The 72,089-nt window shown below is 39.4% G+C and overlaps 1 protein-coding gene and 4 pseudogenes across 5 annotated transcripts in view; all 5 read left to right on the top strand.

The window, feature by feature from the left end:
• Positions 1–6,277, top strand: part of LOC148845586 (tryptamine hydroxycinnamoyltransferase 2-like) — a 7,031-nt pseudogene extending 754 nt beyond the window's left edge.
• An 11,762-nt stretch (positions 6,278–18,039) lies between these two features.
• Positions 18,040–19,662, top strand: LOC148845585 (tryptamine hydroxycinnamoyltransferase 2 pseudogene; annotated as a pseudogene). Its single transcript, XR_016102467.1, has one exon. The product of XR_016102467.1 is annotated as a tryptamine hydroxycinnamoyltransferase 2 pseudogene (transcript).
• A 3,723-nt stretch (positions 19,663–23,385) lies between these two features.
• On the top strand, positions 23,386–24,952 carry LOC148845584 (tryptamine hydroxycinnamoyltransferase 2 pseudogene; annotated as a pseudogene). The gene has a single exon (XR_016102345.1). The product of XR_016102345.1 is annotated as a tryptamine hydroxycinnamoyltransferase 2 pseudogene (transcript).
• A 7,654-nt stretch (positions 24,953–32,606) lies between these two features.
• On the top strand, positions 32,607–41,907 carry LOC148845583 (tryptamine hydroxycinnamoyltransferase 2-like; annotated as a pseudogene).
• Positions 41,908–58,375: 16,468 nt separating this feature from the next.
• Positions 58,376–72,089, top strand: part of LOC148845582 (Ubiquitin carboxyl-terminal hydrolase family protein) — a 16,029-nt gene continuing 2,315 nt past the window's right edge. Inside the window, exons 1-3 of one of the 3 annotated variants that reach the window (XM_088955718.1) lie at positions 58,773–59,011; positions 59,696–59,845; positions 70,961–72,089. The exon at positions 70,961–72,089 is cut by the window's right edge and continues 752 nt beyond it. In XM_088955718.1, coding sequence (XP_088811844.1) covers positions 71,359–72,089 — 731 coding nt within the window. In that variant the 5' untranslated portion in view covers positions 58,773–59,011; positions 59,696–59,845; positions 70,961–71,358. Of the gene's footprint in view, positions 59,012–59,695; positions 59,846–70,960 lie in introns of all 3 variants that reach the window. The other 2 variants (XM_088955719.1, XM_088955715.1) reach the window with 2 other exon arrangements.

Genomic DNA, 72,089 nt, shown 5'->3' with positions numbered 1-72,089 from the left:
AGTCGTGATCGCTGCGAAAACTCGGTCGCCAGGAGGCGACCGTTGCTATCTCCGTTGCAGGTCATGATCGCTACGAAAACTTGGTCGCCGGGAGGTGACCACTGCTACCACCGCCACAGGTCGTGATCGCTGCGAAAACTCGGTCGCCAGGAGGCGACCGCTGCTATCTCCGCTGCAGGTCACGATCGCTGCAAAAACTTGGTCGCCGGGAGGTTGTTCTTCCATATCGTTTTCTCCACCTAGCGATCGAGACGATCAAGGAAAAATTTTTCTCACCGGGAGGAAAGCGAAGAAGCTTCCTGGTTTCGGAGATTGTTCCAGAGCATTCGTCGAAAAAAAAAAAAAACATTGAGGATTCCTCTGCTCTCTGCTTCTTCTTCTTGAGGTTCAATCAAAGTTCTCAATCCGTCGGCCGAGATCTCTTGTTATTGTTTTTTGTGGATACCAGGAGGGGACCACCGCTATCACCGCTGCAAATCCTGGTCGCCGTGAAATCTTAGTCACCGGGAGGTGACCGCTGCCATTACCGCTGCAAGTCTAGCAGTGGCTCTATTCACTGCCATTACCGCTGCAACTCCGGCAGTGGATCTATCCAGAACTATCAACCTCACTGCGAACCCCGGGTGGTTGGCTACTATTACTGTCGTCGCAAGACCGACAAGTGCTCTGCTGCAATCTCGCCGCCTCATCGTTGTCGACGGTGCTACTACCTCTACAACCCGCTGATAATCATGTCTGATTCGGAAACCTCAGATCCGTTTGGAGAGCAACGACCTAATCCTACTCTCACTGAATTGACCACCAGAATGACTGAACTCCTGCACAGACCGATCTCAACTACAAAAACCACTACTGCTCAGATCGGTATCAAGTTGGATGGCACCAACTATGCCCTTTGGTCCCAAGTTGTTGAGATGTATATATCTGGCAGAGACAAACTGGGATATATTAATGGAGAACTTCCTCAGCCTCCACAAACTGACCCAACCTTTCGAAGGTGGCGCACCGACAACGCTATTGTCAAAGGTTGGTTAATTAACTCCATGGACGTATCCTTGATTGGTAACTTTATTCGATTCCCTACAGCAAAGATGGTGTGGGATTCTGTGGCTACCACGTACTCTGATGGCAGTGATACCTCGCAAGTATACGATCTCCGGCGCCGTGTGACCCACTTGCGCCAGTCTAGAGGGTCTCTTGAAAAGTACTATAATAATCTCCAAGGATTATGGAGAGAAATTGATTTTCGCCGTCTGAATCCGATGGAGTGTGTGATAGATATTCAACGATACAATACTCTCCTTCAAGAGGAGAGAGTGTATATCTTCCTGGATGGTCTTGATGACAGACTAGACAAGATTCAGGCAGATGTACTCTAAATGCACCTGTTTCCCACTATTGAACAGGCTTACGCACATGTTCAAAGAGAAGCTATCCGACAGAGGGTCATGATAACCGGCAACCATATTGAAACTCCAGGAGCAGTATTGACCTCTAAAGGTGTTAAGACTGGGCAACCTACGCCCTCTTCAACGAGCTCTCTGCCTGCAAGCAGCGAAAAATCTGGTAAGACCTCTAAATCTCGAGCATCTTCTGGTGGTACTAAATGCTCTCATTGTGGTAACTCAAAGCATACCCGGGAGAACTGCTTCAAGCTACATGGCTATCCCGACTGGTGGCATGAACTCCAAGCTCGGAAACGCCAAGACAAGGCTGAAACAAGTGGTAAGGCTACAACAGTTACAATAGAATCTCAACCCTCATTCGCACCACAGGGAGAAGTTTCACCTCTCAGATTCAGGTAACAATCTTCCCAACAAGACCATTGACAACAAGGCATGGATACTTGACTCAGGAGCCACTAACCACATGACCTATGATGCTACTGATTTTTCAAAGACTTCACCACCAAGACGGACTACAATTGCTAATGCCAATGGGGCAATCTCTCAAGTCACAGGAGCAGGCACTGTGACCTTGTCACCCGCTATATCCTTGAAAAACACCTTGCTTGTTCCCTCTCTCTCTCACAAATTACTATCTGTTAGTCAAATCTCCTCTTATCTGAATTGTGTTGTGCTCATTTATCCCACTTTTTGTCTTCTTCAGGATATTCTCACCAAGGAGATAATTGGGCATGGTACTAGGCGAGGGGGGCTCTACTACATGGATGATCTTAGCACGGGTCAAGCGCATCATACACATCATCAAGGGAACGCCAAGGAACAACAGATTTGGATTTGGCATCGCCGGTTAGGACATCCATCATTCAGTTATATGAGACATTTATTTCCGGAGTTATTTTCAGATATACATCCGCACATTTTCAAATGTAACACTTGCATCCTAGCTAAGAGTCATAGAACAATCTATCCCTTAAGTATGAATAAAAGTCAAGTTCCATTTGCTTTGATTCACTCGGACGTGTGGGGGCCATCCTCGGTGACTACAGTCTCTGGATTCCGATGGTTTGTAATCTTTGCTGATGATTGCACTCGCATGACATGGTTATATCTATTGAAACATAAAGATGAAGTGATGACTGTCTTTCAATCCTTCCATATAATGGTGAAGACTCAGTTCAAATCACAGATTCAGGTACTCCAGTCTGATAACGGCGGGGAATACATGAATCAACGGTTCCAAGATTATTTTCAGGTCCATGGATTACTTCATGAGACTTCATGCCCCCAAACTCCACAGCAGAATGGCATTGCAGAAAGGAAGAACCGGCACATACTCGAAACTGCCCGCGCCTTGTTACTTGGAGCACATGTACCTAACCGACATTGGGCTGATGTTGTTGCTACCGCCGTGCACCTCCTTAATCGAATGCCCTCACGGGTCCTGCAGTTTAAAACACCATTACAAGCTCTTTCATCTCATGTCTCATTGCCCTCTGTTTTGATGATTCCACCTCGAGTTTTTGGTTGTGTGGCGTTCATGCATCTACATCCAAATCAACGTACAAAACTGGATCCATGGGCAGCTCGATGTATATTCTTGGGGTATGCGCTACACCAGAAAGGGTACTGATGTTATGACCCAGTCACCCACCGTACCTATGTTACCATGGATGTCACCTTTCTGGAATCTAAAACCTTCTACTCTCGACCTACAACCAATTCTTCTCTTCAGGGGGAGAGTCAGAGTGAAGAACAGAACTGGTTTTTACCCGACTGGCCGAATACGAGTGCTTCAACAGAAATGGTGGACCATGAAGCAACCAGTAAGGCACCTACAGAGACTACACCAGAAGTATCTACAGAAACCTCGACGTCGGCATCACCTCTACCAGCAAAAGAAGTAGAGACCCCAACCTCGCCAGTACCGGAAAGCCCACCTCCTGAGGATATCCCGGAAGCACGTGAAAGCATCCCTGAGGTAACCTCCCCTACCACTCCTTCAAGATCTAACGGTACTTTGGCTGGCTACACCTTACCTTTCAGGCATAATCGTGGCAAACCGCCAAACAGATATTCTCCAGATGTTGAGGATAGGAGGACAAAGTATCCAATTGCCAACTATGTATAAACGAAGAGACTCACCAAACCTCTAAAATCATTTATGCAAGAATTGTCCTCTAATCATATTCCCACCAGTGTCCAAGAAGCTTTGACAAACCCAAAATTGACTCAAGCCATACAAGAAGAGATGGAGGCACTACTGAAGAACAAGACATGGACTTTAGTCACCCTGCCTAAAGGGAAAAGACCAGTAGGGTGTAAATGGGTATTTTTCGTCAAATACAATGCAGACAGGGCAGTCGAGAGATACAAAGCAAGACTGGTTGCAAAAGGATATACCCAGACATAGGGCATAGATTATCAAGAGACTTTCTCCCCAGTAGCCAAGCTGAATACGATCAGAGTCTTATTATCTCTTGCCGCAAATCTTGATTGGCCACTACACCAGTTCGATGTGAAGAATGCCTTCCTCCATGGTGATCTTGAAGAGGAGGTATACATGGACATCCCACCTAGTTATACAGCGAACTCCAAGAACCAAGTTGTGTGTAAGCTACAACGAGCACTATATGGACTAAAGCAATCTCCACGGGCATGGTTTGGGAGGTTCAGTCTTGCGATGAAAAAATATGGCTTCCAGCAAAGCAATTCAGATCATACACTATTCTTAAAGCACCAACGAGGAAAGGTGACAGCCCTAATAATATACGTGGATGACATGATTATCATAGGGAATGATTCGGGAGAAATAGCAACACTGCAAAAGCAATTGGGATTCGAGTTCGAGATGAAGAACTTAGGTGGGCTAAAGTACTTTCTAGGGATTGAAGTTGTCAGATCAAAAGAAGGCATATTTCTATCCCAACGGAAGTACACCTTGGACTTACTCTTCGAAGTAGGACAGTTGGAGTGCAAACCAGCAGACACACCTATCGTTCAGAACCATAGACTTGGAGAGTACCCAGACCAAGTACCTACCAATAAGGAGAGATACCAAAGGCTGGTGGGTAAACTCATTTACCTTTCCCATACTCGCCCAGACATCGCCTACGCCGTCAGCATAGTGAGTCAGTTCATGCACTGCCCAAGCGAAGATCACATGAATGCTGTAATGCGGATTCTTCGATACTTGAAGTCCTCACCCAGAAAAGGACTCATGTTCTAAAAAAATGATCATCTGAAGATAGAAGGGTACACAGATGCAGACTGGGCCGGAAATGTCTCAGATAGAAAATCCACCTCGGGGTACTTTACATTCGTCGGAGGAAATCTGGTTACATGGAGGAGTAAGAAACAGAAGGTCGTGGCCCTATCAAGTGCTGAAGCTGAGTTTCGAGGAATGGCTAAAGGGTTGTGCGAGCTACTTTGGCTGAGAAGACTGATGACTGAAATTGGTTTTCCCCCAACCTCTGCAATGGACCTATTCTGCGACAACAAGGCTGCCATTGACATCTCTCAGAATCCCGTCCAACACGATCAAACAAAGCATGTGGAGGTGGACCGACATTTCATCAAACAAAATATCGAAGACAAAACCATTCGATTTCCCTTTGTCAAATCTGAAGACCAGCTGGCAGATATACTTACAAAGGCTGTATCCAGTAAAAACTTCTACAACTCACTTGGCAAGTTTGGCGTCCAAGATCTGTACGCACCAACGTGAGGGGGAGTATTGGCGTGAGATGTAAAACTAGGGGATATCCCTTGAATTCAGGGATAACTCTCAGCCTAAGTTGTATGTAACTAGGAGAGGTAGAACCAGAATCTATGTATAATTAGGAGATGCTTGTATATATATTTCTGAACCCCTGCAAAGGAAGAATAATAAGAAGAAGAGAGGAACAGTTTCTCATTCTACTCGAGTTATCACAGTCCAGCCTCAGAGGTGGGCAACCTCCTCCCACCTTTAGAGGGTGTCCAAGAATTACTCCAAATTCAGCTCAATCGTTATGCCTGTGGTGGTGTCGTCATAGGCCTAACTTCACACCATCGTGTTGCAGATGGCCAGTCCATGAGCTACTTCACCATCTCCTGGGCAAGCCTAGTGCGTGGGCTCGACATTGAAACGCTTCCCTATCACGACCGAGCTGCTGTTTCTGTCCCAAGAAACCCACCCAAAGTGGAGTTCGATCATTCTTCTATCGAGTTCTGAATTTTCATCTTCCATTGCCAATTTGGCAGTCCACCTCTCAGCTGACTTCATAACCAAGCTCAAAACCAAGGTATGCCAAGGGCACCAACGCTTCAGCACTTTCGAATGCCTTCTTTCACATATGTGGAAGAAGATCACACAAGCACGTGGCCTTGCACAGGACGAGTTCACCCAAGTGAGGGTGGCGGTGAACGGCCGCGCCCGAATGAAGCCATCGGTGCCGATGGAGTTCTTTGGCAATTTGGTGCTCTGGGCGTATCCAAGGTTGATGGTGGAAGAGTTGTTAAATGAGAGTCATGCTCACGTCGCCAAGGCAATCCATGAGGTTGTGACTAAAGTTGACAATGAGTATTTCCATTCATTCATTGACTTCGGAGAGTTATCTAAAGGAAAAGAAGGAGAATTGGTTGCGACAGCACCAGAGATTGGAGATTCATTGTGTCCTAACTTGGAGGTGGATAGTTGGTTGAGGTTCCATTTCCATGATCTTGACTTTGGTGGTGGAGGGCCTTGTGTTTTTCTTCCTCCAGATTTACTTGTTGAAGGGTTACTAATTTTTGTGCCCTCCTGCAAAGATGAAAGTGCTGTAGATGTGTTCCTTGCTCTCTTGCATGAACACGTCGAGCTCTTCAAACAAATTTGCTACTCTCTGGACTAGAACTGCATAGGGAAGCTAGCTTAAGGCGCCTTTGTTATCTGAAACTTTTCCTTATTTCTTTATGTGGTCATAAGGTGGTCTCTTTGACGCAAGTCATAACTAATTTGTTTGGTTTCTCTTTAAAAGGAGTATTCATTATATATTTGTATATGCATAATAATATAAAAGATGGGAACTGTATTGGGTTGTTGAGGGAAAAGTTTAGGCATGATTAAGATAATTGCAAACTTATCCTCTTGAACCTTTTTTTTTGCCTTGTTGCCACAACTTCTATTCGTTAATTTGAATTATCCTTCCTAATTACCTATTAGCTAGAGTTCCACTTTAGGAGCTGATGTAGCACGATCTAGCTGTTCCCTCGTGTCAAATGATTCAGATGCTAATTTGAATGGTTTCTTGTTAGGGCCGAGCTATGCTAGGCCAAGCTAGAGGTGGCCAAGCTGATTAACAATCTCACTACCAAGACGTTGTCGTGCGGATAATGTATTCCGCGAGTGTCATCTTCTGTGAAATAGATTACCTCTTCTCTTGGAGGGCACTTTAGCGGATTGTCACTATTATGCTCGAGTTCCTTGACTGAATTCTTTTCGGCCGAGGTGGTGCATCCGGCTACTATGGACCCTCCAGTGATCATGTTGATGACCCCTCAAGCAGGCTTTTCCTGCTGTTGATTCCTGGGAGCTGCTTCTTGCTCCCTATTTGTCTGAGGTGCTTCCTTGCCAAGCTCAGCAAGTTGGCCTTCATCTTTCACAAACTGCTTAAGGTAAACTCGGTGGTTTAGGTCTTAAGTCTCGTTCTTCAGGTTCCAGCAGTTCTTTGTGTCATGACGATGTCACAATGGAAGTGGCAGTATTTATTGGGGTTTATGGTGGCTAGGTTGCCCTTCATCTTGGGCGGCCACTTAACATAGTTGGTTGATTTTATTTGCATTAATATCTCTCCCCTTTTTGCATTCAGGGGGGGTAAAGGTTTTATTGTACAATGGTGGGGTTCCAGATCACTGGTTTGAACCCCGTTGAGGAGACTTACTCTTTCTTCTAGGCGAGCTACTTCGTCGGCTTCTTGGTGGCCTGCTTCTTTTAGGAGACTTACTTCTCCTTTTCGACTTGTTGTTGCCTGCTTTTTCTTTAGCTCACTTTCTTTTTCCAAACAGCTTGGATTGTGATCCCAGTGCTTCTTTTGCCTTTATAAATTTTTCCGCTACGTCGAGGAATTCTTCCATAGTGGCTGGCAGGTTTAGTTCTATCTCCCAGCATAGGTCGGGGTGATGTACGCCATTCTTGGCCATGGTGAACTATACAGCCGGGTTCAAGTTTGGGATTTGTAGACGTTCCATGTTAAATCATCTTATGTACTCCCAAAGAATTTCATTTGGTTTTTGTATTACATTTAGCAAGCAAATCGCTGATTTAGAATGTTTCTTACTTCTTAGGTCGGGGTGATGTATGCCATTCTTGGCCACAGTGAACTATACAACCGGGTTCAAGTTCAGGATTTGTAGACGTTCCACGTTAAAATCATCTTATGTACTCCCAAAGAGTTTCATTTGGTTTTTGTATTACATTTAGCAAGCAGGTCGCTGATTTAGAATGTTTCTTACTTGTTATAAAATGTGTGATGAATAGGTTGGCGAACTGGTTCCCATTTTTTATGGAGCCAGGAGCCAACCTTGAGTACTAGAGGCGAGCTTCTTCTCTGAGGGTAGTAGGAAAAGCGATGCACATGCACATGTCATTAGTCCCATGAAGCAACAACAGAGCTTGAAAACTGTCAGCATGCTCGACCAGGTCTGTTACACCCTTGTAGGTCTCGAAGCTAGGTGCTCTGAAGTTCTTTGGCTTCGAGGCCTAGAGGATTTCTGGTCCAAGTGGTGACTCTCGAGTTATGAAAGGTTGCTTAGACGAAGCGTCTACCTGGCTAGTCACTTTGTTGTCTGCTTTCTTGTCCATCACTCTCCCTACTAGGGCGAGCTGACTTTTCTTTGTGGCACGGTGAACACATCTTCGACGCCTTCTCTTGGATCCCTCAGATGAGCTAGCAACCTCTGCTCTGATGGGAGTCGTAGCTTGACTTTCCACCAGTAGATGATTTTGATTTTGGTCGGGGACTGTGTTGTCAACTGAGGGTTGGTTGTGAATTGGCTCAGGCACTTGGTTTGAGGCTTGGATCTGACTAGGAACCTGGGTTGGGGCCAGGTCATGGTTGTCGTTCTGATTCAATCTAGCATTTTGTTGCGGTACCTGCCGGGGTGGTTGTACCTACTGGTTCTGCTGCTGGTGTCCAGGCTGGTGGTGTTTTGTTGCTGTTGTTACTGTTGTTGCCCCCCCCTCCCCCACCATGGAGGCAAACTTACTTTCCTAGAATTTGAGTTGGTCACTCATCCCTAGTACACACTACACCAGGTCATTAAACTAGTGCACGTCAACCCCAGTAGGAGCCGCTGCAGGTTCGATTGCAAGGGGAGGTGCGTTCGCTGGTACAATAGTAGGGTTCAGAGGGACATCAATCTACCTGATGATCATAGTAGGTACTTGATTGTTATTGGTGGGTTGGTTGCTTGAAGAAGAACAAAAACAAGTACTTAGCTTTTTGTAACAGTTCCCGCAGACGGTACCAATTGATGTAGTGCGATCTGGCTTCTCCCTCGTGTCAGATGACTCAGACACTGATTCGGATGGTTCCTTGTCAGGGTCGAGCTGGAGGTGGTCAAGCTGATATATTCTGCAAGAAAGAGTATTAGAGTGCCCGGGTTGTCTTTACTAGGGTGGGCACTCCGATGCTTAAGTTAGAGAATGCTCTGAAAGTCTTAATTTGAGAGAATGAGAGAGCTCGAGAGTATGTAATCACGCGTACCTTTAAAGTAGAAAGGGGTTCCTTATATAAGTGTTAGTGGTCTAAGTCCCGTTACAACAAGTCTACTCATCCCTTACAATGGGTCTCCTCTTCTCACGAAGCCGTTTCCGCTTGATCTGGTGAAATATTGTCTCGGCTACATGTTCTACACGAGGGTTACGATCTGTCCAAGTAACTCAAAGACGTGCAGTGCGGTAGGTCGGCCTAACGGTCATAGCATTAACGCTTTGAAGTTCTTAGGCTAGTAACATTTCTTCGAGACAAGCCAGCGAGCTCGCCCGCAGGTCAACATGTATTGCTACAACTTAGCCAATCTTTCGAGGTAGGTCGCTTTGAGTTAGGAGGCCTACTAGCTTGACCTGGATGAGGTGCTAACTTGCTAACCCGGTTCGCTTAGTCAACGCTGAGGAATCATTTGAAGTCCACGTGTCGCAACATGATTCGGAGGACCAAATTACCCCTCATCAAGAGCTATTCAGCCAAAGAAAATCATTGTGTAAAGTAGAGAAAAAAAAGTTTACAGCTAAACTGGGCAGGATGAGACAAATTCGTGGATCCCTATTCCCCATGGAGATGGGATGGGATTGGGATTTCTAACCCCATTGTAGTACGAGACAGGAACGGAAACCCCGTTCTGCCCTACCCTATTGCTATTTTCTAGGCACTAAGTGACCACCGAACTACAAGTGACTTCTTGGACAATATTTGAAATTGTTGTCCATGACATCATATTCATGTGCTTGACTGTTACCCAGAAAATCTCGTAAAAATTTCTTAATTGGACAATCTAACTGTGTTTCACCGTCTGAAAGATCAATTGATAATACAGTCTTTTTTTGTTGTTGTTGAATAATGTCCAATGAAGTGGACTGAAATTTCATTCAAAGGTGGACTGAAATTACCCCTCTTACCAAATACAAAACCTGTTATATCACTTTTGAAGACAGTGAAGACGACAACCAATTCATGTTCCCTTTTATCCATTTTGACTGAGCCTTGTTTTTAAGGGTTCATTATATTGAATAGAACTAATTAGAAAAACACGATTCATGTATTCCATCTCATATAGTTGAGATAAGATTCAATGATGTAGATGATGATCATGGAATAGTAGTTTAGACATGTAGTCCACCCCATCACACCAACTTGTGGAAGAGAAGAAGAGTAAAGTGGACTTACTACAAACAGGTTTCAGGCAACACAGCCGATATACTTAAACAAATGGCGATGATCATGGAATTTTGAGCATGTTGCTTTGGTCTCCCGAGAGATCAGCTTCAGTCAGTGCAACGTCCATTCCAACAGTTTTTACAACCTTGCATCGGGAATATCTACATACTAATGAGCTTTATTTCATAGTGAGATATTCTCAATGCAATGCTGCAAGAGAGTGTTTGAACAATCTTTGCATGGACTTGCACTGAGTGAAGCTGAACTCGGTTTTGTAGGAGTGGCGAAGGAAAATCTGCTCTAGTTGGACACCAAGTCTGTGAAGCTGTTGATTTGGGCCTCATCTATGCACAAGATTCCCAAAATGTTGATAGCAGAAGTGCACAAGGAGATATTTGTCATAAGAACGGTGGTGAAGGGACCGAAGTTCTTGGTTTCGCGATCGAACAGGGTGCTCCGATGGGTAGTAGTCGAACAAGGGGCGGGTAAGGACGATGATGACTTGGAAAGTTCTAACTCACTAGGTGAAGCTGATGAGGCATTGAAATTCGGGGGCCTCTCTAGTAGTAGAAAGTTACATATGCTCGTCGACCTTTACGTGGATATCTCTCTAAAAGCATATAGAAGAGATGGGAAATCAATTAGGGGTAGGGGAAGAGGAAGAAGAGGTAAAGCCTCAGGTTTTTAGCTTTTGAAGACTCTAGTCTTGGAAGTTTTAGGTTCAGAGCTTAACCCTCCACAAATATGTGGTGATCTCTCTAGCTTTTCTTATTTATCAAGGGTTTTGTAAATTCTAGACCCTATCCACATCCCTAAACCTCTTAACTCTTACCCGCCCCAAAACCCATAGTAGGTTGGATTTGAGAATCCAAACCCTCCTTGCATTCAAGGGTTAGTAAATTCAATAGGGAGTAGCCATCCCCCAACACATAACCCCCTTCCAACCCAGGTGCAAGTGTGATTCGATCCCAAGTCTCCACTATGAATAGCAGGAGACTTTACCAACCAGTTGGTTGGCAGCTTGCAACCTAGTACATAAACTTTATATACTTTCCAACAATATGCAGGTTTGGGATGGTCGGGTTTATCTTAATACTATGCCCTATCCATACCCATACGAGTTGTAAAATCCCAAAATCCGTCCCCCCACCTGAAAACCCATCTCCAAGCAAAAAAAAACTGTCCCATCGGGGAGGGTAGGGGTGGGTACCCACCAGGTAGAGTAGAAATTTCCATCCCTACTGAATTTGCACCAATCTTTGTGTCTTTGGCCTCATAAGCAGTCCTTTGGGATGTAGTTCAACTTGGATAGTGTTGTTGGTTTTCTGTGACTTTCCAAGGGTTAAACTTATGGTTATGTAATTTGCGGGGTCCATCTTTGTGAAATTGTTCTAGAAACAAAACAACTTATACAAGATCACCAATTTCAAAGGTTAGCTTCTTTCTTCACCTATCTAATACTAACGTGCCCTCCACATCCCAATGCCATGGCTGGATAGCTTGATACTAGATGTTGTGGATCAGCTGAACGTGATACCGATACTTTAATCCTTAGCAAGGATTAGCTGAACGTGATGGTTGTTTAGTGGGTTGTAGAACCAATGATAAGGTTCCACACCGGTAATAAATTACATGGGATCTATAACTTTCATTGTGGGGCCCATGAATTTATTACTGGTGTGAAACCTTATCATTATTGAACAGCCATCACATTCAGCTAATCTGAATTCTGTTAGCTATTGTCACCTAGCACACTCGATCAATGGATGGTTCCTTACTAGATTTGCATTAATCTTTGTGTCTTTGGTTTCACAAGCAGTCCCTTGGGCTAGATTCATAACCCTTCAACTTTCCATCTTCCCCAAGTTTAGAACCTTCATTCAAAACATGCTTTCAAGATCTATTCCAAAAGACCTAGAGAAATGTTGCCAAATGCAATGGTTTATTTTGGTTAGGAACAAGTTTTCTAGAATGATTTTTTATGAGGGGTAGTTTGGTCCTTCCAAATAAGTGGAAACACGTGGCCCCTATTGACATCTCAGCATTGAGTTAGCAGACCAACTTGGTAGGTTAGCTCGGAACACCTCGCTTAGCCTGAACTCCACCTCGGCAAGGGCAAGCTGGCGAAGTCCATAAGATTACTGGTGACCTGTCCAAGGAGCCGGCCAAGCTGAAGCGAGCTAAGGCGACCCACGAGAGTGAGCTTGCTAATCGTTCCTAGCACCTCGCTACCAAAGGCATCGATAGCACGACCGTTAGAACAGCTCATCATACTGCACACTAGATCCTGCTCGAACGAACTGTAACCACCACATGGAACTCACAACCAACACATTAATGCACCCAATATTGCAGAAACAGCTCCGCCAGAAGCTCAGGGCCGTTGCCAAGAGGCCTTGAGCCCCTGATGATTATAAAAGGCGTCCAGATCCACCTGGAAAGGTACGCGCACTAATACTCACAAGCTCCCTCACACTCTCAAAGAAGTCTTCATACACTTACTGATTTAAGCATTGGAGTGCCCTCCCCAGATAAAAGATACCCAGGCACTCTCATCTCTCTCTGTCATCTGCAGTACACTTTAGCTTGAACACATCAGCATTAGCTTGGCAAGCTTCGGCTCAGCTCGGCTTAGCGAACCTCCATGTTAGAGTCTGAGTTGTTTGCCACGAGGGAGCATCCAGCTTGCATGAGATCAATTTTGGATGGCCCAAGCTAGAAAACTTGGCTAATCTTGGGTGATGTTTAGCATCGGTGACGATTACTCCTTGATTATCCACAAATCAGCGATTTTTGAAAAATCACCAAAAATTGTTGTTCGATATCATTTCTAAGTTTATTTGGTATTGATTTTCTAAGGCTGATTACATTTGGATTAGATTTATTATTCAATGCCATGTTGGATGCCATGTCATCTTCAAAAAATTGGAATGAACAAAAATCAGGAAATCACCAAAAAGGTGATCCCTGAAAAGGGTTGATTTCAATTTTCTGAGAATCACCAAAATTGGCCAATCAAACAGAAATTTCAATGTCAATTCCTCTAACGCTAACATGGCTCCTGCATGGCAGTGATTTTCAAGATATTATCATTGATGCCAAACATCACCTTAATCTATCATCAGACGAATTCAATTGAATGATCCCGATGATTCTTGATGATTTGAAATCACTCTTCAAATTGTAAACCTCTCCTACAATCATTACTCTACTGACAAGATCCCGGCCAGGATAACTTGGGAGGTTGCCAACGGTTAGGTTTGAACTCAAGTATAACAATAACCTTACCAAAAAAAATCCCTTAGACTAGAACTTTTGTAAACCAAGGCCCAACTGCATACCTCAACAACCCCTCCTTGTTGTGGAATTCACATCTCCTCCCCACTAGGGGCCGTCCCACAGCATATCCCCGCCATGTATCAGAATCATCTCCCGATGATAACATCATCAATTCTGGTAATATTATCAGGAGATGTTCTCAATACACGACCGGAATGTGCTATGGGGCATTGTGGGGCAGCCCCTTGTGGGGAGGAGATGTGATCTCCTTGTTGTGTGGATTTTCTTCTCCAAAAACCTTATAGTGGGAATCCTCCAAAGAGCTCTCCAGTTCTAATCAGGCAACAATATTTGATATTAACCCAAAAGAAAGGATTGAAAGAAAGAAAGTCTAATAATATGTGATTGAAGTCATAGTCATCGGATTATTCATGTCATTCTAGAAGAGAAAAGATTCCAAAAAGTTTACTTGCACGAACAAAAAGGAAAATTTGGTGGTGGAGGTGAAGACAAGAAATTCTGTTCTTGAGTTGTCATTTGGAGCCTAAGAAGGGAGAAAGCAGTGTTGAGGAAATTTGTGTCTTTTTATTTATTTATTTTTATTTTAATGTAACTTAAATTTTGAAAATGAGAAACAAAATCCATTAAGCTGTTCACACATGTAAGAGACTCTCTTATGCATATGCAATGTTGTCATGTCACTCCCCGATAGGGAGTGCAGTAAAATGTAAGGTCAAGTGTAGGAATTGATATGGGCTCTAAAAGGGCTAAATAGTTATTGATGATGAGTCGATGACGTTCTTTAGCTTTTGGGGTAGGCCGAATTTCATTGTGAAATTTATATATTTTGTATAGTTTGTGGTTGCCAGCTGCTTTTTATATTGGCTGCTTTTCTTGTGTTTTTTTTTTTTCTTTTCTTAATAAAAAAATTATTTTACTACCAAAAACAGGAATTATATATATATATATATATTTATATATATGCAAATGGAAAGGGAATAGTAAGTGTAAGGGATGGATACATGTTGGTAGAGGTAAGGATTGTCACCATATATAAAGGGTAGAAGGGAAAAAACACCTCCTAATTAAAGGTAACGATCATCACTAAAAGGATGGGAAAGGTGAAACTCTACCCAATAGTGTAATTAGGTTTATAACAACGCAAGAGAAAATACACCTTTGAAGAGTGAAATGAAAGTTAGGATTATCATAAAACTAGTAGCAGCAATTAGGTTTTGTAAATGCATGCAGGCAATAAAAATTAAATGAAAGTCAATATTTTTGTGAAAAAGTAACAAAGATCAGGATTGTAATTACAAGTTTCTCAGACTTCTCTCTCTAAAGGTGTGAAAACTTATATTGTTGATGATATTGGTAAAGAAAAATGAAAAGTTCTGAACATATATCTTCTCAATCAAAGAAAATTCTGAACTTTTGACTACTAAGTTTGGCACCCCTACATGCACATCTCAGCGTGCATTGGGGAGATGTTCCCAATACACGGGTGGGAGGTGCTGTGGGGCGCTAATTTGATCTCCCCCAGTCTATCCCATACTCTAAATTTTATTTGAATTTTCATCTACTAATGAATTGGCAACATTGAATACTCTATGAAAATACATACAAATTCCACAATAAGGATGAATAGACATCATAAAATTTTATTGATAATGCATTAATCAAGAGTCTAAGACATAAACTATGTAGATTTTTACAGATTAATACATGCACAAATCCATTATTATGTTATTTTCTCCAACACATAAAAAATATGTAACTACTATATTTTATTTATTATATCATTTATTTTCTATTTTACTATTTTTACTTTTGAACATTAATAAAAAAGTAAATTAAGTATTACATTCTCAAGTGTTTGGTAAACATTAGTTTTATCATTATAAACATGGTTTTCAAAACCGGACCGGACTGGATAGTCGGACCAGAAAAATCGGGAACCGGTTAGGTGATCGGTTCCGTTTTTCCCAAAAACCGTTGATTTTGGTTAGAAAACCGCTGAACCGGGCGGTTAATTGTTCGAACCGTTCAAATGGCTTTGACAATTTTTTATTTTTTTTAATTTTTTTAATTTTTTTTGTCAGAACGGTCCGAGCGTTCAATTCAAACGGTCGGATCATTCAACTCAGTAACCAAACCCTTGACCGGTTCAGTCTCCAGTCGGTTTTAAAAAACCATGATTATAAACAATAAATATTTTATTATAAAATATATAATCTTAACTTAAAATATATCAAATCTATTAAAATTCCTAAGATACATATCACATGCATATTCATGTTATTTAATTAATAAAATAATTATTTCATTATTAACGTTTTTATGTCTATAAATTTTCTAAAATAAAAAATATCTTTTGATATTAATGTAAATTAGTGTTGCTGCCAAAGTTGGGGCCGAGGGTAACAAGGGAATTTCGTTGTTGTCCAAGGTCAACGGGTCTGACTTACAAGCAAAGGCCCCGGGTGTTATCATAGGGGTAGAGACTCTGACGGTCAAGTTAGCCAAGTGCCAAAGAGGGGTTGGACCAGGCTTGAGACGAGGGGTTAGAGCTTAGTCATTAGAGGAGAAATCTCTTGGGATTCTAAATGCATGAAAGTAGAAGTGAGTTTACCTTGGGATGGAAACCCCTTTTTTATAGCTGAACTTGCCTTGGAGTGGTTGGGGGTAGTTGGAGATGTGCAGCTAGGATTGCATCTAGCCGATGCCACGTGGTACAATCGATCTGAGGCCTGCCAAGTATGCCTACATCAATTAGTGAATTTGATAGATTCAATTTAATATTATATTCTTGAATATTTTTTAAACAAATTTTTATTTCTTTAAATATAAAATAATTATTTTACTATTAATATTTTTTTGATATAAATGTAAATTTAATAAATTATTTATTCCATTAAAGTTTATAAATTGTGAATTTTGAATTCTGTTCTGTTTAATTTTTAATTAAAATTATTGAATATAAATATATGTATGTTATTTATTTTAATTATATATAAATATTAAAATTAATAAAAATTATTATATTTCATTTATTATCACAAAATAAAAGATGGCTTAATACTTTAAGGAATTCACATCTACGCCCCATCAATGGAAAAAAAGAAGAAGAAGCATGCAGTGTATATACATCCTTCTCGTCAATATCTATCACCCCCCCATCAATGGAAAAAAAGAAAATATGAACCCATAAAACGATTGGCATAAATGGAATGCCACAACTCAATACCAATTCGTACCTATATTTCAGTCTTGGATGTGATTCATTTGGTTTTCATAGCTGTGCCGAATAAATCTGCAAGGACCACAACGAAGACCAAATCGAACCGGAAATCGCTTATTAAGTTATTATTATTGGGATTTGGCCACCAACCACATTTGAATCATCGCACTAAGGATTGAGTCGTGATTTTACCGGAGCTTAGACCAGAATACAAGATGCTAATATAGTGTAGTAATAAGCACTAACAGAACATGATAATTGAGCAGTTGTCGTAAGTTGTAAATGTTGACGAAAGTGGGGAAACCGAGAGTGGTCTTATTGGTCCGGATGTAGTAGGCATGTTACGTAAGCACAACGAGTAAGCATATAATATAATAGCTGTGTGACATATGTTCAGTTGGGTTTGGATGTAATAGGCACATTAGTTAAGTATAATGAGTGATCAGGTAATAGCTGTGCAACACGTCTTAGTTAAACAAAAATTATTCATTATTTTATTATTTTTATCAAAATAATTAAAAATATATATATAAATGAGTCACAACTTTCAATACATTTAAATTTTTCTTTTTCATTGTTTTTATTTTTAATTATTTTAATAAAAATAATAAAATAATAGATAATTTCTGTCTAATAAAATAAAAACATTTGGATGAAAGACGCATTAATTGGGACAGTGGGACATTTGGATGAAATTAATTTGGATAAAATAATTTCTGTCTATTATATGCTCATTCGTTGTGACTCATTTACCACTAGCTGCCTGTTGTTTTAGAATCGTTGACATTGATATCCACCAAACCCCAATATTGTTTTGTCAGCCCATCAGTGGGACCATAGAGGCATAGACCCCATTGAGTAGGACAATAAGCCAAGTATCATGATGCCCCAATTTTTACTCCTGGGTCCATAAGCCGCTACTCGATTACGGTATTACCACTACGTGATTGGCTGATAGTCTTAAGTCGTACATGTGTAAACACATGTAGATGACGCGCCCTCTTATACATCACTCTTCAGACATTCAAATCCAAACCCATCAAACAGGATTAATATATAGTACTGGTGGAATAACAATCTGGTCTTCACCTAATCACCTTCCATCATCATTTGTTAAGATGCAAACCTTATCGTTGGTGGCTTGACCTTGACTTCATTGTTTTCTCTCTATATATAAATTAAGCAAATCGATCATTTGTGTTGCAGAATCACCAGAGCCTTTACTTATAGTTTGGCAAACAATTCCTAGAGCCTGCAATATCATACACTGTAGGAAATTAAAGCTCAAAAATGGCTATTGGGTTAGTCTGTAATACCATCTTGAAGGTTTCTTCCTCACATCATCCCACCTCCAATGATCTAATACCTCTCAACCTCTTTGACAAAGCAGCCTTTGATATCCATGTCCCCATCTTGTATGCCTTCAGGGCACCAATGCCATCTAATGAAGTCCTCAAGGAGGGACTCTCCAAAGCTCTTGTTCACTATCCCCAGCTCGCAGGTCGGTTCATAACTGACGATCATGGCCGCACTTGTATCATTCTAAACAACGCTGGTGTCCGAGTAATTGAGACTTATGTACCAACATCCCTGGCCGAGCAGCTGCCCTTCACTCCAGCTTCGGAGGTAGGTAAGCTCCTCCCACCTTTAGACGGTGTCCAAGAATTACTCCAAATTCAGCTCAATCGTTATGCCTGTGGTGGTGTCGTCATAGGCTTAACTTCACACCATCGTGTTGCTGATGGCCAGTCCATGAGCTACTTCACCATCTCCTGGGCAAGCCTAGTGCGTGGCCTCGACATTGAAACGCTTCCCTATCACGACCGAGCTGCTGTTTCTGTCCCAAGAAACCCACCCAAAGTGGACTTCGATCACTCTTCCATTGAGTTCCAAAAGAGCATTACATCAAATACAAATAATAATTTTTCACCCTCCATCACCAACTTAGTAGTCCATCTCTCGGCTGATTTCATAAGCAAGCTCAAAACTAAGGTCTGCCAAGGGCACCAACGCTTTAGCACTTTTGAGTGCCTTCTTTCACATATGTGGAAGAAGATCACACAAGCACGGGGCCTTGCACAGGACGAGTTCACCCAAGTGAGGGTGGCGGTGAACGGCCGCGCCCGGATGAAGCCACCGGTGCCGATGGAGTTCTTTGGCAACTTGGTGCTCTGGGCGTATCCAAGGCTGGTGGTGAAAGAGTTGTTAAATGAGAGTCATGCCCACATCGCTAAGGCAATCCATGAGGCTGTGGCTAAGGTTGACAACGAGTATTTCCATTCTTTCATTGATTTCGGAGAGTTATCAAAGGGGAAAGATGGAGAGTTGGTGGCAACAGCGCCTGACATTGGAGACTCATTGTGTCCCAGCATGGAGGTGGATAGCTGGTTGAGGTTCCACTTCCATGATCTTGACTTTGGTGGTGGAGGGCCGTGTGCTTTTCTCCCTCCAGATTTGCCTGTTGAAGGCTTACTAATTTTTGTGCCTTCCTGCAAAGAGAAAGGAGCTGTGGATGTGTTCCTTGCTCTCTTGCATGAACACGTTGAACTCTTCAAACAAATTTGCTACTCTCTGGATTAGAGCTGCACAGGGAAGCTTAAGGCACCTCAGATATCTGAAGCTAGCTTTCCCTTTCTTCATTGTTATGTTTTTTTTTTCTCCTGTTTTATTTGACGCAAGTCATAATTAATTTGTTAGGGTCTCAGATACGGAGTACTCATTTGATTTGTAACATCAACACGAAGAAGATGAGAACTGTACTGGGTTATTTCATTATTTGAATATTTATATATACAAGAAGGCTTGACAATCAAAGTTTATAAGTATATATGAATTAATTTAGGAAACCAATCTTTGAGGCTCTTGGGGGTGATGAAGACCATTGCAATCTTATTCATGGATTTTTTTTTTTTTTGTGGGCTTTAATTGGGAGATCTAATGAAAGAAAAATGTTTCACTAGATTTCATTTATTACAAAAAAAAAAAAAAAAAAGAACTTTCATTGATCTCATAATGAAAGTTCTGAAACGTTGCTACTGCATTTCGATGAAATTAGTTATTGGAAATGACCCCTAATTATTCACTAAAAATGACTAGTAATTTGGTTCTTTCACAACTTCATCTGTTTTCAAACAGCCCCTAATGCAATTATTATTAGGGGTGTTCACAGGTTGGTTTGGTTCAGTTGCAGGTTGTTTGGCCAACCGAACTGATTTGATCAAGTTGGGGAATTGGTCATCTGAAACTGATCGACCATTAGTGAAAACTAGCTAGTTTGGGTTGTATCAGTTTGTGTCAGTTTTCGGTTTGGTCGAATGCTTCAAAATAATGTAACAAGTTAAATTTAAAAAATTACAATGGTATTACTAAATATTTAAATTTATAATATAAAATATTTTAGACTATAGAATATGGGAAATTTTTCACTTTCCCATATTAAAAAAAACTAAATTTAAAATATAAAATACTAATATACATCTATGGTCGGCTTGGGTCGGTTTGCAAACAACTAAACCGAAACCAGCCCAACCTACTTGAATTAGGGAAATTATAAACTGAAGCCGACCAAAAATACTAAAAACTGACTAACTCGGGTCAAGTTGGATTAGTTTGATCGGATTAATGAATAGCCCTAACAATTATACATACCATTATATTAGAATTTTTCCAGCAGCTGGTTCATGTTAAAGTTTCTTGCTAGTCGTAGTGGAGACATGGATCCTTCCAACCTTTGTCAGGGTTATGGGGTTTTGTGCCTTGGGTGGTCCTCAATCCCCTTTTGTAGTAATCCTTGTTTAGTAATATATATTTTTAATATTTTAAAATATGATTAAAAATAAAATAAGTTCGATGAGAAATTATTCTGCAATCATCAACTGCAGGGAGATCAGGAATTCACCTAGATTGGAAGAGGAGACTCAGCCAGAGGATTATCGGATCTTCATGAACATGCTAATGCCCCCATAATTCATAGAAATGTTAAGTCGAGTAATATTCTATTGGATGAAAATTTAGTTGCAAAGTTGCAGATTTTGGACTTTCCAAGCTGATATTAGACATTTCTAAGAGGCATGTTTCCACCCAAGTTAAAGGAACAGTGAAAAGTATTACTGCATAGACCATCCCTCTTCCATCCTGAAGGTCTCTTCAAGAATGCATTGCCACACTTGGCACTGGAATGCCAAATGCAGCCTTAGAGCATGTAAGTACAGATTGCCAAGTGAATACAATGCATTATGCAGGGTCTGCTTTACTAGTTCACATAACACTTGGTGCTGGAATGCATTTTACCAGTTCACAAAATCCCTACACCCTATCATTTACAACTTTCCACTGGTATGGTGATATTAGAGATTAAAAGATTGTTTTTTTTTCTAGTTTGGGAAATGCTCAAAGAAAGGTCTTAGTTTAGCCAGATGGAAGAGGCTTTTTGGTATCACTAGTTTACTACAAATAAAGTGTGTAGAAACTAGTCCAGGTGACCCAAATGCTTTGGGTCCATCTTTGATGTGAACTTGGATTTGGTGCCCACAAAATTGTGCTCATAGTCGTTTTTACAGTCATTTTCATCTGTGTATTAGAAATATCTCCCCATAAATAAAAAGATACAAATATGGAGATGTTCCCAGTGCATGGCTGAAAAGGGCTGTGAGAACAGTGTGAGCACAGTTTTGCGAGGACTGAATCCACACACATTTGATGTTGTTCCCTTGATAAGTGATGCATTGCTAGTATGCCCTTATGGATGCTATAGAATATTTTGAACTACTATTGATATTCCAATTAATTGCTTAGAATTCAATCCATGTAAATTTTAGTTACTATTTATCTTTATAGTTAAAATACTTGAATATAATTCTAATATTTATATGTTTTGATTTCCAGGTTCAACCAATATGCTAAGCGGATTTGCATTGGAAGATGTGCCGCATTGTTAGAGAATTTGATAATTTTTTAAGTTCTTATACTATTTATATGTCAATTGGATATTGTATTTGGGCAATGTCTTTTGGATATTTTAATATATGATCTTTGAATTAATAGATTTCATTTAAAATTGATTTTTATCAAATGGCTTTTCTATATTAAACAGGTATGGAAATGCTAAATCAATAAATAATTCAGGTACCACAAAAATGATGCATTTAAGCGGGAATACGATTTTTTTTGAAAAAACAAATGGTTTATGCCAGCGGTCATGTACGCCGGCTTAGCTATTAACCTAGTATAAATGAAGATGAAAAAAAAAAGATCTATGCAACCATTGATTTAGCAACAAACAACACCCGCCGGTTTAGCCACAAACAACACCTAAGCTGGCAAGTTGGACCGCCACCTAAGAACCTGAAGGAATTTGGCAAAAATCTAAGGCGACGGTCTGTTGGTATCTAAGCCAACAGTCAAAACTGCCGCCTAATTAATGCTAAGCCAGCAGTTCATTGTGACTGCCACTTCAGACCGCCTTCAACCGGCCCTCTAAGGCGGTGGTCTTTCGAATCTATGGTGGCGATCCCACTCTAGGGCAGCAGATGATAAGGGGGCGTACGCTTGACCGCCGCCTTTAGTTTAAGTCGGCAGTTGTAAAACTGCCAGCTTTGACTTTTTTTCTTATAGTGATCCCGTGGGATAGGATGGGGAGACAGGAGGCAAAAACCCCATCCCCATTGGCAGGGATAAGGATGGAGATTTTCATGGGGACAGGATGCCCCCCGTCCCCACCTTCCTATATACATTCATCAGCTCAAATTGTTCACATCCTTCAATGACTCATGGACCAGTAATGCTTCAACTCATGGAACTCTGTTCAGCCACTAGGACAAGACACATTCAATTAATATCCTACCCCAAAATAAGATAAAGCCAAGACCTTAGTACACATTCATTTAGCCTATTCATCAGCTGGTATCTCATCATCATCATCATCACTAGTTGGTCTTCTTTACGCGTTATCCCCAACAAGCCAGAATGCCTGATATTTATATTTTATGTGAACCAAAGGTTTTGCGTAATGCTTATAATATGTTTGGCGAATTGACGTCAAGGTCTTCTTTTATCCACACGTGTTTTCTATAAATTTATTATGGTTTTCTGTTCTTTTTCTTGCAAACATAACAGCCCATCAATCTTGACCATCGCTTAGACTAATACAACAAATGGACAAGCATCACTGTCGATGGAGATCAACCATCGGATGAACAGGCTTTCTTGCTTAGTAGTGGTCACCTTGAATTATCAATGATTATTAATATTAGACGAACCCATCTAGGAAATTTCCCCATCCAAGTTAAACTAAAAAACTATTGATTTACTGGACCCAGATCGTCGTAGTCTTCCATGTAGAAATGTTTGATCCAAACCCACCAACCTCGTATAGAGATGACCAGTCAAAATAATGGTTTCGGTCGTTCACATTTGGTAATCCACTCAATACCCACTCAGTCTTGGAGCTTCAGCAAACGACAGAATACAAATGAGAAGGGACGTGGAAACAAGAAAAGGGAAATACAAGGTAAGTTGCAAACATTTTTCTATATAAAGCCATCAGGTCTGAGTTAGATTCGACGAGCACAAAATCTTTAGCAAGCTTGCTAGCTTTCAAAATCCAGAGACTCTAGGAATAACCCAGAGATGGCTATTGAGTTAATCAATGATACCATCTTGAAAGCTTCTCCCTCGTCAGAGCATCCCACCTCCAATGCTCTGGTGCCTCTCAGCATCTTTGACAAAGCAGCCTTTGATCTCCATGTCCCCATCTTATACGCCTTCCGGGCACCTGTGCCGTCTAACGAAGCCATGAGAGAAGGACTCTCCAAAGCCCTAGCTCACTACCCCCACCTCGCCGGTCGGTTCACGACTGACGATCAAGGCCGCACCTGCATCATTCTGAACAACGCCGGTGTCCGGATAATTGAGACTTACGTTCCAATCACACTGGCAGAGCAGCTCCCCTTCACTCCAGATTCAGAGGTTGGCAATCTCCTCCCACCCCTGGAAGGTGTTGAAGAATTGCTTCAAGTTCAGCTAAACCGATATGCCTGCGGTGGGCTCGTGCTAGGTCTAAGTTCACACCACCGTGTAGCTGATGGTCAATCCATGAGCTACTTCACCATCTCATGGGCGAGCTTAGTGCGAGGACTTGACATCGAAGCATTTCCCTATTACGACCGAGGTTCTGTTTCTGTCCCAAGAAACCCACCTAGAGTTGAGTTTGACCACCTTAACATCGAGTTCAGAAAGAACACTTCATCAAACACCAATGAACTTTCATCCTCCATTACCAACTTGATTGTCCATCTCTCAGCTGATTTCGTAACCAAGCTTAAAGCAAAGGTGTGCCAAGGAAACAAACGTTACAGCACTTTTGAGTGCCTCCTTTCACATTTGTGGAAGAAGATGACACAAGCCCGGGGGCTGGAGCGGGATGAGTTCACCCAAGTCAGAGTGGCGGTGAACGGCCGAGCACGAATGAAGCCGCCGGTGCCCATGGAGTACTTCGGCAACTTGGTGCTCTGGGCCTACCCAAGATTGAGGGTGAAGGAGTTGTTAAACGAGAGTTGTGCTTATGTGGCTAAGGCAATTCACGAGGCCGTGGCTAAAATTGACCATGAATACTTCCAGTCATTCATTGATTTCGGTGAGTTATCGAAAGGAAAAGAATATGAGCTGGTGGCGACGGCACCGGAGGCCGGAAACGCATTGTGCCCCAACTTGGAGGTGGATAGTTGGTTGAGGTTCCACTTTCATGATCTTGACTTCGGTGGGGGAGCGCCCTGTGCTTTCATGCCCCCAGATTTGCCTGTTGAAGGCTTACTAGTCTTCGTTCCTTCTTGCAAAGAGATCGGTGGTGTGGATGTGTTTCTTGCGCTGTTGGATGAGCATGTCGAACACTTCAAACAAATTTGCTATGCTTTGGATTGATGCCACAAGTGGGGTGTGAAAGATGTGTGCAAAGCTGCTGGGTTTCTTTTCTTTTTGTGATGTAAAGCTTGATTTATTCATTCCTTTTGGGTTCTCTCAATCCTGTTTGGAGAAGCCATTAATTTGTAGAGACAATGAGGATACTAAAGTGTATCCTTTGATTATTATAATGTCATTTTAATAGATTAAATTGGTTGTTGATCGCATAAAACATATATTTGATGATTTTCTTATGAGAATTTGAGTCTAATTCTTTGTTAGTACTCCTTCCCAAAAGGCCTTCCATAGTTATTTAACTGAAATCACGAAGTGGCTCAATTAGCAAGTTTTTTGACCGGCTGTGGAGTAGATTTGGGATATATAAAACCCTGTGGAAGCCAGGCTCAATTAGCAAGTTTCACCTAGGGAGCTGAAACGACCAACTTTGGAACTACCTACCTTTGGAAGATGCAATCGACGCACATTGGAATAAAGCGAACATTGGAAGAGAGCTTTACTGTATTTTCGAGAGGATTGATTCAATGATTCTTGGAAATGAGTAGCAACATTAAATACTCTTCCTTGGTGCACATTTCAGCAACTCCAATTATGTCTCGTAACAATTCAAACTTGCATTTTGGTAGAGCCTTTGTGAATATGTCAGCTAACTGTTCTTCAGTTTTGCAATGTTTGAGTTCTATTTATTTGTTTCTTTCAGCTTCTCTGATAAAGTGATACTTGATGCTAATATGTTTGGTTCTGCTGTGAAATATGAGATTCTTTGCCATTGCAATAGTTGATTTGCTATCGTAGTAGATTTCAGTAGCACCAACTTGTGGTTCTCCCATGTCATTAAATATCCTTTTGAGCCATATAGCCTGGCTCGTTGTTATTGATGCTGCAATATATTATGTTTCAGCTAATGATTGGGCAACAGTTGCTTGCTTCTTTGAAGCCCAAGAAAATATCTCTGATCCAAGTGTGAAAGCATAACCAGATGTGCTTTTCATGTCATCTACTGAACCTGCCTAGTCACTATCTGTGTAGTCAATGAGCTTAGAGTCATGTGTGACTCTGTACCAAATTCCATGGCTTTTTGTACTTTGCAAATACCTTAGTATTCTTTTAGCTGCTCCATGGTGGATTTGACTTAGATTCTACATGAATCTTGATAGTAGACTAACTGCATACTTGATGTCTGGTTTTGTAGTAGTTAAATAGAGAAGACTTCCAATCATACTTCAAAATTGTGATTCATTTGCCTTTAGTGAGCCATCTTCCTTTTTGAATGTTTTAGTGTTGTCTAATGAAGTGGAGAGTGGAGACTGTTTGGCACCCTTCCATTTTGAAATTCTTTAAAAGAGTTTTTGTATACTTCTTTTGTGAGATGAATGCCCCCTCTTCTTCTTGAGTTATTTCAATTCCAAGAAAGTAATGCATTAGGCCTAAATCAGTCATCTCAAAAGTCTTCATCATGTCTTCTTTAAACTTCTTGACCATCTTCTCATTATTTCCATTATAAATAAGATCATCAACATATAAAGAAACAATGAGAGTGTCATTTTACCTTGAGTTTTGATGTAGAGTGTTGGCTCACTATAGCTCCTCCTGAATCCTTGCTCCAAGAAGTAATTGTCGATTCTGCTTACCAAGCTCGTGGAGCTTGTTTTAAGCCATATAATGCCTTCTTTAATCTGAGAACTTTGTCTTCTTGTCCTTGCACCACGAACCCTTGAGGTTGCTCCACATAGATTTTCTCCTTAAGATAGCCATTGAGGAATGCAGATTTTACATCAAGTTGAAAAGTTTTCCATTTTTCTATGCAGCTAGTGCAATCAAAGCCCCGATTGTGTCAAGGCGAGCAACTGAAGCAAATGTCTCATTGTAGTCGATACCGTATTGTTGTGAGTATCCTTTGGCAACTACCATTGCTTTAAGCTTTTGAATTGAGCCATCTGAGATAAGCTTTGTCTTGTAGACCCAATTATCTCCAATAGTGTCTTTGTTTTGTGGACGATCCACAAGCTCCCAAGTCTCATTTTTTTTATCATTTTTATCTCTTCATTCATAGTTTTTCTCCATTTTTCTTCCTTAAAAGCTTCTTCAAAGCTTTCTGATTCTATGATCATCAAGTTGCATGTTTCATATATTTTCGTTAAGGATTTAGTTCGCTTTGGTGGTGACTTCAGAGTAGACTATGAAGCTTGTTCCAGTTCCAATTGTGTTGGCGAACTGATTTGATCACGATCTTCTTCAATTCTTTGACTTGGTAATAGAGACAAGTTGATAGTCTTTCTTTCAATTTCTTTTGTCTCCCAATTGTATGCAGCATCCTCGTCGAAGCTTATGTATCGACTAATTATGAGTTTTTCTTTCCTTAAGTTATAGACTCGATAACCTTTTGATTGAGTGCTATAGTCTAAGAAAAATCCTTTCTCAGTCTTCTCATCCAGTTTGCATCTTTTCTCTTGTGGGACATGCGTGTAGCATATGCATTCGAAAACTCTGAGATGCTTTGCTGATGGCTTTTGCCCACTCCAAGCTCCAATTGGTTTCCTATCTTGCACAGCTTTAGTAAGACATCTGTTGAGCAGATAGACAGCAGTGCTTACTGCCTCTGCCCAGAAAATTTTGGGAAGACCCTTTTCCATGAGCATGGCTCTTGTAATCTCCATAACTATTCTGTTTTTTTCTTTCGGACACTCCATTCTGTTCTAGAGAGTACCCGACTGTAAGTTGATGCTCCATGCGTTCATCTTCATAGAACTTGTTGAATTCATTAGAAGTATATTCTTTGCCTTTGTCACTTCTTATGGTCTTGATGTTGTGACCACTTTGCTTCTTAACACGGGCTTTGAATTTTTTTAAAATATCAAAAACCTACGATTTTTCTCGCAAGAAATAAGCCCATGTCATTCTAGTATAATCATCAATGAAGATGATGAAATACCTGTTTTGATTATTTGACAGAGTACACATTGGACCACAAACATCTATATGAATTAACTCCAATAGCTCTTTGGCTCTCCAAGCTTTGCTGGATGGAAAGGGTTGTCGATGTTGTTTTCCGAGCATACACCCTTCACAGACATTGTTGAACTCCTTGATAGCTGGTAGGTCACGCATCATGTTCTTCTATTGAAGAATCCTTAATCTATGGAAATTAAAATGTCCAAATCTTCTATGCCATAGCCAGGACTCGTCCACTTGTGCTTGCATTGCTATATAACTTGCATCTTTCCATTGAATGGAGAAGCATCTGTTTTCTGTCATTTTTGTTTTTGCAATTTCAAGGGATTTGTCTTGGTTATCATAGATTGTGCAAGAGTTTCCCTCAAAATGTAAAGAATAACCTCTTTCTATCATTTGTCCCACATTGAGTAGATTTTGATCAATATTGGGGACCAAAAGTACATCATTTATGTATTTCTTGCCTTGTTTAGTGTCAACAACAATGGTGCATTTGCCGGTTGATTCCATGAAATCGTCGTAACCAATTTTGACTTTTGTCTTGATTTTATCAAGACTATGAAATATGCTTTCATTTTTAGTCATGTGGTTATTGCACCCACTATCAAGATACCAAGTATCATTTTTTTCTTCTATTGCAGAATGACAAGTATAAAAGAGATTATTTTCCTCATTTTTCTTTTCTGAAAAATTAGTTTGATGGGTTTTCTTGAATCTATAAACTTTTTAACATGGCCAAATTTTTTACAATTTTGGCATTGTGGTTTTCCTTTAAACCAGCAATCTTTCTCCAAATGGTTTCTCTTCTTGCAAATACCACATAAAGAATACTTGCCATTATTTTCTTTTGGTTTTCCTTGTGACTTTCTTCCATCAACTTTTGGTTTATGAGGCTGCAGATTAACTTTAGACCGAAAGGCTGCTTCAACCGAATTTTCATTATGCCTGTCATGCCTATTTTCATGTCTCGAGAGAGCCCATCAATTCAGTTGGTGATAGTGTTTCTAGATTCTTGTTTCTTCTATCATCGAAATTATTGGATCATATCTCTTTGTACAAGAGATTAGAATTTTTTCGACTATTTTCTTGTCAGAAATAGTCTCCCCATAGACTCTCATTTGATTTACTATTTCTTTTACTCTAGAATAGTAATCTTTTGTGGTCTCATTATCCTTCATCTTAAGATTTTCAAAAACCCTTCTAAATTTCTGCAATTTAACGGTGTGTACCTTGACATATCCTTGAAACTCCTCCTACAGTGTATCTCATGCTTCTTTTGCAGTTGATGTGCCCATGATTCGAGGAAATATCTCCTCAGTCATTGCTTGTTGCAAGCAAAATAGTGCTTGACAATCCTTTTGTTGATTCTCTTCATAGATCTTCTTTTGATTTGCTGAAAGAGTAGAGGTGTCTTCAGCAATGCAGAATCCTTCCTCAACAATTATCCATAAACTTTGTGACCGAAAATAGGTCTTCATTTTGATGGACCAGAAGTCATAGTTTTCTTCATTGAAGATTGGAAGAGAAAGGGTGGAACGATTGGTTTCTGCACACATAATGTTTAGAAGAAATCACGCCCAAGAGATTGATTGAACGAGCTCTGATACCATTGATGGTTTAAAGATGATAGTAACATTAAATACTGTAAAAAATATGATAGAAAAGACAGAATAGAACTTAATTGAACGAGAGAAAAGATTTTGTAAATGTATTATGCTATTTCTCTCAGATAATCCAAATCAGTACAAAAAAGGGGTTTTTATAGTAGATGGAGTTGGTTGAAGGTGAACGGACTTACATTAAACAAAGACTCACATTAACTCACCTAGGGAGCTGAAACGATTAACTTTGGAACTAACTACCTTTGGCAGATGCAATCGACGCACTTCCATCTCAAGCACTTTGGTAGATGGAGCCAAACGATTAACGTTTCCGATTTCATCTTTCTCGTCTTCTCTATCACTTCCATCTCAAGCTCAAGCACTTTGTCTCTGTCTCCGTCTTTGCATGGCTCTGCTCTTGCGGCAGAACTAATATCAGCCCTATCAGACAGACAGAGAGAGAGAGAGGGAGAGAGAGAGAAATGGGAGACTGAGGATCTATGTTCTTGGCTGTTTGGCTTAGGACCTTGGGTATGGTGACAATTGACTCAGCTTCAAGAAGATGAATATGTGTGGACCTTGAAATTTGTAGCCAAGACTAATAAGACCATCAGTGACGATCTTTCTGCAATCATCCTTAAGCTTGCAGCTCTTATTCTTCTCTGTGATCTTCACGGTTTCCGCTAAGAGGTTTCTCTCGACAACGCTCGCACAAGGAACCAAGCTCTGTTCAAGAAAAGAGGAATTTTTCATTTCAAAATAAGACATGCTGATATTAAATATATTAAAAGATATAGAAATAAAAGCAAATTAAAAGAATTGAAAGAGATTTTAGAAAATCAGTATACCTTGCAGGCATCGCCACAGGAAGCCGCCTGCATCGGTTCACCGAAACACTTGCACAAGTCGAATTCATCTCAGAGCTATCTTTGCAGTTTCCGTTGAAGCAATTGCATCGATTTCGTCCCCATTTGGCAATTGAGGAGTGCCTTTCACTGTTCTCTTCAATGAAGTTCTCAACCATCTTGGCCAAACACACAGAACTCAGCTCCCAATCGTTGTTGTTGTTGTTAGTAGCATCTTTGTTATACTGCTGTTTACCAAGGACGAACTTCTCAGTCGATGAAAACCTCAGAACACATGGAAACTTTTAGCGTTGGAAGAGCCTCTTGAGACACGATTTCACCACAAACTCTTCAAGCAAATGGCCATCTAATGGCTGGTTCTTCAAAGGAGGCATGTTCTTTGACGAGACTAAAACCAGAGAAATCTATTATCTTCTATCTTCTCCATTTTCAGGAACGGTTAAAGCAAGGTTCGTGAAAGACGTGAGGCGAGGAACGGAGATACGGACATTAAGGCGACCTATAGAAGGATCAATCGCCGGAGTTTTCATTTCTCCAGCGACGAACGGAGGTTTCAGGCAAAGTGGAATTTCAGTTGGCGTGGTTTTTGAAAATTAACGGCGTCAAACGTTTCAAACAACCTCTCTGCATGCTTCAAACGTTTACACGATCTCCTCCAATCACTCGAACAGTGCCCTCACTGAAGCAGCCTGGACTGAAGCCGGACACTTATGTTGCCGTCAAGCCAAAGAAAAAGGAGCTCCCCTCGTAACGCCCATTCGAACAGCTTTTACAGTATTATATTGCGAATATTTCCACACTTGTGTGAACTACCAATTACTTTTGGATGTATATGGTGACACCTAATTGCCTGAACTTTTACTTGTGACAGAGACCATCGACTTTCAATTCCATCAGCCAAAGTACAAGTTCATTAACGAACTTTGCAATGAGGACAAATTTACTAAATGCCCATTCATCGTTTGTCTACATCTTCATCATTTCTTTTTATACTTTATTGAGTTTTGTCTTTATATATTCTTAATTTATTTATGGTTTTCTGTAACTTTCCTGTATTTATTTATTTATTTTATTAATTTTAATAATACCTTAAGGAATTATCACATCACTTGTACCATCGGGTACATAGAAAGTTTGAGAACAAAGGATTAATGAATAAAGCAAGTTATTTGTTTGCTTCAGTGCTCTATTTGTTCAAACGTGGAAAAAAAGATGGCAAAGGTTATACCTAGGGTTTTAGGCTGCACGTGGCATTTCTTATTTTAAGACTTATTTCCTTTTTTTTATTAAAATGGAAAGAAGATTTTCTAATGACTTTTCTTATCCCTTCTCTATCGTCCGTGAATTGCAGTTATGCATCTCTTAAATTTATAATAGAGATGTATGGCATTAGAAGTGTAAATCCGGCTATACCACTTGTGGCCCAGTACAATTTTGAGCCAGTCTGACACGACCTAGCACCACAGACTGTGGGTCGGGCAGGGCACGTTCATACGAGTCATGTCAGGCTTGGGGCCTTGGGCCAGCACAGAATAACACAACCGAACAGGTTGTGCCGCTATATATATATATATATATATATATATAATTTAATTTTATTATTTAATTTTATTATTACACCTTCTATTCCTTAGAACATGCCTCACAGCACAGCAGTTTCACAGAACATGCCTCACAACGACCTCACAGCACGTTTTAGTCATGCATTGCTGGGAATATCTCTCCTTGAACAAAGATTTAGAATTAGAGATGTCCCAGATGCATGGCTGAAACATGCTGTGAAGTGGGTCTGAGCCACGCTCCGTGAGGAGCAGATCCAAACTTGTTTATTGGATGATTGGTTCAATTCATTGAGCTTGATGTTTGTATTCTTGGTCCAATCAATGGTCAGCATTGATGAGCTGTTACCTGTTAGGTTCAAAAGAAAAAGAACAGAAAACCCGTCACAAATTTAAAGTAAACACAGTGTGGATAACAAGATTCAATTACTAGGTAACTAAGCACACTTCCTCTAAGTTCAATCTCTACATAAGTCTTCTCTTATGGTCATCGTCTAAGGATAGAATCAATCTATAATTTGGTTCTGGGTTGAAACATCATGCTTATTTAATGGGCAAATCGTTCGAAGTCTTGCATTAAGACACGTTTGATAAGAAAAAGTCATGGATTGAGAGTACTTTATTGGCCAGCCAAAGTTCCAAACCCACCCACCCCCATACACATGAGAATCTACAGTCAAATTTAGTGGTTCGGTCCTCCCACATTTGTACAGTCAAAACCCACTTGGCATTCGAGCTCCAGCGGACGAGAGAAAACAAATTAGAATTGAGAAAGGACGTGGAAACAAGAAAAAGGGAAATCGATATGATGGGATTTTAACATTTTTCTGTATAAAAGCCATAAGCTTCTAGGGAAGAGAACCAAAATCTTTGGCAAGTTTGAAAGCCCCGAAATCAAGAGACTCAGGAAAAACTCAGAGATGGCTATTGAGTTAATCAAGGATTCCATCTTGAAAGCTTCTCCATCTTTAGAGTATCCCACCTCCAATGCTCTGGTGCCTCTCAACATCTTTGACAAAGCAGCCTTCCATCTCCATGTCCCCATCTTATACGCCTTCCGGGCACCTGTGCCATGCCATCTAATGAAGCCCCGAAGGAAGGACTCTCCAAAGCCCTTGCTCACTACCCCCACCTCGCCGGTCGGTTCACGACTGACGATCTAGGCCGCACTTGCCTCATTCTGAACAACGCCGGTGTCCGGATAATTGAGACTTACGTTCCAATCACACTGGCAGAGCAGCTCCCCTTCACTCAAGATTCAGAGGTTGGCACTCTTCTCCCACCCCTACAAGGTGTTGAAGAATTACTTCAAGTTCAGCTAAACCGATATGCCTGTGGTGGGCTCGTGCTAGGCTTAAGTTCACACCACCGTGTAGCCAATGGTCAATCCATGAGCTATTTCACCATCTCATGGGCGAGCTTAGTGTGCGGATTAGACATCGAAGCACTTCCCTTCCACGACCGAGATGATGTTTTTGTCCCAAGAAACCCACCTAGAGTTGAGTTTGACCACCCAAACATCGAGTTCAGAAAGAACACTTCATCAAACACCAATGAACTTTCATCCTCCATTACCAATTTGATTGTCCATCTCTCATCTGATTTCGTAACCGAGCTTAAAGCAAAGGTGTGCCAAGGAAACAAACGTTACAACACTTTTTGTTGGGGAAGATGGGATCACTGTAATTTTGGAGGAGAAGTTCTGAAGCGCGTTTGAAGACACTGTCTTTAGAACGTTATTTGCCCCCATTCAGTTTTACTGAGTTTGTTGTTGGGTTACAGGCAAATTCGTTCCCAGGATACAACAGACCCTTGGGCGAGAATCTACAACCAGCAAAGTTGAAGAGTCTCCAAAGAAACCTTCTGTGAGACTGTAGCAGACCGGACTGAGAGAGAGAGATACTGAATTTCGAAATTGTGTTTTTGGAGTCTGATTCATACTCCTTAAATAACTTGTGAAAAGGTATGAGGAAAAGGTAGGTGTTGGTTTAGATTAAGCACCTTGAACAGTCACAATTTCAACCATTGTGATTGTTTAAAAAGTTTGAATTGTGCCTCTTGATCACACCTGATCGAATCGTGACCATTGATCTCATCAATGGTGATCAACGGTCATCAACGTACCAAAACCAGAGTCGCCCATCGCAAGCCACGCGGGTGCGCGCGAATTGCAAGCAAAGTGCGCCACACACACACGTGCGCGCGTGTTGCGTGGTATTGAACCTCCATACTCTCCTCTACTAATTCTAAGGAGTGTAAATCAGCTCCTATTGAAATATTGAAAACAAAACTTATAATTCTCCAATGTGGGACAAGTACAAAACTGGGTTTTTGTAAGAGAAAAGTTGATTGTCCAACCAAGTGTGCAGGTGCAATTTCTCATGTAATTGACCAATCAAACCCATTGGATGGTTGGTCGGTTCACGACTGACGATCTACCCCCACCTCGCCGGTCGGTTCACGACTGACGATCTAGGCCACACTTGCATCATTCTGAACAACGCCAGTGTCCGGGTAATTGAGACTTACGTTCCAATCACACTCGCAGAGCAGCTCCCCTTCACTCCAGATTCAGAGGTTGGCATTCTCCTCCCACCCCTAGAAGGTGTTGAAGAATTACTTCAAGTTCAGCTAAACCGATATGCCTGTGGTGGGCTCGTGCTAGGCTTAAGTTCACACCACCGTGTAGCCGATGGTCAATCCATGAGCTATTTCACCATCTCATGGGCGAGCTTAGAGCGCAGATTAGACATCGAAGCACTTCCCTACCACGACCGAGATGTTGTTTCTGTCCCAAGAAACCCACCTAGAGTTGAGTTTGACCACCCAAACATTGAGTTCAGAAAGAACACTTCATCAAACACCAATGAACTTTCATCCTCCATTATCAATTTGATTGTCCATCTCTCATCTGATTTCATAACCGAGCTTAAAGAAACGGTGTGCCAAGGAAACAAACGTTACAACACTTTTTGTTGGGGAAGATGGGATCACTGTAATTTTGGAGGAGAAGTTCTGAAGCGCGTTTGAAAACACTGTCTTTAGAACGTTATTTGCCCCCATTCAGTTTTACTGAGTTTGTTGTTGGGTTACAGGCAAATACATTCCCAGGATACAACAGAGCCTTGGGCGAGAATCTACAACCAGCAAAGTTGAAGAGTCTCCAAAGAAACCTTCTGTGAGACTGTAGCAGATCAGACTGAGAGAGAGAGGTACTGAATTTCGAAATTGTGTTTTTGGAGTCTGATTCATACTCCTTAAATAACTTGTGAAAAGGTATGAGGAAAAGGTAGGTGCTGGTTTAGATTAAGCACCTTGAACAGTCACAATTTCAACCATTGTGATTGTTTAAAAAGTTTGAATTGTGCCTCCTGATCACACCCGATCGAATCGTGACCATTGATCTCATCAATGGTGATCAACGGTCATCAACGTACCAAAACCAGAGCCGCCCATCGCAAGCCACGCGGGTGCGCGCGAGTGCAAGCAAAGTGCGCCACACACACGCGTGCACGCGTGTTGCGCGGTTTTGAACCCCCATACTCTCCTCTACTAATTCTAAGGAGTGTAAATCAGCTCCTATTGAAATATTGAAAATAAAACTTATAATTCTCCAATGTGGGACAAGTTCAAAACTGGGTTTTTGTAAGAGAAAAGTTGATTTTCCAACCAAGTGTGCAGGTGCAATTTCTCATGTAATTGACCAATCAAACCCATTGGATGGTTGGTCGGTTCACGACTGACGATCTACCCCCACCTCGCCGGTCGGTTCACGACTGACGATCTAGGCCGCACTTGCATCATTCTGAACAACGCCGGTGTCCGGGTAATTGAGACTTACGTTCCAATCACACTGGCAGAGCAGCTCCCCTTCACTCCAGATTCAGAGGTTGGCAATCTCCTCCCACCCCTAGAAGGTGTTGAAGAATTACTTCAAGTTTAGCTAAACCGATATGCCTATGGTGGGCTCGTGCTAGGCTTAAGTTCACACCACCGTGTAGCCAATGGTCAATCCATGAGCTATTTCACCATCTCATGGGCGAGCTTAGTGCGCGGATTAGACATCGAAGCACTTCCCTTCCACGACCGAGATGATGTTTCTGTCCCAAGAAACCCACCTAGAGTTGAGTTTGACCACCCAAACATCGAGTTCAGAAAGAACACTTCATCAAACACCAATGAACTTTCATCCTCCATTACCAATTTGATTGTCCATCTCTCATCTGATTTCGTAACCGAGCTTAAAGAAAAGGTGTGCCAAGGAAACAAACGTTACAACACTTTTTGTTGGGGAAGATGGGATCACTGTAATTTTGGAGGAGAAGATCTGAAGCGCGTTTGAAGACACTGTCTTTAGAACGTTATTTGCCCCCATTCAGTTTTACTGAGTTTGTTGTTGGGTTACAAGCAAATTCCTTCCCAGGATTCAACAGAGCCTTGGGCGAGAATCTACAACCAGCAAAGTTGAAGAGTCTCCAAAGAAACCTTCTGTGAGACTGTAGTAGACCGGACTAAGAGAGAGAGAGATACTGAATTTCGAAATTGTGTTTTTGGAGTCTGATTCATACTCCTTAAATAACTTGTGAAAAGGTATGAGGAAAAGGTAGGTGCTGGTTTAGATTAAGCACCTTGAACAGTCACAATTTCAACCATTGTGATTGTTTAAAAAGTTTGAATTGTGCCTCTTGATCACACCCGATCGAATCGTGACCATTGATCTCATCAATGGTGATCAACGGTCATCAACGTACCAAAACCAGAGCCGCCCATCGCAAGCCACGCGGGTGTGCGCGAAGTGCAAGCAAAGTGCGCCACACACACGCGTGCGCGCGTGTTGCGCGGTATTGAACCCCCATACTCTCCTCTACTAATTCTAAGGAGTGTAAATCAGCTCCTATTGAAATATTGAAAACAAAACTTATAATTCTCCAATGTGGGACAAGTTCAAAACTGGGTTTTTGTAAGAGAAAAGTTGATTTTCCAACCAAGTGTGCAGGTGCAATTTCTCATGTAATTGACCAATCAAACCCATTGGATGGTTGGTCGGTTCACGACTGACGATCTACCCCCACCTCGCCGGTCGGTTCACGACTGACGATCTAGGCCGCACTTGCATCATTCTGAACAACGCCGGTGTCCGGGTAATTGAGACTTACGTTCCAATCACACTCGCAGAGCAGCTCCCCTTCACTCCAGATTCAAAGGTTGGCATTCTCCTCCCACCCCTAGAAGGTGTTGAAGAATTACTTCAAGTTCAGCTAAACCGATATGCTTGTGGTGGGCTCGTGCTAGGCTTAAGTTCACACCACCGTGTAGCCGATGGTCAATCCATGAGCTATTTCACCATCTCATGGGCGAGCTTAGTGCGCGGATTAGACATCGAAGTACTTCCCTACCACGACCGAGATGCTGTTTCTGTCCCAAGAAACCCACCTAGAGTTGAGTTTGACCACCCAAACATCGAGTTCAGAAAGAACACTTCATCAAACACCAATGAACTTTCATCCTCCATTACCAATTTGATTGTCCATCTCTCATCTGATTTCGTAACCGAGCTTAAAGCAAAGGTGTGCCAAGGAAACAAACGTTACAACACTTTTTGTTGGGGAAGATGGGATCACTGTAATTTTGGAGGAGAAGTTCTGAAGCGCGTTTGAAGACACTGTCTTTAGAACGTTATTTGCCCCCATTCAGTTTTACTGAGTTTGTTGTTGGGTAACAGGCAAATTCGTTCCAAGGATACAACAGAGCCTTGGGCGAGAATCTACAACCAGCAAAGTTGAAGAGTCTCCAAAGAAACCTTCTGTGAGACTGTAGCAGACCGGACTGAGAGAGAGAGAGAGATACTGAATTTCGAAATTGTGTTTTTAGAGTCTGATTCATACTCCTTAAATAACTTGTGAAAAGGTATGAGGAAAAGGTAGGTGCTGGTTTAGATTAAGCACCTTGAACAGTCACAATTTCAACCATTGTGATTGTTTAAAAAGTTTGAATTGTGCCTCTTGATCACACCTGATCGAATCGTGACCATTGATCTCATCAATGGTGATCAACGGTCATCAACGTACCAAAACCAGAGTCGCCCATCGCAAGCCACGCGGGTGCGCGCGAAGTGCAAGCAAAGTGCGCCACACACACGCGTGCGCGCGTGTTGCGTGGTATTGAACCTCCATACTCTCCTCTACTAATTCTAAGGAGTGTAAATCAGCTCCTATTGAAATATTGAAAACAAAACATATAATTCTCCAATGTGGGACAAGTTCAAAGCTGAGTTTTTGTAAGAGAAAAGTTGATTGTCCAACCAAGTGTGCAGGTGCAATTTCTCATGTAATTGACCAATCAAACCCATTGGATGGTTGGTCGGTTCACGACTGACGACCTACCCCCACCTCGCCGGTCGGTTCACGACTGACGATCTAGGCCACACTTGCATCATTCTGAACAACGCCGGTGTCCGGGTAATTGAGACTTACGTTCCAATCACACTCGCAGAGCAGCTCCCCTTCACTCCAGATTCAGAGGTTGGCATTCTCCTCCCACCCCTAGAAGGTGTTGAAGAATTACTTCAAGTTCAGCTAAACCGATATGCCTATGGTGGGCTCGTGCTAGGCTTAAGTTCACACCACCGTGTAGCCGATGGTCAATCCATGAGCTATTTCACCATCTCATGGGCGAGCTTAGTGCGCGGATTAGACATCGAAGCACTTCCCTACCACGACCGAGATGTTGTTTCTGTCCCAAGAAACCCACCTAGAGTTGAGTTTGACCACCCAAACAATGAGTTCAGAAAGAACACTTCATCAAACACCAATGAACTTTCATCCTCCATTACCAATTTGATTGTCCATCTCTCATCTGATTTCGTAACCGAGCTTAAAGAAACGGTGTGCCAAGGAAACAAACGTTACAATACTTTTTGTTGGGGAAGATGGGATCACTGTAATTTTGGAGGAGAAGTTCTGAAACGCGTTTGAAAACACTATCTTTAGAACGTTATTTGCCCCCATTCAGTTTTATTGAGTTTGTTGTTGGGTTACAGGCAAATTCGTTCCCAGGATACAACAGACCCTTGGGCGAGAATCTACAACCAGCAAAGTTGAAGAGTCTCCAAAGAAACCTTCTGTGAGACTGTAGCAGACCAAACTGAGAGAGAGAGAGATACTGAATTTCGAAATTGTGTTTTTGGAGTCTGATTCAAACTCCTTAAATAACTTGTGAAAAGGTATGAGGAAAATGTAGGTGCTGGTTTAGATTAAGCACCTTGAACAGTCACAATTTCAACCATTGTGATTGTTTAAAAAGTTTGAATTGTGCCTCCTGATCACACCCGATCGAATCGTGACCATTGATCTCATCAATGGTGATCAATGGTCATCAACGTACCAAAACCAGAGCCGCCCATCGCAAGCCACGCGGGTGCGCGCGAAGTGCAAGCAAAGTGCGCCACACACACGGGTGCGCGCGTGTTGCGCGGTATTGAACCCCCATACTCTCCTCTACTAATTCTAAGGAGTGTAAATCAGCTCCTATTGAAATATTGAAAACAAAACTATTAATTCTCCAATGTGGGACAAGTTCAAAACTGGGTTTTTGTAAAAGAAAAGTTGATTTTCCAACCAAGTGTGCAGGTGCAATTTCTCATGTAATTGACCAATCAAACCCATTGGATGGTTGGTCGGTTCACGACTGACGATCTACCCCCCTCTCGCCGGTCGGTTCACGACTGACGATCTAGGCCGCACTTGCATCATTCTGAACAACGCCGGTGTCCGGGTAATTGAGACTTATGTTCCAATCACACTCGTAGAGCAGCTCCCCTTCACTCCAGATTCAGAGGTTGGCAATCTCCTCCCACCCCTAGAAGGTGTTGAAGAATTACTTCAAGTTCAGCTAAACCGATATGCCTGTGGTGGGCTCGTGCTAGGCTTAAGTTCACACCACCGTGTAGCCGATGGTCAATCCATGAGCTATTTCACCATCTCATGGGCGAGCTTAGTGCGCGGATTAGACATCGAAGCACTTCCCAACCACGACCGAGATGCTGTTTCTGTCCCAAGAAACCCACCTAGAGTTGAGTTTGACCACCCAAACATCGAGTTCAGAAAGAACACTTCATCAAACACCAATGAACTTTCATCCTCCCTTACCAATTTGATTGTCCATCTCTCATCTGATTTCGTAACCGAGCTTAAAGAAAAGGTGTGCCAAGGAAACAAATGTTACAACACTTTTTGTTGGGGAAGATGGGATCACTGTAATTTTGGAGGAGAAGTTCTGAAGCGCGTTTGAAGACACTGTCTTTAGAACGTTATTTGCCCCCATTCAGTTTTACTAAGTTTGTTGTTGTGTTACAGGGAAATTCGTTCCCAGGATACAACAGAGCTTTGGGCGAGAATCTACAACCAGCAAAGTTGAAGAGTCTCCAAAGAAACCTTCTGTGAGATTGTAGCAGACCGGACTGAGAGAGAGAGAGAGATACTGAATTTCGAAATTGTGTTTTTGGAGTCTGATTCATACTCCTTAAATAACTTGTGAAAAGGTATGAGGAAAAGGTAGGTGCTGGTTTAGAGAAAGCACCTTGAACAGTCACAATTTCAACCATTGTGATTGTTTAAAAAGTTTGAATTGTGCCTCTTGATCACACCCGATCAAATCGTGACCATTGATCTCATCAATGGTGATCAACTGTTATCAACGTACCAAAACCAGAGCCGCCCATCGCAAGCCACGCGGGTGCGCACGAAAGTGCAAGCAAAGTGCGCCACACACACGCGTGCGTGCGTGTTGCGCGGTATTGAACCCCCATACTCTCCTCTACTAATTCTAAGGAGTGTAAATCAGCTCCTATTGAAATATTGAAAACAAAACTTATAATTCTCCAATGTGGGACAAGTTCAAAACTGGGTTTTTGTAAGAGAAAAGTTGATTTTCCAACCAAGTGTGTAGGTGCAATTTCTCATGTAATTGACCAATCAAACCCATTGGATGGTTGGTCGGTTCACGACTGACGATCTACCCCCACCTTGCCGGTCGGTTCACGACTGACGATCTATGCCGCACTTGCATCATTCTGAACAACGCCGGTGTCCGGGTAATTGAGACTTACGTTCCAATCACACTCGCAGAGCAGCTCCCCTTCACTCCAGATTCAGAGGTTGGCAATCTCCTCCCACCCCTAGAAGGTGTTGAAGAATTACTTCAAGTTCAGCTAAACCGATATGCCTGTGGTGGGCTCGTGCTAGGCTTAAGTTCACACCACCATGTAGCCGATGGTCAATCCATGAGCTATTTCACCATCTCATGGGCGAGCTTAGTGTGCGGATTAGACATCGAAGCACTTCCCTATCACGACCAAGATGCTGTTTCTGTCCCAAGAAACCCACCTAGAGTTGAGTTTGACCACCCTAACATCGAGTTCAGAAAGAACACTTCATCAAACACCAATGAACTTTCATCCTCCATTACCAATTTGATTGTCCATCTCTCAGCTGATTTCGTAACCGAGCTTAAAGCAAAGGTGTGCCAAGGAAACAAACGTTACAGCACTTTTGAGTGCCTCTTTTCACATATGTGGAAGAAGATGACACAAGCCCGGGGGCTAGATCCGGATGAGTTCACCCAAGTCAGAGTGGCGGTGAACGGCCGAGCACGAATGAAGCCGCCGGTGCCCATGGAGTACTTCGGCAACTTGGTGCTCTGGGCCTACCCAAGGTTGAGGGTGAAGGAGTTGTTAAACGAGAGCTGTGCCTATGTGGCTAAGACAATTCCCGAGGCCGTGGCTAAAATTGACCATGAATACTTCCAGTCATTCATTGATTTCGGTGAGTTATCGAAAGGAAAAGATGATGAGCTGGTGGCGACGGCATCGGAGGCCGGAAACGCATTGTGCCCCAACTTGGAGGTGGATAGTTGGTTGAGGTTCCACTTTCATGATCTTGACTTCGGTGGGGGAGCGCCCTGTGCTTTCATGCCCCCAGATTTGCCTGTTGAAGGCTTACTAGTCTTCGTTCCTTCTTGCAAAGAGATCGGTGGTGTGGATGTGTTCCTTGCGCTGTTGCATGAGCATGTCGAACACTTCAAACAAATTTGCTACGCTTTGGATTGAAGCCACAAGTGGGGGTGGAAATGATATCTGAATCTGCTACTTCTTATTTCATTGTTATTATTTTATTTTATTTGCGATGTAGAGCATGATTTATTTATTCCTTTTTGGGTCCTCTCAGTCCCATTTGGAGAACTCAATATTAATTTGTAGTTATATAATAAGGATACTGAAGTGTATCCTTTCTTTATTTTAATATTATTTTTACTGATTAAGGTGTATAATCAAAAGAGAATTGAAAGCACAGCCATATATTTTAAATTGTATGGAAGGGAACAATTTTATGTTAATTACCATAAACTTTTATTTATTCCCTAACTAGTATGGGCCCTCATCATGTGGCATTTATTCAAAGGATCAAGGCCCATTATAAGATGGATCCCAGCCAAAAGAGAGAAACTACACAAAAATTAATCATGATTAGACGTTATGGAAAATTCCCGTACCCCGTACTTTGCTCCTGTCAATTTGATCCCAAACTTTCAAAAGATTGACAAAAAATAATAGTTTTAAACATTGAAAAGAAATAACAGTTTTAAAATTTTGCCTCTTTTATTCAAGAAAGTTGAGGTTATTTGAATGTCTATTCAAATGTGATTCTAAATTTTTTGAATGGAAAAGGCAAAGATTCGAGGATTATTAATTTTTTGTTAACATTTAAATGGTTGATAAAGAAATTCAAATAACACTTGAAGGACATTCATATCTTTTTCAAATGACACTTGGCGACTGGTTAACAACTAGTTAATAGCAAATATTGGATTGTCATGTTTCAAAAGTTTGGGTACTGAGTTGTCACATTTTAAATGTTGGGACTAAAGTTGCACTAGGCCCAAAATATAAGGTACTAGTCGGGAATTCTACCAAACATTATTCAAAGTTTTCAAAAAGTATAAATGGAACATTTGTTTTAAAATTTTTAACACGATTATTGATCCAATTGATATTCAAGGTGAGATCAATTCCTACGGGTCCTAATTGTCTTAGGCTATGTGTTTAGTTTGCAAAAAAAAAATAATAATAATAAGGAAAAGAGGGAAAAGGTCAACATGTACAACAAACACAGCCTTAATGTGTAATAAACGGTAAGATACAAAAAGGGATACAACTCGGTTTGGCCCTAATTACTATTTTACAACAGGATCCTGCCTTAAGGTAGGGTCCATTTAAATTTTGACAAAAGCCCAATCCAAGCTTGCACAAGTTGCATCAATCCCTGCTAGATAGGGCTTCTTGCTTGCTTCACTACAACTGATGCTTTGGGTTGGTCATATTACAATAGCCATGGCTTTATTTTCTTTCAATTCATTCCGCAATGCTACTTTTAAATAAAAAGATGCCTTTTGATCATATGTTAATAAACCCCTTAAGGGCATTTTGATTATATATATGAAAATTAATTAAGTGAATTGATTGGTAATTCAAAGTTATTTTTATTATCAAAAAATAGTTAGGGAGAATGATGGTTCAGCCCAGGGTCAGAATTCATAGGCCCAAAGATAGTTGAGGTAGGTGCTAGTTCGAAATTGATGCCAATTCATGAACAGACATTAATGTATAAGATGGGGATAACTGACCTTTTGAAATATTATAGATCTGCAGTGGAAATCAATATTCTACAATGAGCCTGCCGTACTTCTCCAAAATAGTTGACTACATATGATTAGTATCAATGACTTTAACATTAAGGAGGTATGTGATGAATAAATATGTAAAGTCTTTGGAGGTATCTAAAGGTGCGGGGAAGTTTAACACAATGTCATATAAGCTAGGAGAAGTTTAATTTAGTTACATAATTTCCTTAAATTCATGGGGAGATATTCTTGAAATATGAATGGATGTCATGTTCTCATGGTATTCACATGTTATTTGCTTTCAAGATATCTCATCTCCCAAAAGAAATTCAATCCAAAGTATTGCAGTAGAGATGTCAATTGACAACCTTGATCAAGTTTTGGTCGGGTCTGGGTTTAGGTGAATCGTTCTAGGACAGATGAATCATATGTGAGACGAATTGGGTCGCCTTTTGATGGTCATATGTGAGACGAATTGGGTCGCCTTTTGATGGCTCCCCTCCATTAGGACAGGTCGAATTAAGGTTACGGTTATAAATGAATCGGATATTTTATCCAATCCAATTCGAATCTGATCCATTTATCTCAGATTCAGATATCTAATAAGCAATGATTCATTTAATAAGCCAAATAGAACCTGATTCAATTCGTTATGACCCTTTGCTTAAACCTTTTTTGACTTGCACATAAAATCATATAGTAATGCATAGTATAGAATTGATGGAGGCCCATCATAAGAAAGCCCATCTCACCCCTAAGGGTGGCAGCTCTAGGATAAGGATAAGGCAAGAAGTCAAGAAACCAAGATAATTCAGGAATTCAAGATACATCAAGAACTCAAGAGTCCAAAATAACTCAAGAATTCAAGATTATCCCAAGATAATTCAAGAATTCAAGAATTATCAAGAATTTAAGATAATCAAGAGTTCAAGATAATCTCAGACTTCCAAGATTCCTAGATTATATCCAAGAAGATCTAACAGTGGAAGATCAAGCCCAAGGATTCCAAGAGGGTTTGGCTTTATCAAGACAGTTTAAGAAGATCAAGATCAAGATCAAGATCAAGATCAAGATTCATGTTCTTTCCTAATTATTTGACAATTTCTCAATGTATTATAAATACTGCTATTTTCCAGAATTATTAATCAATTCATACTTCATATTTTTCAGATTTTTTGAGTTCTTTTCTTTTAGTTTTCGCCACCTTTTCTCTCTCCTAGAGAAATCAATGTTATTCACTAGGTGCTAGCAAACGCCCGGTGCTTGCATAGCCAGCTCCGGTTTCCGTTGCTTTCACGCTGTGTCAGGTGGTATCAGGGCAGGGAGTTCACCCAGTCAGATGGACAACCAAGACGATAGCAGTCGCAACCCACCCCGTGACGGAGATCAGGGGTTCCCAGCTATTTGGAGAGCGATTGAAGAATAGCGCACAGCCACATGTAACATCGAACGACAGTTGGTAGAGGTGACTGAGCAACTACAAACCTTGTTACGGGAGGTTGTCCCACGGAACCGGGAAAATCCACAGCAAATCGAAGGAGACAACCACGACAAACCACCCGTCGTTACTGCGTCCCGACGTCCAATTCTTGACGATGACAGTGATGATGATTTCGAATTTGGTGGTGCTCCAGTTCTTCCCGACAACGACAGAAATGGTAGAAATTGGCACAATCAAGGTAATTTCAATCCCCGTAGGAATAATGATGAATTTAAACTCAAGGTAGATATTCCTACTTTTAGTAGAGATCTTGGAATAGAGGGACTTCTGGATTGGATCATAGAAGTCGATAGGTTCTTTGATTACATGGAGATACTAGAGGAACGAAGGGTAAAACTAGTAGCTTTTCGATTAAAGGGAGGCACATCTGTTTGGTGGGAACGGATGAGAGAGACCTAGATGAGAAAAGGAAGGGGTCCTGTTCGAACCTGGAGGCGCATGAAACAATTAACCTGAGGTAGATTTTTACCTCCTAACTATAAACAATATATGTTCGAATCTTATCAGAGGTGTGCGCAGGGTTCTCGCAGTGTTAATGAATATATATCTGAATTTTTGAGATTAGCTAAGAGAAATCAATTATCTGAAAGTGATAACCAACAAGCAGCTCGTTATCTAAGTGGTTTGAGACCGTCCATCAGAGATAAAATTGGTGTACAGATGGTTCTCAGTGTGCAAGAAGCAAGGAACCTAGCCTTGAAAGCAGAATTAATGTTCCACGATAAGACATGCGGTGATAATTACCGTCGGTACAACAGAAGCGACAGCAGACCGGCAACTATCGACAGGAACATACGCGAGGTAATCCTTCCAACCCTCCTAAACCCAGTAGCCCTTATGCAAGGCCTGCTCCTATTAAATGTTTTAAATGTAATGAGGTGGGACATAGATCCAGTGACTGTCTCAGGAGGAAGGCAGTTAATATGGTAGAAAGGGAGGAGGAAGAAGATATTGATGAGGAAGTATACCATGGGCCTGATGGAGAGGATGAAGAGGGTCCATATGAACATGAGGAGTATACTTGTGTGGTAAGAAAATTAATGTTGTCCCAGAAAAATAAGGATACCTTTCAAAGGCACAGATTATTTCGTACCAGATGTATTGTCAAGGAAATTTTATTTAATTTAATTATTGATAGTGGCAGTCAGGAAAATATTATTTGCAGGGATGTCATCCAATAATTACAACTGATTCTTGAAAAACATCACAACCCATACACAATTTGGTGGATCAAGGAAGGAGGTGGCTTACGAGTGGAAGAATGCTGCAATGTACCTTTTTCAATTGGTAAATACCATGATGAAGTATATTGTGATATTGTTGATATGAATGCTTGCCATATTTTGTTAGGGAGGCCTTGGCAGTTTGATACAGATGCAAGGCACATGGATAGAAAGAATATCTACCAACTTGAAAAAGAGGGTACACGTTATACTTTGTTACCCATAGCAGAAAAAAATATTACAAATACTCCAAAGGCACATGAGAGGAATTTTCTTACCATCACCCATCATTATGTTGAATTTGTTAAAGAATGTAAGGATACACATTAAATACATTTGTTAGTAGTAAAAAGAGAAGATGTTAATAATGAAAATAAAAGTCCAACTGAAGTACAGGGGCTACTGGATGAATTTAATGATGTAGTTTCAGAGGAGTTACCAAATGAACTCCCTCCCATGAGAGATATATAACACCATATTGATTTTGTTCTAGGTGCTAGTCTACCTAACCTCCCACATTATAGGATGAGTCCTAAGGAGAATGAAATCTTATGGGAAAAGGTAGAAGAATTATTGAAAAAGGGACACATTCAAATCAGCATGAGTCATTGTGTGTCGACAGCGGGGCCATTAACAAGATTACTATTGGGGTACAAATTTCCCATTCCTAGGCTAGACGACATGCTAGACCACCTAAGCAGAGCTATAGTTTTCTCAAAAACAGATCTCAGGAGTGGATATCATCAAATCAGGATCCGTCCCAAAAACAAATGGAAGACAGCCTTCAAGACTAGGGATGGCTTGTTCGAGTGGTTAGCCATGCCCTTTGGGCTAACCAACGCACCCAACACATTCATGAGGCTGATGAACCAGGTATTGTGCCCATTCATTGGTAAATTTGTGGTAATCTATTTTGATGATATTTTGATATACAGCAAATCTATCACTAAGCATGCGGGACATATTAGGGAGGTCCTGCAAACATTGAGGGAAAATAAATTATATGCTAATTTGAAGAAATGCATCTTTATGAATGATAATTTATTATTTCTGGGATTTATTATAAACAATGATGGAGTGAAAGTGGATAAGCAATCATGGGTTGACAACATTCTATAGGCGCTTTATTAAGAATTTTAGTAGTATCATGGCTCCCATTACTGAATGCTTGAAAAAAGGGTAAATTTTAATGGAGAGAAGAACAAGAGCAAGTTTTGCTCTCATAAAAGAAAAATTGTGTTCTGCTCCTGTTCTTGCCTTGCCAGACTTTAATAAATTATTTGAAGTTGAATGTGATGCCAGTGGAGTTGGCATAGGGGTTGTATTGTCCCAAGAGAAAAGACTCATCGCTTTCTTCAGTGAAAAACTATGTGAAGCTAGGAGAAAGTGGTCTACTTATGATAAGGAGTTCTATGCTGTGGTCAGAGCCTTGAAGACATGGGAATACTATTTAATTGCAAAAGAATTTGTTCTCTATATTGACCACCAAACCCTAAAGTATCTTAGTAGGCAAAAGCAATTAAGAAGTGATTTACATGCCAGATGGTCTGCTTTCCTAGACAAGTTCCCATATAAAATTGTGTATAAGATAGGATAACAAAATAAAGTGGCTAATGCACTTAGTAGGCATGTAGCTCTCATCAAGACCTTTAGTGTTGAGATTGTGGGTTTTGAGTGCCTAAAAGACTTATATGCCCATGATGAATACTTCCAACAGGTATGGGAGAAATGTGTGAACAAGCAGCCAACAGAATACCTCTTTATTTATGATGGGTTTCTTATGAAATGGGAACAATTGTGTATCCCTTGCACTTCCCTCCGTGAAAAGATCATCAGGGATTTGCATGGAAGTGGATTAGCAGGACACTTGGGAATGGATAAAACAGTAGAAGCAGTTAAGGGACGATATTACTGGCCGAAATTAAGAAGGGACGTGTTTACCATTGTAAGCATGTGTTATGTTTGTCAGACAGCTAAGGGACAAACCCAAAACACAGGTCTCTACATGCCCCTACCCGTTCCTACTACTATATGGGAAGACTTGTCCATGGATTTTGTACTAGGCTTGCCAAAGACCTAGAGGAATATGGACTCCGTCTTCGTGGTATTTGACAGATTCTAAAAAATGGTTCACTTCCTCCCATGCAAAAAAACAGCAGATACATCCGCAACAGCCAAATTGTTTTTTAGGGAGATTGTCCGCTTGCATGGGGTACCCAAGACCATCACTTCAGATCGTGACACACGGTTCCTCAATCACTTTTGGATGACCCTGTAGAGGTTGTTTGATTCATCACTTAATTCCAACAGTACAACCCATCCATAGATAGATGGATAGACAGAAGTGGTAGACCGGACCTTAGGGAATTTAATCCGCAACATATGCCAGGAGAGGCCAAAACAGTGGGACTTTGCCATTGCCCAGGTTGAGTTCACCTATAACACTGCAGTGCACAGTTCTACAGGCAGATCCCCATTCTCCATCGTATACATGAAGGTCCCTAACCATGCACTGGATTTAGTGAAGCTACCCAAAGTACCTAGCGCCAGTATCTCAGCAGAGTAGATGGCAGAACAGATCCAGTCCGTCCAAGAGGCCATGAAGCAAGTGTTTGATGTAGGTGATGAGGTTATGGTCTTATTAAGGAAGGAAAGAATTCCCGTGGGTACTTACAACAAGTTGAAAACTCGAAAATATGGCCCATACAAGATCGTGAAGAAGATCAATCATAATGCCTATGTAATGGACCTACCAGATCAGATGGGTATTTCCAAGACCCTCAACGTTGCTGACCTTCACCGGTATTTGCCAAAGATCACACTTGCCTATCATAATCATGACTCGAGGTCGAGCTCTCTCCAAGTGGGGGAGAATGATGGAGGCCCGTCACAAGAAAGCCCATCTCACCCCTAGGGGTGGCAGCTCTAGGATAAGGATAAGGCAAGAAGTCAAGAATCTAAGATAATTTAGGAATTCAAGATACATCAAGAATTCAAGAGTCCAAGATAATTTAAGAATTCAAGATTATCCCAAGATAATTCAAGAATTCAAGATAATCCAAGACTTTCAAGATTTCTGGATTAGATTCAAGAAGATCCAACGGTGGAAGATCAAGCCCAAGAATTCCAAGAGGGTTCGACTTTATCAAGACAATTCAAGAGGATCAAGATCAAGATCAAGATTTATGTTCTTTCCTAATTATTTTACAATTTCTCAATGTATTATAAATATTGCTATTTCCCAAAATTATTAATCAATTCATACTTCATATTTTTCAGATTTTCTTGAGTTTTCTTCTTTTAGTTTTCGCCACCTTTTCTCTCTCTTAGAGAAATCGGTGTTATTCGCTAGATACTAGCGAACGCCCGATGCTTGCATAGCCAGCTCCGATTTCCATTGCTTTCACGCTGCGCCAAGAATAAATAGAAAAGTGGATAAAACAATTAAACCTTTACAAAAGTTTAGGGTAAAAGACTTAACTTCCCTTATTACATAAATACTAAAACCTTAACTCTCTTTTCAAATTAAAATGGACTAAGACCTCTCTTACATCATTTATGAGTGATTTTTTTTTAATCCAGATTTAGCCCTTTATGATCCCATGCATTCAGTTCCTTGTATTTATTTATGACGTCAAAAGTAGAACATATACAGCTGAAATACAACCAAAGAAAAAGATTTTCAAGTTGGGAAAGCAAGGATTAGCGTACTGAAAAGAAAAGTGTGAAAGGAAACCATAGAGAACAATCCACCCATCAATGCTTGAAGCTAAGTCAAGTAACAAAAAAGAAGAAGAAAAAAGCATTATTTCTTATCAACAGCTACCCATTTGAAGATTCTCGATGAGTTATTTTGTTGAATTTTTTTCTCCTTTTTTCCTCTCTACTTCTTTCAGAAGAAATAAATTTTAGGTTTCATACTGCAGGTTTTTGTTCACCTATTTGTTTGTCATTTGATCAAGCAGATTGATCTTGGAAAACATGGCATCTATGTGCTGATTTAGAGCCGTTTTTTAAGAAAAACGGTTTATTTGGTACCGATGTTCTATAATTGTTGACACATTGATGCCACGTCATAGTACAGTTGGCAACAACGGTTACGCAAACGAGAAAAGACCAAATTTGACTTGACATCAATGCCAAGCCATGGTCTCCGGTTGCTTTAAATCCTACTATGGGTTAGTAAAAATTGATTTTGTTCATTATTTTTACCAAATCACACAAAGCTAATGCCCTAATAACATCAGCATTAGTAAGCAACAAGAAACTCAATCCTATAAGAAATTATAGAAAAGATGAAAAAATCTTTCCAAACATGAAATGCTCTTTCAGAATAATTGTTCCTTGAAATGCGAGTAAAATATCCATATCCTATCAATTAGAGTAAAATAAAGGTTAAAGCCATTGACTTAGTCAAAAACCGCCTGACCCGGATGGTTGGACCGTTAACCCGGTTGGCATGGTCATGGGTTATTTACTAACAGTGTATACAAACTTTGGGAGGCCATAACTTTGCACTCCGATGTCCAATTGAAGTGATTTTTTATTTAATTTTTCGAGATCTATGTGTTCAAAGGCACCATTGTCCCACTATTTTCAAGAAAAACCCCTTTTGGGGCCTCAAATTGCAATTTTAATATTTTTATAAATAAAAAATAAAAAACTGAATTAGAAAACATAAATTAAATATAAAATAATACATGCATCATATCTAAAACATAATTATACATTACTAAATGATAAAATATGTACTATATATATACAAACACACACTGAAATATATATATATATATATATATATATATATATATAAATGTTGATGTGGCACAATAATTTGACCTGTTCGACCTGATTAGTCAAATTGTGATTCACAACTTGGAGGAAAAACAATTCGGCCTCTCTTCACTATTGTGGTAAGTTCAAATTTTTAAGAATTGAAAAGGATGATGAATTGAAAACAACACCAACATGACAAAATAAATAGGGATGTAAACGGATCAGATCGAATTTGAATTAGGGCATATTCAAATCCGATCTAAAGATCCAATCGGATTTGATAGGACTTGATTTGAATTCAAATCCTATCGATAAGGCGGATCTTCGTATTTGATCCGATCCAATCGGATTTGACAGGACTTGATTTGAATTCAGATCCAATCGATAAGTCGGATCTTTAGATCTTATCTGATTTGATTTGTTTTCTTTAAAAATTAATAAATTATTAAAATAAAAATAAATTATACTAATTTAAATAAATTAAAACAAAAAATACAAGTGTTTTTTAATTATTTTCATCACATATATGCATATTTTTTATAAAAAAATAAATAATATAACTAATTTATAAAAATATGATATAAAAAATACATCTATAAATAAATAAATATCATATATATGTATTATATATATATATATATATTTATATTTATAAATATATAATATATATCAGATTGGATCTTCTTGGATTGGATAAGGGGGTGATCCGAATCCAAATCCGGTCCGATTTTCTGATCAAGTCCTATTATGCAATATAATCCAAAGATCCAGACAAAGGTAATCCGAATTCAACCAAATAGAATTGGATCTTGGATCGGATCATATCCATTTGCACCCCTAAAAATAAAATTGCTGAAAACCTAAAAGAGAGTTTTGTTTCGATCTCTAACTTTCTCCATGGTGAAGCTAATCATGTGTGGAGATATAAGTATTTATGAGAAACCTCAAGAGGGAGGTATATGTCTTTTACCCAAAAATTTAAACATAAATGGACTTTTAGTAAGAAATGTGGAAGAAGATATGTGTAATTTGGTCTTGTACATTCACAAACCCATTCAAACAAACAAATACTTACATCAGGTATTTGTTTATAATCAAATTATAAATCTATGTTTTTGTTTTGGTTAATTTGGTTGAAAATTTTCTTTCAATTTTTTTACACGTACCCCTATCCAAATATCTATCTGGAACCTATCATGTTAAGAGCTTGTTGTCGCTGCTTGTCAACTCTACAACCTATCATGTTAAGTGGTGTGAACATCATTGGCGTCACTGCGGTAAGAAGTGGTGGTCATTGATGTCGCATGATTTGGCTGCTCACTCGTGTTAAGTGATTCAAACGTTGATTCAGACTTTTCCAGGTCAGGGCCGAGCTGTATTAGGCCAAATTGATGTGGCCGAGCTGATGCATAATGCAAAAGAGAATGTTAGAGTGCTTGGGTTGCCTCTACCCGATGAGGGAACTCCGAAGGTTAATTTCTTTGAGAGATTGAAAGAGCTTGAGAGTATGTTCGCGCGTACCTTTATAGGTAGAAGCGAATGCCTTATATAGGCATAGGTGATCAGAGCCCTTTTACAACACGCTTTAACCCTTTGCGGAACCATTTTCGCTTTGTTGGGTGCATTAATGCATCGGTTACAATATTTGCACGGAACTCCAAAGCGTGCGGCGCAGTAGGCCGGTCTAATGGTTGAAGTATCAATGCTCCGGGTATCTCGGCTTAGTAACATACTGCTGGACTAGGTCAGTGGGCTCTTCCTCGTAGCTCACCATGGATTCTTATACCTCGGCCGGTTTCGAGGATATGTTGTCATAATCTTACAGGACCTACTAGTTCGGCCTTACCGAGGTGGAAGTCGGCCTGGACAAGATGCTCCAAGCTAACTTGCCGAACTAATTTGCTTACTCAACACTAAGATGTCACTTGAAGGCCACGTGTTACGATATGATTGAAATGACCAAATTACCCATCATCAGTCATATTTATCTTTTATCTCTACTGAGTGTCGTCATTGTTGGTCGTTCGTCACCACTAGCTTTTTTCTAAGAAGACATTAGAAAATAGAGAAGAGGTTTGAGTGTCTTTGAGGTTGCCACTAACAGTCTACCACCATCGTCTCTGTGCCATCGTTGTCTTTTGGTTACCGCTGCTAATTGCTCATCTAGTTGCCATCGTCAATTGAAATTTTCCTTCTCAAACCATAATAGGAGGTTCTTATTCTTACACCAACAAACTGTCATCTACTTAGCACATATAGTTTACATGATTTTAATTTGTTAGAGCTCATATCGTTATTGAGATTAGCGGTGGCTTGAGATGAATCACTCGGGCCTAGTTGTTGTTTAGAACTTTAGCTGGCATCTTATCTGGCAAAAGGGTTCTAGCTAGAAACCAACTTGAGACTCCCTTGAAATAGGGAATGCATTGAGACGATTAAGAACCATTTTTTACGGTAAATAGCTCTTGGAATTGGAAAATAATGGTTGGTGCCTGATGGAGCCTCTAGTTTTCAAATACTTAACAATGAAGGAAATTCCCTCTTCGATAGTTGCAAAGTTCTATAAATAGAGCCACATACTACCAGTTCATCCTTTGAGCACCCAAGAGAAGGAATTGTTCTGTTCGATTTTGCATTTTAATTAAAGGAGAGAAGCTCTCCAATTTGATTAAGAGAAGAGGCTCAAGAGGAGATTTCAAAGCTCCCAGACATCCCAAAGAAGCTTTGGATGCTACGTTTGCTTCAATTACTCAAGGTCTGTTTCTATTTGTTTGCTTGATTTAGTCCGGTATGACTCGATGTAGTCCAAATGACCCAATTCAATTCAGTTACAGTTGTCATGGTCTGGTACGGATTCGTACAGCTAGGATTGATCTGAATTGGCACCATTCGAATCGGTCTAGACAGGTCCGATTCAAGCAAATAAACTAATACAAGGTCACCTTTATGGGGCCGGTTCAAGGGGCTTTTCAACCCCGTTTGAGCTGAAATTTTGTGGACCCATAATAAACCATATGAGCCATCCATGTGTGAAATTTTAGAGCAAAACTCCTTTTTGGTTATAGAGATATTGGACTTATTCTGCTAGTTCATTATCGTACTATCAACTTTGAGAGGTCGGTTTAAGGGGTTTCCGGCCTCAGATTAGGCTGAAATTTGGACTTATTTTCCACCTATGTATAATATTTATGCTAAAATAACATATGGATATGCATATTTAACCTCGTTTAATGAATGCTTTGCTAATTTTTGCAGTTTTACCTAAATATTTGTTAGTTTTATAATACTTACTATTTATATTTATTTTCTGGAAAAGGCATGTGATCATGATTCTTGTGCATGTATTTATATTTCTTTAATCTAAGGTATGTCTGAGGTTTTCTTCCATAAATAAGTCATATTTTGCACTTAATCATGATGCATAGCGGATCAGCCCAGACAGTAGGATCACTTAATGAGTTCATAATTGTATAAAATTATAGCAGTTTTTTTTTTTTTTTAAATATAAAGGTGAGGGGTGTTTCCTGTATCCTTGTTTAACATTTTTCTGTAAATTAATATTCTGTTGTGAAAAATATGCACAAGCTTTCACACTCCCAATTTCACTATCTAGTTTGCAGTTAAATTCATCTTAAGGAATCCTATCTGACCCAAGACTGACTAGGAGGCCAAAATTTCATTGATTTCATAATGAACAACCTCCATAGCTTTTACAAATACTTCCTTTTTCAAGTCTAAGTTAGTGATTAATTCCTTGTTTTTCTCTTGCTTCTCATCTAAATTTTAAAGCAATATAAGGTCAAACTTCTGGAAGTCACGAAATGGATTCTTGTTCTTGTTGTTGAACTAGTTTAGCAGTTTTGAGCTTTCGATGTAAGTTACTGATGTAAAAGCAAATAAACTATTGTCTGATTTTGTATTCTCCAACTCTCAAGTCTCAAATTTATCAAAGTTTCGACTTTCAACAAGAAGAATGCTTGTTCAACCAGTTCAAGTATCTTATTTCGGGAGGCTTGGACGTTGAAAGGCTTCAATCGTTCAAATCAAGTTGGGATTTTTAATCAGCAATCTGGGTAAGTCGAATTAGATTAACTTTTATCCTTTTAGGATTAAAAAGAAAATGGCCAGCCCTTCTCAAAACCAATTCCCCAACATGTTCACCATGGATGACATTCAATCGCATCACGATAGTATTAGTGTTAACACTGATGCCGATGCATTTGATGTTGATAGAAGTGGAACTTTCACCCCCGGTAGTAATGATACCAGGGGAAAAGGAGGGCTTCTAAGCTGAGTAACCCGGTTTGGAAAATTTTCAAAGTAGAGGATATTGAGGAGAAGGGGAAAATGGGCGTTTGCCAAAAATGTAGGAAAGATTTTAGTTATTGTAGCAAGGGTGGTACGGGTCATTTGAGTAGACATCTTCTCACACATGAGCAAGAGGAAGATGAAGGGAGAGAAACAACCCAAACACAGATTGGGAGGGGGACTAGTTTTGGTACTTTTAGATATTCGCAAAAAAAAATGAGACAAGAACTTGCTAAGTATATTGTACATGCAGAACAACCATTTATGTTAGCTGAAGATCCAAAGCTACAAAAATGGTTGTGTAGTTCTATAAACCCACAATATAAAAAAGTTTTTAGGAATACTATAAGAACTGGTGCTTTAAAAATTTTTTACTCATATAAACAAAATTTAATTTCTTTGTTAGCAAATCTAAATTCTAAAGTTGCAATTACTTCGGATATGGTTGGACATCCAAATTTAATATTAGTTATATTTGTGTTACCGGCAATTTCATTAATGAAAATTGGCATTTGAATAAAAGAATTTTAAGTTTTACTAGGCTTGAATGGCCACATAGTGGCCCAACTATTGCTGCAAGTATTTTAAATACTTTGCATGTTTATGGAAGTTTTGATAATGGTAGCAATAATGATTCTGCAATAAATATTTTAAAATATCAATTAAAACCATGCTTAAATGGTAAATTATTTCATATTAGATGTGCATGTCACATCTTAAATTTATGTATTTAAGATGCCTTGAATATTATTTCAAATCATATTTCAAAAATTAGAAATTGTATTATATATATATAAAAAGTACAGGGGCAAGAAAACAAGAATTTAAATATTTATGTCAAAATTATGGTTTAAAATATAAACATTTTATATTAGATGTAAAACATTGGTGGAATTCTACCTTTGCTATGTTAGAAAGTTGTATATCTCATAAACAAATTCTTTTTTATTTTTATAATTTAAAAACGCCTAATGATATGATATTTGAGGAAGATTGGGAAATGTCAATCTATATAAGAGATTTTTTAAAACACTTTTATGATGCAACAAATGAATTATCTAAAATTTATTATCCAATTAGTTGTAGTTTACCGTATCACTTAATGGTAATTAGTGAATGTTTTGCCAAATATAAAATAATCCACAATTTCAATGTATTGTTGAAATTATGGAAACTAATTTTAAAAAACATTGGGAGAACATTTCTCCCCGTTATTGTTTAGTTACAATATTAGACTATATGATTAGGAAAGATGGTTTAGATATTTTACTTGAAACATATTATGAAAATATGAATATTGATATAGAAAATAAAAAAGAAGAAATTAATAATTTATTATTTGAAATGTACAGTTTGTATGAATCCGAAGTTGTAGGAAATATTCCTACAACTTGTTCATCTTCTTTTTCTCCTTCTAACTTTGAGCCCAGTAGTAGAAGAAAAAAAGCTTTTTTATTTAATAAGTAGAAGGCAGAAATCTGCTAGTTCTACAACAAGTTCATTTACTGGACTTAATTTTTATTTGCAAGCAATTTTTTTTTTAATTTATGTGAAGTATCAAATAATTTTGATATTTTAGCCTAATAGAGTGAACACTCGAAAAATTATCCAGTTCTCGCCACCATGGCACGTGATCTACTAACCCCTCCGATGTTTATAGTTCCATTGAAGTCTTGTTTTAGTGTAGATACCAAGGTGTTGAATGACAAAAGAAGTTGCATGAACGACGAGAACATAGATATGTGCATCTGCTTCAAGGATTGGCTAGATGCAGAAGATAGATTACAAGACAAGGGAGGGCATGATAAAACACCAGACATTTCACCAGAAGCAGATGATGAAAGTCATGAATGATGATTCATGAATTTGACTACTTGTAGAAATTTTTATTTTTTCAAATTATTGTAAAATTTTAAAATTTTATTTAATTTATTTGATATATATTTTTAATTTTTTAACAATGTAATTTTGCATTTTCAATTTGTAACCATATTATATTTTTTATATTTTTATATTTTATTAAATTATTCCACTTTTATATTTCATTCATCCAAGTATGCAATGATCCAATCATTGTATTTGTAATTCACTAATTTATACCATTCAAATTTAAATGAAATAAAATTCCTATTTTTCTTCCAATTTGTTATTCCATCATTCTTATTTCAAGTTGGTTAAGTATATATATATTTTTATTTATGTATTAAATAAATTAGATTTCTCATTTCTTAATTTTTTAAATTGTTCTTAATTCCCAAAGTTCATAGGAAAGTTAAATTGTTCTTAATTTCCACCGAAAAGGATGGCACGACCTGCCTAAATGCAGGGCCGCCCACGAACCATGCCATGCCGGCCCGGCACGACCAACTTTACACCTCTATTTGGACCTACACATACCTAGTTCAGAGCATATTGTGCGATAATGAATAAATAAGGGCCATCTGATTCTGATCTATTGTATAGATGTGTAGGTTTTATTTTGGGCCGGGCTTCTCAACCATCGGATTGGTTCGAATGATAATAAATCATATGAATCATGAATTCATGATACATCATCATGATGGAGTTGAAGACCAAAACATCCCTCATCCCTCAAGATCCCTATCTTTCATTGAGAATCTAGAAAGCTTGCATAATTGTATAGCTCAAAGTCTTGTATCAATCAAATTATTTCATATTTCCAGCGTTGCTTTGCTATGTAGTGCTTAACTGCCTACGTCTATTACGAAACAAAAAGACAACAATTGAACCAAGTTAAACAAGGAGTCAAGTTTAACCCAAGTTAAGAGGAATTTTTTAATTTTAAGAGAAAAATGGTTGTTGTTTCCTCTTATCTCTTATCTCTTATCTTTTGAAGTGTAATCATACAACTTTTTATTTTTCAATGATATTCTAAAAAAAGACAAACAAAAACTCTCACATATGGGGTCAAAATGGATATTAGATAATTTTCAGAATTCAGAATGTTAAAGAAAAGTTCATCAATACCAATATACCTCTTAATGTAATTATTATACTTTCAGATATTAAACTTTAGAGCAAACAAACATGCCCTAAGTGACCAAGTAGAGTCAACATGCCAGTGAGTGGTCCCAACGTTGGAAGACAACTCGTTTGGCATGGCATGGTGGACCCACTTATACTCTCTATTATGTACAGCAACCCAAATATTACGCCCCAAGGCAATGAATGATAAAGTTGCACATATTATTACGTGATAAGTGATGATGGATTAATGGTAGGAACCAAATTGACACTATTTGAAAATTTGAGCAATGCAATGAGACTAACTTGACACTACCCTTAGGGTACTAAAGTCGAATTTTCCCAATAATTATTTAAGTTTTTTATTTCAATCTAATTGATCAAATTTGACTCGAATCGAATTCGAATTTGAGTTTTGTTGGATAGGAATCGAATTCGAATTTCATAAATTTTAATTAGAAACCTTGATTCGATTCGAATTCAATCTGTCTACAGGCTTATATCCGATTATCTATATTTATATATATACTTATTACGGAATGGGTGGTTTTTTTAACCGCTAAAAGAATCTACTCGTGCGAGAAGATTAGCGCTCTTTCGTGCAGATATTTTATACGTGTAAAAAACATCTGTTTGTTCAACCAAGAGTTTGGTTCACGAGCATACAGACCTTCGAGGGAAGAACGGGAGAACGGCGAGCGTCGAGGAAGAAATCCGAGGAAGGCCATCTCGTTTCAGCTGTGCCTCCCGTAGAAAACCTTACTGCTCTTTGATTCGCTGTTACTGCAACCCCTGTAAGGTTTCTGGAGACGGATCTGTTCCCTTCCAAGGTATGTGGTTTTAACCTTTTCTTTCATTGCATTCGTTTTGATTTTCCCTCGTTCTTCAAAATCTAGAGTTTTTCAACCTCAATGTTCTATTGTATTTGTTCTCATTTGCTCATCTTCTGTTCTCAGAAGATGATTGAGAGAAATAGGAAGTAATTGATTGAGAGAAAAAAGGTGGAAAAAAGAGATAAAATAGGAATGAATATACAATCTTTTCTTATATAACAGATTTTTTTCCTTGCATCTTGTCTGAAATTTTGAAATTCCTACAGTTTCTTTTTCTTAAAAAAATCGTTTTGAAGGAGGCCAAAACCTATTTCAAACCAAAATTAACCACTTTGATTGCAGATCATGATTACAAGTAGATCCATTAGAGTTAAAGCTCAATACCCATAGGCTTTTTCCTAAGATGTCCAATTTTGATTCTTATGAATAATCTTGAAAAGGGCTCTTCAGTTTGAGATGATGCCCCCATTATTTGGACTTTCGTTTTGGCTGTCATTTTAGCTCAAATTCAGCTCTTTATATAGCTTGGAGAGTCATCCTTTTGGTTTTCATTTTAGTCATTCTGTTTGTAAGGCATTATGAGACTATAAGTAGAAGTACTGTTCTCCCTCAGCCACCTGAAATGATCAAAACACATTAGAAGGATGTTTCATTCATTCACTGTCTGAAAATTTGTTCCAGGTGTCCAACGCCTAATACAGCTTCAACAACTTAGGTACAGATTCAAAACAAGAAATACAAGCTTCCTGCCTAATCAACCGGAAAGTCTAGTCATCCTACAAAATTTCCAAATGTCTGCATTCATGAATGCAAGATTCTGGAGGTGGAAAGGTCTGTAAATACAAGAATGCAAACACTTACTTGATTCACCAGCTCCTCATTAGACACAGAGCTTTTATCTTCTGATGCAACATTTGTAGCTGATGACAATTTAATTGTAAGAGCACTATCAGCACATTCAGATGTGAAGTTCAAAGCACCTGAAATCTTGTCATGAATCTTTCTCTCCACTACATATGTTTCACCATGTCCAGCTTTATGATCTGAACTCAAATAAACAGTTTGTTAATCCAAGGATAAAGGACCCTGCCTACTTCCTGAGTCATTTTGTTCACTAGTATTCCTCCATGTGAAGATGAGAGGAAACCATTTTGCTTCATCCCTTTCCACAATTTCAATGAGTCATTTTCCTCCAAAGGCCCAGTTGAGCTCCTACACTCCAAAACCTCTCTGGATTTAAAATGACCATAAATTTCATAAGGAAAAATGATTTTTGATCAACTGAGCTGGAGACATCTGTTGCATTGAGATCCAATCCAGTGCCTCTTGAAGCTGTAAAATTACCACCATGATCTTTCTGATGCTTTGCAAGCAAAGATGGCTTGCTAACATCATCATTCTCATTTTCATGAGATGATTAGGTCGACTAATTCCTGAATCATGAACATTTTCTGGGTCTTTCTTTCTATCATTACTTCCTTTCCTCTTTTTAAATGGTTTGCTGATCTGCTTTGAATGTGACCATTTTCAAGCTTTTCACATCTGACTAGGGCCTCAATTATAGAATGGACCTGTTTACTATTCCTCACATTGTTAATGATCCCAAGGTTCAATTCATTGAGTAAACCCACTAGGGGCTGCAATCTTCGTGAATCTATTGACCTGTTTACTATTCCTCATATATATATGATGTTTATATGTAAGTACTGAGCATTAGGTTGAATCATATCTGAAGGAGTCCCACAAGATGTATGGGAAACTCCTAAAATAATCTTGCTTTCCTATAATAAAAAAGGAAAGAGGAAAATTTGATGTTTATTTTGCTTTTGACATAGATCCTCTTGTGGCAAAGCTCTATGTATGTTAACACAAGAATGAGTTCCCAATCCACTCACAAACATCCATCATTTAGTAATCTAAGTTGTGAGGGCACATACTAGCATTATAAAAATAAATGCATAATCTGAGTATGCAAATACAAATAGGTTGTTTATAGTAAACTTATAGATTACATTCTTTCTACAATAATTAAGCTTTTTAGATGTGGATGGATCCTATGAGCCACTTACAGATTATGTTACTATAGGTTTGATAGTAATTGAGTTTCAAAGTGACAAGGTTATATTTGCTTCACAATACCAATGCATGGCAAGAAGCAACATTGAAGCTGAATGGTGGGCAGTTATAGGAGCCATGGACTTGTTTTCAAATAGATGAACCAGCCGCAATTGGAATGCCATTGGGCTGAGAAGATACTTAAGATTGTGAAGAACATGATTTCTGTTTTATTTTTCTTGCCAAGTAAAGATGAATAACATTATTTCTGTTTTTGATGTATATAAAATCTTACTTGTCAGCAGGATAGACAATGATATAGCTCACCATATTTTTGCCTTTTTTTGCTTGTAATTATAAGATGGATCTATGTTTCGACATCCCTGAGTAGGGAATTCTTGTCATTTTTACTAAAAAGGTTGATGTTTAAAAAAAAAGAATTGTTCTTTTAGATGGTGGGACATGCTGATTTCGAATTTGCATTTTTCGAATACCACATGATTATTCTTCTTTTTGTTTGATGGAATCCTATGCTCGTGTTTCAGTTTATATTTCTCTTAGGCTTTTTGTTTGTTGAGTTTCATTTTTTTTTTCATTTAATTTAGATAGCTTATTTAAGTAAATGCTTAAAATTTGTGAAAGGTGTATTTGGTTGGATTCCAAACGAAAGCTAAACCATTAAAATGGCTAAAAATAATTAATAAAGAGCTCGGAAAAATAAAGCTACTTATGGGCGTTTGGCATTCAGGTTAATCAAGGTGCCCAATTGTTAACTGGTTAATTCATCAATATATGCAACTTAAATTTGTGGTTAATCAAGGCTGGTTCTAAAGACAAATTTGTTCAAGTATGGTTATCAATTTTGTGAGAATGGAAGAACCTACAATGAAGAAGAAAGAGAGAATAATTTAAATCCTTTATTTTCTGTTTCCTTCTTTTTTTGGTGGTGGTGGGGTGGAGTCATGGAGGGTTGGGATAACTGTGCACCAGGACTGCATCTATATGCAATACAACTAATTTACTTTATCACTTGTTTTGTTTTATTATTATTTTTGCACAATTTAATTCACATTCCTTATGATCAGCCCCTGCAACGCAGGGGCCCGCCTGCTAGTTTATTCGAATTGAAATCATAAATCCATTATATAGCTTCCTGGGTCCGTTGGATTCTAATCGAATTTGGACAATATCAGTTTGCAGCCGGGTTGACAAAACTGTATCAAACGATTCAAACCCTATGCCGGAGTTGTTGAACCAATGCTAACTCTAAGCCGAGTGGCAGTCTGGAAGATGAAACACTTCTCCAGGCTTCAATGGCTTCCCTCCATTTCCCGCACTATCTCTGTTTCCCCTCTCTCCCTGCCAAAAATAAAGCCGTTTTCGCTTGTCCTTTAACTTGAAAACTTGCTTCAGTTAGCTATCCTTAGTTTCTTGCCAGAAGTTCCTTAGTGTTCCAAGAATTAGGGAAGAATCTTCACTGAAGAGAGAACCCATGGTTCCTATTTACAATTTCTTGATCACTCTCTCGGCTAAAGGTCAGTCCATTTGCCCAATGTCGTTTTTATTACTGTTCTTTCTTTTGAATGATTGTCATTTGTTTTTAGTTTGATTTCTTGTTAGGATTTCAAATTTTCATATATATATATATTTTGTGCTCTCAGTTTTTTTAAAGTTCAAGCGGTATGGTTTTGAATTGGGTTGTATTACACCTGTTTGTTTATTTCCATTTGAATTAAAGTAGGAGAAATGGACTTCTATGAGGGAAATATTTGGATGGATATGCTTATCGGGGAGAAGGTAGGGAGGGAGACAAAATGTTTTTTTTTTGAAGGTGGGATATTATTGTATTTTTTATTAAAAATTTGAAACCTGTGATAGAGCTTGCGAAGGCTGTCTCCATTCCACAGGTATGGGTTGGGATGCTGTAGTTTTAGGACAGGTGACGCTCCCTGGTAGGGAGAACTTGGGTATTGCAAAAGCCTTTTGAAGATTTGTCCATTTCTATAAGCTAGTTTTCTTAAAAAAGGTTGATGCTATAGCATTTGAAACTAGAGAATTGTTCCCTGACTGGTTTGTCATAATTCACATGGTCCAATTATCTTGCATTTTAGTAAAAGTTAGATATTGGTGTGTTATCAAAGTGAGTGAGAGCATCTTACTGGAATATCTAATTAGAAAGTCAGCGAGTGCTTTGAGGGGGTTATAGGTAGCTCAAGGAATCAGCTTTTATTTCAAGTTCAATTGTTTCCCATTCATGTGAGTGGGGCTTGATGCTTTTCACACTAACGAGAACCATTACAAGATTGGCTGACCCCATAATCCCATATAGTTAGGATAAGGCTTGGATGATGACGATGAAGTAACATTATGAAATGCCTGAGATGACTAACTGAATGTGTGCAGTTTTCTGTGTTTGAAATGTTATCATTTTGCTTAATCAAAGTACAACTGAAAATCAATAATTTGTTTCTTGCACTTTGGTCCCACTCCCGAGTTATCAGAAGTGATCCAGTCATAGAAATCAGGTTATAATGGCCCTAATCCTCAGATAGCTTTTTGTTTTTTTGTTTTTTTTTTCTAATCCTAGTTACTCATTAGCACCATAATCCTACATTCCTACTTTGGGCAGAAATTCCTATCTACTCACTAATCTGAAACTTCATTTGAATTCCATTACCTATCATCTTCTAATGCATTTTGGTCCTGTTTTCTTCTCCCATCAAAAAGTATATGTGCAAAGCAAGGAACCGTAGACTTTGGGGTCAAGACATTTATTATAATTTGGCTTGCCTTTGAGTTCTGTTAGTCTGATAGCAGCCAAGAAGAGAGAAGAAGAAAGAAGAAAGAAAGAGAGAGAGAGAGAGAGAGAAAGGAGGAGAAAAGGAGAGAATAAAAGTCTGGTTCGAATTAGGGAAAGATTGCATCTCCCATTCGGCCAGACATGTTTTATATTACTAATATAATGGAAAAGACACATGTGCCCTTATTTAAGTGAGGGACACTAGTTCTAATATAATATTACAAATCAGCAACCTCAACATAAGTATAAAGACAGAAATACCCCTACACTAACACTCTTCCCCGATTCAACCCTTTTGTAAATAAGTCTGCCCACTGGTTCTCTGTGTTAACATATGCAGTGTCTATTACTCCATTCAGCACCTTCTCTCTCACAAAGTGACAATCAACCTCTATGTGCTTGGTTGGCCATGTCCATGCCATATCCTCGCCAGTCTTTTGTCTAGGTGTATTGGACTATACTTTGTCCACGAACTTGGGTGCCCTTAGCCAAACGGTTGCCTTGCATCATCATTATTGTCACAATCTCCCTTTGGCACGTAAGCGACACCTCTCATGGAACACATTGGCTTGAGTAGTTGCCACTTCCATGGGCAATGAGGCCATGAAGGAGATTGCTTATGGAAGTGGGTGCAAAGAAGTGGACTTTGAAGGAGATTGCCAAACAGTTATTTTTTGGCTAAAGGACAAAGAAGAAATTCCTTGGAGGATGAGGTCTATGGTCAGATAGGCACTGGCTCTGGGGGATCCCCTGAATATCTCATTCACTTGGATTCCCAGAAGTGCCAACTCTTTGGACAACATGCTGGCTAAGGTGGGAGTGTCTAAGGGTTGTCTCGAGTGGGGTTGTCCAGAACTGGAATGTAATCTGTAACTTGTTAGCATTTGTTGTTCATTTTCTTTTCTTTTCACTTTCTCTTTCTAAGATGCAGCTTTGCTCTTGGCACTTGCCTTTTGAGGCCAGTATGTTGTATTATGGATTCTATTAGTTTCTCTTTAATGAAATTTATTTGTTACCTATCAAAAAACTAAAAAAATAAAAAAAATGAGGCCATGATCCAATCCCACTGATCATTGGGGAAACTATCAGTTGCATTTGAAACTTATGGGGATTTTTGTTACATGTGTTTCTTATGTAAACCAACTAAAAAGTTGTGAAAGTGTTATCTGCCCATTAGTGGGCCTGTGTATCAGGGGGTGTCTTGACTCTTGATTTATGGGACATGCTTGAAGGTGGTTAAGTGTCTGAGTAGAAGTAAGACAAGTTGTTTGTTAGTAGTCCAAAGAGGGTGGAAAACGTTGTTAGTACTCAAATGGTGTGTGGAGTTTAATTTTGATTTCTTATTCTAATTGTTATAAGTGACAGACGTTTGGCGTTAATACATGGTCACAGGTGGTGTCCTAATTGTTGGGGGTCAATTTTAAGAGTCCTATTTAAAGTAGAGTTTATCAATGAAAGGGTGTGAAGCTGTTTATCCTCAAGCCTAATTTTTGGAGGTTCCCTCGTCTCCCTCGAAGCAGACGAATTTGAAGTTGTCTTACCCAGGAACATAACAAATGATGTTAGAGCCAACAATGAATCCTGGTTTTCACAACTGGAAAGAAAGGTTGGGTTGTTGATGGTGAAGCAAGAGAAGTTGAAGAAGAGTATGACGCAAATGTTCAAGTCCCTCTTTGCTCATTTTGATCAATTGGAAGAATCCTGCTCACCTTGTAGTTCCGATGGAGATCAGCCACAGAGGTAGTTGACTGAGGGTACTCAATGTGGTACAGATGAGAGCATGTGGTTATTCCAATGGAGATCAGCCACAGTGGTAGTTGAATGAGGGTACTTAATGTGGTACAGATGAGAGCATCTAGTTATTCCAATGTAGTAAAGGGGAAGCATCAGAGCTTGAAGCAGGAAAAGATGAAAACGAAGATGATCAAGATGATGGGATTGTCTCTGATGGTTGTCAAAGCATCAATGGAGACTCATTAGACTTATCATGCTATGTGATGGCTGCAACATCATGGTCCATGCTACATGTTATGGTGATCCCCTCATTCGGGGTATCCCAGGAGGTGACTGCTTCTGTGCTAGATGCTAGGCTTCTTTGTGTTCTAGTAAGGTAAAGCTAACAATGACTGTTGTTTCTGCCTTTGTCTAGTTAAGGGATGGGCGATGGGGTCATATCCTGTGTGCGTTGCTTGTGTTGGTCTTCTTTAAGAACCCAAAGGAAGAGAGGGCATCAATTGTTCCTAGGTTCCTCGCAGAAGATGGGAAGAGGTCTGTTACATCTGCAACTGAGCAAACGGATGAGGTTCCTCTCTTCCTTTCAGGCTCTGAAGGGCGAATGGTGATGCTCTCACTGTTGTCATCAGTAGTCAAGCTTCCTTCCTTGAAGACAATGAGGTTCGGAAGTTGGGTATTGCGTTGTGTATCATTTCATATTGGGTATGGGTGTTAGAAGAAGTTGCAAGGATGAAGCTTGTTGACTTAAGGAGCTTGAGGTTGGGGTTGCAGTTGGTTGATGTGAACTATATCAATACCATCAAAGGAAGAGAGGGCATCAATTGTTCCTAGGTTCCTCGCAGAAGATCGGAAGAGGTCTGCTACATCTGGAAACTCAGCAAAACGGATTTGCGATTGAATGCTTTGAGCCTAAGTGCTCGTGGGCCTTCTTTGTAAGTTGTGCCTTGGAGGTTCTGAAGGACGAATGTGATGCTCCCACTGTCATCGGTAATCAAGCTTCCATCCTTGAAGTCGATGAGATTGGTAAGTTGGGTATTGTGTTGTGTATCAGTTCATATTGGCTATGGGTGTTAGAAGAAGTTGAAGAGGTGAAGCTCATTGACTTAGGGAGCTTGAGGTTGGGGTTGCAGTTGGTTGATGTGAACCATATTGGTACCATTGCTGATAAAAAACTATATTGGTACCATCAGCTACAGGGTGAATTGCTTAGAGACTGTTCTTAGAGAGAGATGGGAGACTGCATACTAGAAGGAGAGAGTCTAGAGCTTTTGTCCTCTTCTTTCCTTGCAATGATAATGGTGAAGCTCGAAGTTGTATTGATCTTCTTCATGGCAGCCATATGCAAGACCTTCAATGCTTGCGCTTCTCAAGTTCTCTCATTCTTCCCCTGTTTCCATCTACTTGATATAGCTCCATCGATTGATTTGTTGAGGCCTTGTTGCTGCCAGATGATTTCAAGAATGGTTTGCTGGTATTGGGAGGAGAGAAGGAAAGTAAATTCTCAGGGATGGTTTGTTGTTGTTGTCAATGTTGCACAGATTAGCAAGCAACAAGTAGTGAATTCTGAACATTTAATGAAAGTTCTTTTGTAGCAAAGGGCTGGTGTTGGAGGAGGAATTGTCACTCAACTTACCACATACCCCCTGCAAATTGCCAATATCATCAACAAATAGAGTGTGATTCGAAGAAGAGTAGTAGGAAACAGTTAATCCTAATACTACAAATTTTCTTCCTCTTCCATCCTTTGAATAATGCTCCCCAAGGAGTACAAAGGAATACAGGGAGGTTGTTCATGAGAAATCTACTCATTTACTCAAGGTTCCATTTTGACTGGTTCACCATTCTAGAAATGGAACATACTTTGACATGTATGATACAAGTGGTCCTCAAAATATTACTCCACATGTTGGTCTTCCAAAAAGACACAGAGTGGGTGAACAGGCATGACAGGTTAGGTGGACCTATCATCCATATTCATGAGGGTTTGGCAAAAGTTTTAGTGCTGGTTGCCAACTTGATGCAACCCTTCCCCTTTATCCGAGCTTAGGACTGATAGCGTAAGACAAGCTCACACTGAAATGTTCATGACGGTTTGGCAAAGGTTAGGTGCACCTAGATTCACTCAAATGTTTTTTTTTCTTGATCGATACAAATCCACTCAAATGTTCTATATGCCAAACAAGGAATTATCATTGAAGAGATGTTGTTTTGTGTTGCTTGTGAGAAGCTTGAACCAAGGGAAATCATCCCTTCCAAACAAGAACCACTTGGGATGTTTTTAAAATCGTGCAATTCACAATTTGAATCGTACGATTTGAATCAAATTGGGGCCAAAACAAAAGTTCCACTTTTAGATCAAGGGGCAGAATTGCCATTTTAGTTATCATGTTCTTGTATTGATGATTTGACTTAAATTATTGAAACTTGGAAGACAAAACATTAGGAATTAGAATATTAGATAACCACTTAACTTTCTTTTGTTGAGCCTTGGGGATGAAAAGTGAAGACATGAACATGATGCTATGTAAAACTCATATTTATATGATTATATGATGATATCAAATAGCAATACAATTAAGGATATAGTTTTTATTGCTTAAAATTGAAGTTGAACTTGATCATACCCATGTCTTCTATTGAATTATGATTTATGAAAGTGGTGTAATTGTAAGGTTCACTACCAGTCTACTACTACAGTACTACTACCTATTTATCTTATGTCTATAGGCTAAAAATTAGTACAAAGTCATTCTTTTCCCTAATTTTTGAGGGGTTTAGGTATTTTTATAGTTTTTTGACAATTTTTAGAAAAATCAGAAAAAATCTTACAATTTATGATACAATTCACGATACGATTTGATTCAATCCTCTTTATGATTTACAATACAATTACGATTTTCAAAACATTTTGGAGTTGGAGCCAATGCTAGTTGGAAGAAATTTCTTTTTCAAAGTTGATGCAAATATCGGAAACTCTGCTGTAGTTGTTTCTGTTGAAGAAGAGATGCACAAACTTAAGTGGGCAACAATGTGGGGTGCCGACACTGTCATGGATCTCTCTACTGGTTGCCACATCCATGAGACCCACGAGTGGATCCTATATAACTCTGTTGTACCAGTAGGGACTGTTTTCATATATCAAGCGCTTGAGAATGTGAATGGAATTATAGAAAATCTCAGCTGAGACATTTTCAGAGATGCCCAAATAGAACAAACAAAGCATGGTCTGGATTACTTTACAATCCATTCAGGGGTTCTTCTTCATTATGTCTCATTAACATGCATGACAGGAATTGTTCCCTGTGGAGGATCCATTCATGCAAAGTGGTGCTTGGTGTATCATGAGGAGAATTTTACTTATGAGCACTGGGATGATATCCTTGACATATTAATCAATATGATGTGGCACTATCTATTGGCGATGGGCTGTGTTTGACTCATAAAAACTTTGACCTTGAGGGCAAGGTCAATTTCAAGGAGGGAATGTTACATGCCCATTAGTGGGCCCCGTGTATTACGGGTGTCTTGAATAATGGGATATGCTTGAAGGTGGTTTAATTGGCTGTGTATGAGTAGGACAAATGTTGGTAGTCCAAAGTGTGCGGGAAAAGTTTTTACTACTCAAATAATGCGTGGAGTTTAATTTTGATTTTTTATTCTAGTTGTTGTATGTGACACAGATTTGGTGTTAATATGTGGTCATAGGTCTCTTAATTGTTGGGGGTCAGTTGTGGGAGCCCTGTTTAAAGTAGAGTTTATCAATGAAAAGGTGTGAAGTTGTTTATCCTTAAGCCTAATTTTTGGAGGTTCTCTCGTCTTCAAGCAGACGAATTTGAAGTTATGTCTTATCTGGGAACATTGCATAACAATTCGTCTTCAAGCTGACGAATGGCTTGGCAACCGAAGTTTCTTTGGGAGTTCTCACTTTTGGATGCAGATGGACTCCCCCATGTGATGTAGAAAATCTATTTAAGGTTCTCCCCCCACCCCAAAGAAGAGAGGGAAGCTATTGTGGAGATACAGAAAGGCTACGATTTTGTAGAATTTGAGAGAAAAGGAATGCAATAATGTTTAAAGACAAGGTCTAATCTAAAGGAACTCTGACAAAGAAACTTCAATTGGCACATTGCATAACAATTCTAATGATCTTTGCCCTTTTTTCTATAGATGACGTCATTAGCCTTTGATAGGTTATGGCTTGTCTTCATTAGCCATAGGGATGCAACTTGTGCAGGCCCAACCTGAGGTTGGACTGACCCTGCCCACAACTTTACACAGGCTGGGCTTGGAATTTTGGTCCTCGGGTTTGGCCTGGGCCCAAAAAGGTCAGGCTTTTTAATTCTTCAGACTGGGCTCAGCCCGACCTCATCTTAAACTGAGCCTCGCCCAATTATATACATGTATGTATGCATATATAGAGACATATTTGCAGTTTGCATGCATACATGCATAAATGCATAATTTTTTTAATAAACTATACATATATGCATACACACATATATATCACTAATTACAGCAAATTAAATTTTGATGGATGCAACTTGGTCAACTTGCCTATCAGGCATTGGTGACGTCATTAGGCATTATGCTATCTTTTTTTTTTTTTTTTTTCCCGAAGCTTTAGTTTATGAAGATTCTATGAAGGCTAATTACTAGCAGTATTTCATATGTTGAGATGGTGAAAACTCTTAATTACAGAGTTTTAATGGCAGAAGAGGAATCGAGGGTAGTTGTGAGTTGGCTCAGAAATATCAATACTGGCTATTGGACATATAAACACAAGATGAGAGAAACACTACAGCTGGCTATGGAATCAAGAGCAGAATTTCTATAGACACAAAAAGCACCATGCGTAGCTGATGTGTTGGCCAGGCAGGTGGTATATTAAAGTAATGTATATTGAGGGATTATCTCCCATGGGGGTTAAATGTGATAAGCAAGCAATGGTTGGAATTATGGGTTAGATAGTTAGAACTAGCTTAACACTACAAACGTAAAAAAAAATGTGATAATGGTTTTGAGTTAGTTTTAATTCGATGTTGTTATTGTCATATTGTGCCAAAGAGTGGAACAAATTTTGCATGTAATAGTTTATCAATGTTCGATGAAAAGTATCTTTTGTATTCCTTTTCTATAATTAAAACACTAATGTATTTTATTTCTTAAACTTCTTTGAAAGATATAAGGTATGCAAGATTTTTAATTGGCCTCTGTCTGAAACATTTTAATTTTTCCTTTATTTTTGTGAAAGTGAATATAGAAGATTTTATTTAAAACCATCCAGCTAATCGGTGCCATTTTGAATATTCAGTCTCATTGTTCTTATGGTTCGATTATTTTCCCTCTTGGTTTTGCAGGTAGTTGATTTCCTCTTGTTGGTCTATCTGATTTTCTACTTATACTGATATACTTACATTTGAAATAGAAGAGGAATGTGAAACTTGGTTGGAGTTGAAAATGCATATAAAGATTCATTATTCGTTGGAGATCAAAATGATTTTTTATTGATAAAACAGATATGCATGTCACTGTCACATATACAGGATGTTTATCTGTATCATATTGGTGCAAATTGCAAAGTTCAAAAGAGAGCTTGGGGTTATTCTTTGATCTGCCAGATGATTTCCTAGCACTAATTGAAATTTCAGCATCTGTGTATTTCTGATGGAAAATTTAATAAAATTTACCATTGAATTGATTTTACTTGGATGTTCAAGCTTTCAGTATAAAGCCAATTTTGAGCATTGTAGCCAAGATGTGGAGATCATTATTGGGTTCTCATAAGGTAATGATGTTTGAAAGCTTTGGGGTGGAAATTTTGCATAAGATTTCTACACCTGTGCCAAAAGAGGCATTTGTATTTGGTCCATTCAACTTGAATACCCAGAAGAGATGGAAGAAGCCAGTAGTTTCTGCACAAACACATTTAGAGGATAGAACAAGAGATCTCAGGCTTGACAAACTGATGAGACAACTTATGCGATTGAAAATAGTTCTTAAATTGCGAGAACTGATGTTAAAGCGAAGGGGCCCTTATGTATCTGTTCAACGGCTCTCCAGGTGGAAGAATATTGTTGGACTAAATATAGAGATGGGCGTTTTCCTTCGAAAATATCCTCACATTTTTGAGATGTTTACCCATCCTGTGAAGAGAAACCTCTGTTGCAAATTCACTCAAAAGATGGCCAATTTGATTGAGGAGGAAAATAACATTATCAAGGATTCTGAATTGATAGCTGTTCAACGTTTGAAAAAGCTCCTTATGATGTCAACTAATGGTACATTGCACATTCATGCTTTAAGGTTGATTAGGAGAGAATTAGGGTTGCCTGAGGATTTCCAGGATTCGATTCTTCTTAAGTACCCAGATGACTTCAGGTTAGTGGGCCTAGAGATAGTAGCATTGGTTTCAAGGGATGAAAATTTGGCTGTTGCTGAGGTGGAAAAGTGGAGAGAGAAAGAATACAGGGAAAAATGGTTGAGTGA

This window comes from Nelumbo lutea, chromosome 7 (assembly GCF_056320005.1).
Source record: "Nelumbo lutea isolate HS-2025 chromosome 7, American lotus-T2T, whole genome shotgun sequence".
Lineage (NCBI taxonomy): Eukaryota > Viridiplantae > Streptophyta > Magnoliopsida > Proteales > Nelumbonaceae > Nelumbo > Nelumbo lutea.
Note: the sequence above shows the minus strand (reverse complement) of the source record. Positions and strands in the feature narration are given on the sequence as shown.